The 72,089-nt window shown below is 43.3% G+C and overlaps 2 protein-coding genes across 2 annotated transcripts; one reads left to right on the top strand and one right to left on the bottom strand.

Annotated features, from left to right (window-relative positions):
- Positions 1-25,337: 25,337 nt before the first annotated feature.
- Positions 25,338-31,749, top strand: LOC124007527. The gene is made up of 2 exons (XM_046318170.1): positions 25,338-25,391; positions 29,296-31,749. Exon 2 carries the CDS (start codon positions 29,304-29,306, stop codon positions 31,077-31,079), a length of 1,776 nt encoding a protein of 591 aa, XP_046174126.1. The 5' UTR covers positions 25,338-25,391; positions 29,296-29,303; the 3' UTR covers positions 31,080-31,749.
- A 12,837-nt stretch (positions 31,750-44,586) lies between these two features.
- LOC124007215 (GDNF family receptor alpha-4-like) lies at positions 44,587-69,082 on the bottom strand. Its single transcript, XM_046317614.1, has 8 exons — positions 68,542-69,082; positions 59,049-59,312; positions 58,854-58,946; positions 58,279-58,630; positions 55,503-55,612; positions 55,062-55,196; positions 51,567-51,724; positions 44,587-46,804 (listed from the first exon to the last, which is right to left on the bottom strand). The coding sequence occupies exons 1-8, from the start codon at positions 68,591-68,593 to the stop codon at positions 46,607-46,609; spliced, it is 1,362 nt and encodes a 453-aa protein (XP_046173570.1). The 5' UTR covers positions 68,594-69,082; the 3' UTR covers positions 44,587-46,606.
- Positions 69,083-72,089: the final 3,007 nt, after the last annotated feature.

Raw genomic sequence — 72,089 nt, 5'->3', positions numbered from 1 at the left:
GCGTGAGAAAGCACAGTGATAGACATTTGGGTGAGAAAGCACAGTGATAGACATTTGGGTGAGAAAGCACAGTGATAGACATTTGGGTGAGAAAGCACAGTGATAGACATTTGGGTGAGAAAGCACAGTGATAGACATTTGGGTGAGAAAGCACAGTGATAGACATTTGCGTGAGAAAGCACAGTGATAGACATTTGGGTGAGAAAGCACAGTGATAGACATTTGGGTGAGAAAGCACAGTGATAGACATTTGGGTGAGAAAGCACAGTGATAGACATTTGCGTGAGAAAGCACAGTGATAGACATTTGCGTGAGAAAGCACAGTGATAGACATTTGCGTGAGAAAGCACAGTGATAGACATTTGGGTGAGAAAGCACAGTGATAGACATTTGGGTGAGAAAGCACAGTGATAGACATTTGCGTGAGAAAGCACAGTGATAGACATTTGCGTGAGAAAGCACAGTGATAGACATGTGGGAGAACTAAACCATTGGAAGTCAGTTGTGCTTTTAGATAGTTGAAAGCATGGTGATAACACATTGGACATTCAACTAACTTTTGGCTTTCTTTTTGAGTGTGTAAATGTACTGTAGGTTGTAATCTCATGGATCAATGTCTCAACCACATATTTATTACTCAACTATCCACGTTGAAATGATGAAAGGTGAAATGATGAACTACTTCTACTCTCGAGTACTGGAAGCTTGCCTCAACATTTCCTAAGCAGTTTCTTGTTTTTGTTACCACGGGAGTTATAACGTCCTGATTGGCACGATCACGTTTACCTTGTTATGAAATGGTCCCCTCGGATGACGTGGTGTGTGTGCCCAGTGGGTAGTGTTTACTTCAACAAACCCCTTTCATTTTCACTGAAGGGAGTGGCCAGCAGAGACACGACAGCCCTCTGTAGAGTACATAGAGAGACTCACTAGCTGGTCACCTCATTTGATATCTGGCTTCTGACTTAAACAAGGTAAGAGTTTCATGGTAACCTACCTACCAGTGGAGGCTAGTTGGATGAGCTATAAGAGGACGGGTTCATTGTTATGACTGGATGAAATACATTGAACGGAATCATTGATTCCATTCCAGCCATTACAATAAGCCCATCCTCCTATAGCTCTCCCTCACCAGCCTCCACTGCTACTTAACTACCTGTATTGTACATGTATTGTACATGTATTGTACATGTATTGTACATGTATTGAACCTGTTTTGTACATGTATTGAACCTGTATTGTACATGTATTGAAACTGTATTGTACATGTATTAAACCTGTATTGTACATGTATTGTACATGTATTGAACCTGTATTGTACATGTATTGTACATGTATTGAACCTGTATTGTACGTGTATTGCACCTGTATTGTACATGTATTGAACCTGTATTGTACATGTATTGTACATGTATTGAACCTGTATTGTACATGTATTGAACCTGTATTGTACATGTATTGAACCTGTATTGTACATGTATTGAACCTGTATTGTACATGTATTGAACCTGTATTGTACATGTATTGTACATGTATTGAACCTGTATTGTACATGTTTTGTACATGTATTGTACCTGTAATGTACATGTATTGTACTTGTATTGTATGTAGACGTATGCTGTAGTTGTTCATGCTCATAGATACATTGAGTTTACAAATCATTAGGAACACCTGCTCTTTCCATTACATTTTAAAAAAAATGTTAATAATAATTTAACCTTTTATTTAACTAGGAAAGTCAGTTAAGAACAAATTCTTATTTACAATGACGGCCTAGGAACAGTTCAGGGGCATAATGACAGATTTTTACCTTGTCAGCCTGGGGATTCAATCTAGCAACCTTTCGGTTACTGGCCCAACGCTCTAACCACTCGGCTACCTGTCGCCCCTGACCAGGTTAATTCTGTCATGTTTGTCATTTATTATCATGTCTTGTCCCTGTGCTCCCCATTCTATTCGTTTCCCTCTGCTGGTCTTATTTGGTTCTTTCCCTCTTTCTATCCCTCTCTCTCCCCCTCCCTCTCTCACTCTCTCGCTCTCTCTTCTCTCTATCGTTCCGTTCCTGCTCCCAGCTGTTCCTATTCCCCTAATCATCATTTAGTCTTCCCACACCTGTTCCCGATCCTTTCCCCTGATTAGAGTCCCTATTTATTCCTTTGTGTTCCGTTCCTGTCCCGTCGGTTCCTTGTTTAGTATTCACCATGCTGTGATTGCGTATCGCCCTGTCCTGTCGTGTTTTTGCTGTGATTGTGTATCGCCCTGTCCTGTCGTGTTTTTGCCTTCATCAGATGCTGCGTGTGAGCAGGTGTCTCTGTCAACTACGGCCTGCGCCTACCCGAAGCGACCTGCAGTCTGTGGCCGCTTCTCCTGTTATTCCCCTCTACAGACTAGAGGATTTCTGTTATTCCCTGTTTGGACTTGAATAAACTCTGTTTCTGTTAAGTCGCTTTTGGGTCCTCTTTCACCTGCATGACAGAAGGAACCGACCAAGGAATGGACCCAGCGACTTCAGACGCTCGTTACACTGCCGTCGAGATCCAAGGAGCCATGCTCGGCAGACACGAGCAGGAATAGTCTGCTGCTCGCCATGCCGTGGAGAACCTGGCCGCTCAGGTTTCCGACCTCTCTGGACAGTTCCAGAGTCTACGTCTCGTGCCACCTGTTACTTCCTGGCCTGCCGAGCCTCCAGAACCTAGGGTTAATAACCCACCTTGCTACTCCGGGCAGCCCACTGAGTGCCGCTCCTTTCTCACGCAGTGTGAGATTGTGTTCTCTCTCCAACCCAACACATACTCTAGAGAGAGCTCGGGTTGCTTACGTCATTTCACTCCTTACTGGCCGGGCTCGAGAATGGGGCACAGCTATCTGGGAGGCAAGGGCTGATTGCTCTAACAAGTTCCAGAACTTTAAAGAGGAGATGATTCGGGTTTTTGACCGTTCAGTTTTTGGTGGGGAGGCTTCTAGGGTCCTGGCTTCCTTATGCCAAGGTGAACGGTCCATAACGGATTATTCTATTGAGTTTCGCACTCTTGCTGCCTCTAGTGAGTGGAACGAGCCGGCGCTGCTCGCTCGTTTTCTGGAGGGACTCCACGCAGTGGTTAGGATGAGATTCTCTCCCGGGAGGTTCCTTCAGATGTGGACTCTTTGATTGCTCTCGCCATCCGCATAGAACGACGGGTAGATCTTCGTCACCGGGCTCGTGGAAGAGAGCTCGCATCAACGGTGTTTCCCTGCTCCGCATCGCAACCATCTCCCTCCTCTGGCTTTGAGACTGAGCCCATGCAGCTGGGAGGGATTCGCATCTCGACTAAGGAGAGGGAACGGAGGATCACCAACCGCCTGTGCCTCTATTGCGGAGTTGCTGGACATTTTGTTAATTCATGTCCAGTAAAAGCCAGAGCTCATCTGTAAGCGGAGGGCTACAGGTGAGCGCAACTACTCAAGTCTCTCCATCAAAATCCTGTACTACTTTGTCGGTCCATCTACGCTGGACCGGTTCGGTGCTACATGTAGTGCCTTGATAGACTCTGGGGCTGAGGGTTGTTTCATGGACGAAGCATGGGTTCGGGAAACATGACATTCCTTTCAGAGAGTTAGAGAAGCCTACGCCCATGTTCGCCTTAGATGGTAGTCATCTTCCCAGTATCAGATTTGAGACACTACCTTTAACCCTCACAGTATCTGGTAACCACAGTGAGACTATTTCTTTTTGATTTTCCGTTCACCGTTTACACCTATTGTTTTGGGTCATCCCTGGCTAGTATGTCATAATCCTTCTATTAATTGGTCTAGTAATTCTATCCTATCCTGGAACGTTTCTTGTCATGTGAAGTGTTTAATGTCTGCCATCCCTCCCGTTTCTTCTGTCCCTACTTCTCAGGAGGAACCTGGCGATTTGACAGGAGTGCCGGAGGAATATCATGATCTGCGCACGGTCTTCAGTCGGTCCCGAGCCAACTCCCTTCCTCCTCACCGGTCGTATGATTGTAGTATTGATCTCCTTCCGGGGACCACTCCTCCTCGAGGTAGACTATACTCTCTGTCGGCTCCCGAACGTAAGGCTCTCGAGGATTATTTGTCTGTGTCTCTTGACGCCGGTACCATAGTGCCTTCTTCTTCTCCGGCCGGGGCGGGGTTCTTTTTGTTAAGAAGAAGGACGGTACTCTGCGCCCCTGCGTGGATTATCGAGGGCTGAATGACATAACGGTTAAGAATCGTTATCCGCTTCCCCTTATGTCATCAGCCTTCGAGATTCTGCAGGGAGCCAGGTGCTTTACTAAGTTGGACCTTCGTAACGCTTACCATCTCGTGCGCATCAGAGAGGGGGACAGTGGAAAACGGCGTTTAACACTCCGTTAGGGCATTTTGAGTACCGGGTTCTGCCGTTCGGTCCGCCAATGCGCCAGCTGTTTTTCAGGCATTAGTTAATGATGTTCTGAGAGACATGCTGAACATTTTTGTTTTTGTCTATCTTGACGATATCCTGATTTTTTCTCCGTCACTCGAGATTCATGTTCAGCACGTTCGACGTGTTCTACAGCGCCTTTTAGAGAATTGTCTCTACGTAAAGGCTGAGAAGTGCTCTTTTCATGTCTCCTCCGTTACTTTTCTCGGTTCCGTTATTTCCGCTGAAGGCATTCAGATGGATTCCGCTAAGGTCCAAGCTGTCAGTGATTGGCCCGTTCCAAGGTCACGTGTCGAGTTGCAGCGCTTTTTAGGTTTCGCTAATTTCTATCGGCGTTTCATTCGTAATTTCGGTCAAGTTGCTGCCCCTCTCACAGCTCTTACTTCTGTCAAGACGTGTTTTAAGTGGTCCGGTTCCGCCCAGGGAGCTTTTGATCTTCTAAAAGAACGTTTTACGTCCGCTCCTATCCTCGTTACTCCTGACGTCACTAGACAATTCATTGTCGAGGTTGACGCTTCAGAGGTAGGCGTGGGAGCCATTCTATCCCAGCGCTTCCAGTCTGACGATAAGGTTCATCCTTGCGCTTATTTTTCTCATCGCCTGTCGCCATCTGAGCGCAACTATGATGTGGGTAACCGTGAACTGCTCGCCATCCGCTTAGCCCTAGGCGAATGGCGACAGTGGTTGGAGGGGCGACCGTTCCTTTTGTCGTTTGGACAGACCATAAGAACCTTGAGTACATCCGTTCTGCCAAACGACTTAATGCCCGTCAAGCTCGTTGGGCGTTGTTTTTCGCTCGTTTCGAGTTTGTGATTTCTTACCGTCCGGGTAGCAAGAACACCAAGCCTGATGCCTTATCCCGTCTGTTTAGTTCTTCTGTGGCTTCTACTGATCCCGAGGGGATTCTTCCTTATGGGCGTGTTGTCGGGTTAACAGTCTGGGGAATTGAAAGACAGGTTAAGCAAGCACTCACGCACACTGCGTCGCCGCGCTTGTCCTAGTAACCTCCTTTTCGTTCCTGTTTCCACTCGTCTGGCTGTTCTTCAGTGGGCTCACTCTGCCAAGTTAGCTGGTCATCCCGGTGTTCGAGGCACTCTTGCGTCTATTCGCCAGCGCTTTTGGTGGCCGACTCAGGAGCGTGACACGCGCCGTTTCGTGGCTGCTTGTTCGGACTGCGCGCAGACTAAGTCGGGTAACTCTCCTCCTGCCGGTCGTCTCAGACCGCTCCCCATTCCTTCTCGACCATGGTCTCACATTGCCTTAGACTTCATTACCGGTCTGCCTTTGTCTGCGGGGAAGACTGTGATTCTGACGGTTGTCGATAGGTTCTCTAAGGCGGCACATTTCATTCCCCTCGCTAAACTTCCTTCCGCTAAGGAGACGGCACAAATCATTATTGAGAATGTATTCAGAATTCATGGCCTCCCGTTAGACGCCGTTTCAGACAGAGGCCCGCAATTCACGTCACAGTTTTGGAGGGAGTTCTGTCGTTTGATTGGTGCGTCCGTCAGTCTCTCTTCCGGGTTTCATCCCCAGTCTAACGGTCAAGCAGAGAGGGCCAATCAGACGATTGGTCGCATACTACGCAGCCTTTCTTTCAGAAACCCTGCGTCTTGGGCAGAACAGCTCCCCTGGGCAGAATACGCTCTGGTCGCTTCCTTCGTCTGCTACCGGGTTATCTCCGTTTCAGAGTAGTCTGGGTTACCAGCCTCCTCTGTTCTCATCCCAGCTTGCCGAGTCCAGCGTTCCCTCCGCTCAAGCGTTTGTCCAACGTTGTGAGCGCACCTGGAGGAGGGTGAGGTCTGCACTTTGCCGTTACAGGGCACAGACGGTGAGAGCCGCCAATAAACGCAGGATTAAGAGTCCAAGGTATTGTTGCGGCCAGAGAGTGTGGCTTTCCACTCGCAACCTTCCTCTTACGACAGCTTCTCGTAAGTTGACTCCGCGGTTCATTGGTCCGTTCCGTGTCTCCCAGGTCGTCAATCCTGTCGCTGTGCGACTGCTTCTTCCGCGACATCTTCGTCGCGTCCATCCTGTCTTCCATGTCTCCTGTGTTAAGCCCTTTCTTCGCACCCCGTTCGTCTTCCCTCCCCCTCCCGTCCTTGTCGAGAGCGCACCTATTTACAAGGTACATAAGATCATGGACATGCGTTCTCGGGGACGGGGTCACCAATACTTAGTGGATTGGGAGGGTTACGGTCCTGAGGAGAGGAGTTGGGTTCCGTCTCGGGACGTGCTGGACCGTTCACTCATCGATGATTTCCTCCGTTGCCGCCAGGATTCCTCCTCGAGTGCGCCAGGAGGCGCTCGGTGAGTGGGGGGTACTGTCATGTTTGTCATTTATTATCATGTCTTGTCCCTGTGCTCCCCATTCTATTCGTTTCCCTCTGCTGGTCTTATTTGGTTCTTTCCCTCTTTCTATCCCTCTCTCTCCCCCTCCCTCTCTCACTCTCTCGCTCTCTCTTCTCTCTATCGTTCCGTTCCTGCTCCCAGCTGTTCCTATTCCCCTAATCATCATTTAGTCTTCCCACACCTGTTCCCGATCCTTTCCCCTGATTAGAGTCCCTATTTATTCCTTTGTGTTCCGTTCCTGTCCCGTCGGTTCCTTGTTTAGTATTCACCATGCTGTGATTGCGTATCGCCCTGTCCTGTCGTGTTTTTGCTGTGATTGTGTATCGCCCTGTCCTGTCGTGTTTTTTGCCTTCATCAGATGCTGCGTGTGAGCAGGTGTCTCTGTCAACTACGGCCTGCGCCTACCCGAAGCGACCTGCAGTCTGTGGCCGCTTCTCCTGTTATTCCCCTCTACAGACTAGAGGATTTCTGTTATTCCCTGTTTGGACTTGAATAAACTCTGTTTCTGTTAAGTCGCTTTTGGGTCCTCTTTCACCTGCATGACAAATTCAGGTGAAGGCTATGATCCCTTATTGATGTCACTTGTTAAATCCACTTCAATCCGCGCAGATGAAGGGGAGGACACAGGTTAAAGAAGGATTATTAACCCTTGACACAATTGAGAAATGGGTTGTGTTTGTGTGCCATTCTGTGGGAGAATGGGCAAGACAAAAAAGTGTATTTGAACGGGGTATGCTGGGTTTTTCACACTCAACAGCTTCCCGTGTGTATCAAGATTTGTCCCCCACCCAAAGGACATCCAGCCAACTTGACACAACTGTGGAATACTTTCGACACCTTGTAGAGTCCATGCCCCTGACAAAGGGAGGCTGTTATGGGGGGTTCTTAATGTTTGGTACACTCAGTGTATATTACATATAATGTAGACACATAGCTTTTAAATAAGTTAAAGGTCCAATGCAGCTATTTTTTTATCTCAATAAATGTTGGGGTAACAATTAAGTAACTTACTGTGATTGCTTTCATTTAAAATTGTCACAAATATAAACAAAATAGCTTCTTAGCAAAGAGTAATTTCTCAAGCAAGAATTTTGTTAAGTCTGGGAGTGGTCTGAGTGGGGAGGAGGAAACTGAAAACTAGCTCTTATTGGCAGAGAGGTTTGGAACTCTTTCTTATTGGTCTGCTGATGATGTCACCAGGCAGGCCAAAACTCCACCCCACAAAACAGGCTAAAGGTTTTAGGCTTTTCAAATAGCTCTTCCACTAAAACCATTTCAATTTGACAGTATTATTTCTACCTCATACTGATGAAATATTTAATAAAATCTCATTTTTGACAGCACTGTGCCTTGGACATTTATTTGATCTATCATCATGCCAATACTGGTCCTATTCATTAGGGCACACTGTAGCAAAACATTATACAACGGGAAACAAAAATGAACATTTCTTATTGGACATGTTCAGGTAGTCCCTCCCTGTTTCTGTCAGTTTCATTTTGTTTGGTGCCTGTTATTCGCTATTCACTGATGTCATCACCAGGCAGGCCAAAACTCCATCCCACCAAAACAGACAGAAATTGCAGGTGGTCTTTTCAAACAGCTCTTACATTAAAAGGACATTATCATAATTTTCACAATTTCACAGTATTATTTCAACCTGATACTGTGGAAATCTATAAAACACAGGGAAAATCATGTCAAGGCTTTTAAATATCAATTCAATTTTTTCATGCGTTAACATGGGGTAATAATGTGAATGAAAACAGTCATTTTCCTGGAGGTCCTAAGATTATTCCCAAAACCAAAATAATTTGCTTACAAAAATGTTGGGTCCTTACTGCTATTAGCCCATACAAACGCATTGAATAACAGATTCACTACATGGAACAACAGGTAGTCCTTACTGCTATTAGCCCAAATAAACACATTGAACAACAGGTAGTCCTTACTGCTATTAGCCCAAATAAACACATTGAATAACAGATAGTCCTTACTGCTATTAGCCCATACAAACACATTGAATAACAGATCGTCCTTACTGCTATTAGCCCATACAAACACATTGAATAACAGATTCACTACATGGAACAACAGGTAGTCCTTACTGCTATTAGCCCATACAAACGCATTGAATAACAGATTCACTACATGGAACAACAGGTAGTCCTTACTGCTATTAGCCCATACAAACGCATTGAATAACAGATTCACTACATGGAACAACAGGTAGTCCTTACTGCTATTACCCCAAATAAACACATTGAACAACAGGTAGTCCTTACTGCTATTAGCCCAAATAAACACATTGAATAACAGATAGTCCTTACTGCTATTAGCCCAAATAAACACATTGAATAACAGGTAGTCCTTACTGCTATTAGCCCAAATAAACACATTGAACAACAGGTAGTCCTTACTGCTATTAGCCCAAATAAACACATTGAACAACAGGTAGTCCTTACTGCTATTAGCCCAAATAAACACATTGAATAACAGGTCCTTAGCTATTAGCCCAAATAAACACATTGCTATTAGCCCAAATAAACACATTGAACAACAGGTAGTCCTTACTGCTATTAGCCCAAATAAACACATTGAATAACAGGTAGTCCTTACTGCTATTAGCCCATACAAACACATTGAATAACAGATAGTCATTACTGCTATTAGCCCATACAAACACATTGAATAACAGATTCACTACATGGAACAACAGGTAGTCCTTACTGCTATTAGCCCAAATAAACACATTGAACAACAGGTAGTCCTTACTGCTATTAGCCCAAATAAACACATTAAATAACAGATAGTCCTTACTGCTATTAGCCCATACAAACACATTGAATAACAGATAGTCATTACTGCTATTAGCCCATACAAACACATTGAATAACAGATTCACTACATGGAACAACAGGTAGTCCTTACTGCTATTAGCCCATACAAACACATTGAATAACAGATAGTCCTTACTGCTATTAGCCCAAACAAACACATTGAATAACAGATAGTCCTTACTGCTATTAGCCCATACAAACACATTGAATAACAGATTCACTACATGGAACAACAGGTAGTCCTTACTGCTATTAGCCCATACAAACACATTGAATAACAGATAGTCCTTACTGCTATTAGCCCATACAAACACATTGAATAACAGATAGTCCTTACTGCTATTAGCCCATACAAACACATTGAATAACAGATAGTCCTTACTGCTATTAGCCCAAACAAACACATTGAATAACAGATAGTCCTTACTGCTATTAGCCCAAACAAACACATTGAATAACAGATAGTCCTTACTGCTATTAGCCCATACAAACACATTGAATAACAGATAGTCCTTACTGCTATTAGCCCAAACAAACACATTGAATAACAGATAGTCCTTACTGCTATTAGCCCATACAAACACATTGAATAACAGATAGTCCTTACTGCTATTAGCCCATACAAACGCATTGAATAACAGATTCACTACATGGAATAACAGATAGTCCTTACTGCTATTAGCCCAAACAAACACATTGAATAACAGATAGTCCTTACTGCTATTAGCCCATACAAACACATTGAATAACAGATAGTCCTTACTGCTATTAGCCCAAACAAACACATTGAATAACAGATAGTCCTTACTGCTATTAGCCCATACAAACACATTGAATAACAGATAGTCCTTACTGCTATTAGCCCATACAAACACATTGAATAACAGATAGTCCTTACTGCTATTAGCCCATACAAACACATTGAATAACAGATAGTCCTTACTGCTATTAGCCCAAACAAACACATTGAATAACAGATAGTCCTTACTGCTATTAGCCCAAACAAACACATTGAATAACAGATAGTCCTTACTGCTATTAGCCCATACAAACACATTGAATAACAGATAGTCCTTACTGCTATTAGCCCAAACAAACACATTGAATAACAGATAGTCCTTACTGCTATTAGCCCATACAAACACATTGAATAACAGATAGTCCTTACTGCTATTAGCCCAAACAAACACATTGAATAACAGATAGTCCTTACTGCTATTAGCCCAAACAAACACATTGAATAACAGATAGTCCTTACTGCTATTAGCCCATACAAACACATTGAATAACAGATAGTCCTTACTGCTATTAGCCCATACAAACGCATTGAATAACAGATTCACTACATGGAATAACAGATAGTCCTTACTGCTATTAGCCCAAACAAACACATTGAATAACAGATAGTCCTTACTGCTATTAGCCCATACAAACACATTGAATAACAGATAGTCCTTACTGCTATTAGCCCAAACAACCACATTGAATAACAGATAGTCCTTACTGCTATTAGCCCATACAAACACATTGAATAACAGATAGTCCTTACTGCTATTAGCCCATACAAACACATTGAATAACAGATAGTCCTTACTGCTATTAGCCCATACAAACACATTGAATAACAGATAGTCCTTACTGCTCTTAGCCCAAACAAACACATTGAATAACAGATAGTCCTTACTGCTATTAGCCCATACAAACACATTGAATAACAGATAGTCCTTACTGCTATTAGCCCATACAAACGCATTGAATAACAGATTCACTACATGGAATAACAGATAGTCCTTACTGCTATTAGCCCAAACAAACACATTGAATAACAGATAGTCCTTACTGCTATTAGCCCATACAAACACATTGAATAACAGATAGTCCTTACTGCTATTAGCCCAAACAACCACATTGAATAACAGATAGTCCTTACTGCTATTAGCCCATACAAACACATTGAATAACAGATAGTCCTTACTGCTATTAGCCCATACAAACACATTGAATAACAGATAGTCCTTACTGCTATTAGCCCATACAAACACATTGAATAACAGATAGTCCTTACTGCTCTTAGCCCAAACAAACACATTGAATAACAGATAGTCCTTACTGCTATTAGCCCATACAAACACATTGAATAACAGATAGTCCTTACTGCTATTAGCCCATACAAACGCATTGAATAACAGATTCACTACATGGAATAACAGATAGTCCTTACTGCTATTAGCCCAAACAAACACATTGAATAACAGATAGTCCTTACTGCTATTAGCCCATACAAACACATTGAATAACAGATAGTCCTTACTGCTATTAGCCCAAACAAACACATTGAATAACAGATAGTCCTTACTGCTATTAGCCCAAACAAACACATTGAATAACAGATAGTCCTTACTGCTATTAGCCCAAACAAACACATTGAATAACAGATAGTCCTTACTGCTATTAGCCCATACAAACACATGGAATAACAGATAGTCCTTACTGCTATTAGCCCAAACAAACACATGGAATAACAGATAGTCCTTACTGCTATTAGCCCATACAAACACATTGAATAACAGATTCACTACATTGAATAACAATTAGTCATTACTGCTATTAGCCCATACAAACACATTGAATAACAGATAGTCCTTACTGCTATTAGCCCATACAAACGCATTGAACAACAGGTAGTCCTTACTGCTATTAGCCCATACAAACACATGGAATAACAGATAGTCCTTACTGCTATTAGCCCATACAAACACATGGAATAACAGATAGTCCTTACTGCTATTAGCCCAAACAAACACATTGAATAACAGATAGTCCTTACTGCTATTAGCCCATACAAACACATGGAATAACAGATAGTCCTTACTGCTATTAGCCCATACAAACACATGGAATAACAGATAGTCCTTACTGCTATTAGCCCATACAAACACATGGAATAACAGATAGTCCTTACTGCTATTAGCCCATACAAACACATTGAATAACAGATAGTCCTTACTGCTATTAGCCCATACAAACACATTGAACAACAGGTAGTCCTTACTGCTATTAGCCCATACAAACACATTGAATAACAGATAGTCCTTACTGCTATTAGCCCATACAAACACATTGAATAACAGATAGTCCTTACTGCTATTAGCCCATACAAACACATTGAATAACAGATAGTCCTTACTGCTATTAGCCCATACAAACACATTGAATAACAGATAGTCCTTACTGCTATTAGCCCATACAAACACATTGAATAACAGATTCACTACATTGAATAACAGATAGTCATTACTGCTATTAGCCCATACAAACACATTGAATAACAGGTAGTCCTTACTGCTATTAGCCCATACAAACGCATTGAACAACAGGTAGTCCTTACTGCTATTAGCCCATACAAACGCATTGAACAACAGATAGTCCCCCACAAAATCTAAAGTAAGTTTGTCTGAAGTGTCTGTCCTATTTTTACATGTATTTAACCCTTTATTTGTGTCACTAAGCAGTCTCCATATACAGTATACCTCCATTCATTTTTCAACTGGTACCGGGGGACATTCAGACGAGTCTTGCGAGGCCTGTGGGCATCCTAGCGCAAAACAACTGACATGTACGTGTTAGTGAGAGTCTCACCTTTCCACAAAGGGGTATTTGTTTGTAGCCAAAACTGTTCGGACGCTACAGATGATTTTGTGAGAAGACCAATTTTGGGATGTCTTATGGTCTAACAAACATCGCTCTAGCTCTGTCACCTTTCACCGCAGAGATGGAGGTGCATCCAATGCAAAAAATATAAGATATCTCTAGCTTTAACTGATTTTTAATTATTATGCTAATGACATTTCCGTGGGGGCGGGGACATTGAATCTAGGGGGTTCTAATAAATGTTTCTTTGTGCGTTAGACCATGAGTTCGTTCAACCAGTTATATAACAGTCACCATCTGGAAACCATGAATAATGGAAACAGCCCTAGAGGAAAAGCATAGTTAGGATTTCTAAGCAGATATTATTGTTGGAACAACATTTATAACCATCGTTGACTGACTCCAGAGGAGTCTGATAATTATAACCAGAAGAATAACTTTCAGTGTACTGTAATTCATTACTGCCATTTCCTGTTTTTCCCCCATATCAGTCTTGAATGGTATGATAATGTTTCCCAAGCAGAACAACCAAACAGGCCATGACAATATTCGAGCATAGAACAGCGCAACGACTTGCTAAATGAAGTGCATTGAAAACCAGATAAATTGGTTAGCTGCAGCATCCTCTTCACAATCGGAGGAAACATAAACATATGTGCTAAAGTCAACCGGCAAAAACTATTCTCCAGTTTGTGGACTTTGTCATGGCATTGTCATGACAGATGCACCATTGAGAGCATCTTGACTGGCTGCATCACTGCACGGTATGTCATCTGCAACGCCATCGATCGCGTTGGCAAGCAAGCGGTACCAGAGCAACCAGTCTGACACCAACAGGCTCCTGAACAGCTCTCAGGCTCCTGAACAGTCTCCAAGCCATAACAAGCCATTACTTTTTGCGCTGACTCTGTGCACACTAACAGGACTCTACACACTCACTCACACTGACACTCCAACACACACACACACACACACATTCATCCTGACTCTACACACACACACACACACACACTCACATGCAATTATCATATACGCTGATGCTACCCTGTTTATCATATATCCTGATGCCTAGTCACCTTACCCCTATACATATCGAACCCTACCACTCTAGTATCCCTGCACATTGTAAATATGGTATTAGCACTGACTCTGGTACTGACCCTGTATTTAGCTACTGACACTGGAAGTGACTCAGTATTTAGCAACTGACCCTGGAACTGACCCTGTATTTACAGTTTTTTACAATCACTTTGGCACTAATTTCAGAACCTTGATGTAATTTTTCAAAACTCTAACCACAAAACTCACAACCAATGATCAAAATGCACATTTTTCAAAATTCTAACAGTTTTTTCCAATTGCTTGGAAACCACACACATAAAGCTAAGATCATTTGTTCATTGAACTAAAATCATCTGTTCAAAATGACACAACTTAACATCAAAGTATTACCATTTCAAAATGCAATTCACACATTACATCTGAAATGACTGTCTACTCATTTCATTACAATGATCTAACTATCAATTGATACAACTGCTCAAAATGATAAGTAACTGTTGCATTACTCTTAATGCAGAGTTTTGTGGAAACTGAGGAGCAATATTCTATGTTTAGATCATGAAAGTTTCAGGATAACGAGATCCATTGACACCAATTAACGTGGAACATGAACCAATTGGCGTACATTATCTATGGATGTAATATTTCATTATCATTCTTCATCACTGTCTCTATGGTCCCATGTACTACTTTTCCAGACCATGTTTTCAGATTTGACATTTAGTAGGTACACCAATCTAGTACTGGGTAGGACCCCCTTTTGCCTCCACAACAGCCTGAATTATTCACGGTGTTGTACGTTAAGAGATGCCCTTCTGCACACCACTGTTTTAAACAGCTGTTATTTGAGCATTTGTGGTCTTTCTGTTAGCTTGAATGAGTCTGGACATTCACCTCTGACCTTTTTCATTAACAAGGTATTTTTGCCCACAGAACTGCCGCTCACTGAATGTGTTTTGTTTATCGTACCATTCTCTGTAAACTCTAGAGACTGTAGTGCATAAAAATCCCAGGAAGGCAGCTGTTTCTGAGATGCTGGAATCACCATGTGTGGCATCAACATTCAGACCACGGTCAAAGTTGCTTCGATAACGCATCTTGCCCATTCTAATGTTTGGTCAAACAACATCTAAAGCTCTCTACTCTATATAGTCTATATATTGAGTTGCAGGCAGCCACATGATTCGCTGTTCGTATGTAACCTTCCTTGATGAGCTAATTCAAGTCTGTAGAGCTGATGGCATGACCTATGTCATTGTGTGGGATAATGTCAGGTTCCACCATGCTCAAATGGTGCAAGCATGGTTTCAGGCCCATCCACAATTTTACCACCCTGTACTTACCCCCAAACTCTCCTTTCTCCACATGGAGGTGGAAGGTGTATGATAGGCGCCCTCACGAACAAGCCGCACTTCTCCAGGCAATGGATGACGCAAGCAATGACATCACGGCAGACCAGTGTCAGGTCTGGATTCGCCCGAAGATTCTTCCCAAGATGTTTGGCTAATGAAAACATCCAATGTGATGTGGATGAGAACCTGTGGCCAAATCCACAAGACAGGGTTGAGGGAAATATAGAAGTACAGTAATCAATATTTAGTTTTTCTTTTTACAGTAAGCCAGGTGAGGAACACTGCAGTGATGTTTTACAGTAAGCCAGGTGAGGAACACTGCAGTGATGTTTTACAGTAAGCCAGGTGAGGAACACTGCAGTGATGTTTTACAGTAACCCAGGTGAGGAACACTGCAGTGATGTTTTACAGTAGGCCAGGTGAGGAACACTGCAGTGATGTTTTACAGTAAGCCAGGTGAGGAACACTGCAGTGATGTTTTACAGTAAGCCAGGTGAGGAACACTGCAGTGATGTTTTACAGTAAGCCAGGTGAGGAACACTGCAGTGATGTTTTACAGTAAGCCGGGTGAGGAACACTGCAGTGATGTTTTACAGTAAGCCAGGTGAGAAACACTTCAGTGATGTTTTACAGTAAGCCGGGTGAGGAACACTGCAGTGATGTTTTACAGTAAGCCAGGTGAGGAACACTGCAGTGATGTTTTACAGTAAGCCGGGTGAGGAACACTGCAGTGATGTTTTACAGTAAGCCAGGTGAGAAACACTTCAGTGATGTTTTACAGTAAGCCGGGTGAGGAACACTGCAGTGATGTTTTACAGTAAGCCAGGTGAGGAACACTGCAGTTGACCTTTAACTGTTTTTTCTTTTTTTGTTGCTAATTATTTTTGCTTTGATTCAAAGAAACCTATGTTGTGATTTTATTGTATTTCATCAATACATGTCATATCTTGTTCAATGATTCCTCTGTGCCTATAGTATTATCTCTACTAGTTATTTTACAGTGATGTATTTACATGTAGTACCATAATGAAACATGTATCACATATGTTGTACTACAATATTTAATGATTGTACGAACAACGACACAGTGAAACTATCTTGTGTGTGGGTGATCTAAATGAATGTTCCTATGGTATTTCATGACAAATTAGTTATTTGAAACCAATGATTCTGCAAGTGCAAGGTTTCTTTAATTCTCACAGTATCAACTTTGCTGTGTGTTCGAGGTCTCTTTTTACAGTCTGTTGCTAGAGGAAACTGTGCAGACACGGTGAGCTGAGCTTTCTGATTGGCCAGCAGTAGGCCTATAGATGCACTTGATTTGCTCTGGGCCTGCCGGGTCAGCGGAGTTCTACCTTCAGGCACATGAAATGGTTCAAAAAGGGAATACTTTGCCTTCCTGGCGCTAAGGCTGATGAATTAAGTGCACCTATCGTCAAAAATAGGATCGAAAGGCTTTATCATTGTTTTTTTTACAGAAATGTTGGTGATCGACTAGGAATGCCTTGGAGGTCACCCATCGACTGGTTGGTGACCACTGCTCTAGGGCATTTCAGGCGGATGTCAGGAGACATTTTTACTGAACAATGTGTCTGTTTTTTATGATTGTGTTTAGCTTTTGATGTATTGTTGTGTATGATAATATGTATTTTAATGTGTATATGAATGTGTAGTTTAATGTGTAAATTGTATTTTGATATGTATTGTGGTGCTATAGAGGGTTAATCTGGAAAAGAGTAAATAAAGGTTCAAACATTTTTTTAAATCTAAAGTTACGGGAAAACATGCTTTTCCTGGGCTGGCCTAGACCATTGGCAGGGAGTTTACTCTCTGTATGAGTCAGTGTTTACTTCAGAAAACCACTTTTACTTTCACTCTCCAGTACTGGAAGCTTACCTAAACATTTCCAGCTGCCTCCTGTTTTCTTAGCACCGGATATTTGAGTTTGTCAAAAATGTGTTTCCCTTGCAAACAATAATTCTACAGGGTTACAGTTTGGGGTAACTTTTTCAGCCAACACCACAGGCTACAGACCATAGACAACAGAATATAAGCTGTATGTACCACTCTGGTCTCCTTGTGACCAGGCCAGATTCATACTGGGTGTCAGTGAGGGGCCATATCTCCTTGTGACCAGGCCAGATTCATACTGGGTGTCAGTGAGGGGCCATATCTCCTTGTGACCAGGCCAGATTCATACTGGGTGTGAGTGAGGGGCCATATCTCCTTGTGACCAGGCCAGATTCATACTGGGTGTCAGTGAGGGGCCATATTTCCTTGTGACCAGGCCAGATTCATACTGGGTGTCAGTGAGGGGCCATATCTCCTTGTGACCAGGCCAGATTCATACTGGGTGTCAGTGAGGGACCATATCTCCTGGTGACCAGGTCAGATTCATATTGGATGTCAATGAGGGACCATAACTCCTGGAGACCTGGCCAGGCCTCACGTCGCCAGCAGCATACCATCATGCATCCCAATGCTGGCATGCCTCTGAAGCCTGATGCTGCTGGAAATTAAAGTGATTTTGAAAAGCCAGTAGGTGGCACTGTTTTCTCTGGTCTAAGGAGAACCCATGGTTGTGATGGGGACATTGCCTTTCATAGGATGCTATCTTTCAGATGGAACATTAGTTCCCTCCTTACTATGTTAAGTGCTTTGGGCAACTAGGTTGAAAAGCACCACATTAATCCAATTAAATATTATCATTATGTAACGGACATCATGCTGCTTGCTTAGCCATACATCTTTCTCCCGTCCCAGCTCATACAGACTCAAACTAGGGACCTCTGCCTTGCAAACACATGTAACCGCCCTCCTGAAGTGTTCTAACCAGTCAAGCTACTGAAAAGGGTCCAATCCACAAATCCCCATCTGCTACTAATAATAATAATATATGCCATTTAGCAGACGCTTTTATCCAAAGCGACTTACAGTCATGTGTGCATACATTCTACGTATGGGTGGTCCCGGGGATCGAACCCACTACCCTGGCGTTACAAGCGCCATGCTCTACCAACTGAGCTACAGAAGGACCACACTTGCTATGAGGAAAATAAGCAACATATTTTCTATTTAATTTTAAAGGGTAACTCTAATTTGGGGGGTTGGGTAAATGTAGTTGTACCTAATCCCAACACTTTCTCTCTAAGCATACATACAAGAGTAAATACAGCTCAGGACAGTTCGCTCTCAGTGCTAAAGTGGAGAATTCCTGACATCAAATCAGATCAAATGTTATTAGTCAAATGAAAGTAGTTTGAAAGCATAGAAGCATAGATGAAAGCATAGAAGTAGTTTAGCTCGTCTGGTAGGCTCGTGTCACTGGGCAGCACTTGGCTGTGCTTCCCTTTGTAGTCTGTAATGGTTTGCAATCCCTGCCACATTCGACGATGTGAAGATCAGGCGCTCAATTCAATACAAGCCACATTCCAGTATTTACACGGTCATTTTTTTCCCAATGGTCTATTTAATTCAGAGATTGGTCTTGTACCAGGGCAACTCCTCACAGGTATGCTTTCACTTTTCAAAATTAGAGGTGTGTGGGAACGGGATATATATTGTAAATAAATAAAATGATATCTGTCTCACGTAGAATTAGAACTCACAACAATTGAACTATGTGACAACCATTTTAGCAGATTGCGCCACCAATCAGTCATAGAGTTTTGGAAAAACTACAACGAATTGACAAGAACGCTGTAATTTATTTATTTATTTTTACAATGGAAGTAGCTATGAACATGAACGTATAATCTTCATAGCCTACATGTGTCTTTTCTTTTTAGTGAAACTGGATGTATATGAAACAAAGCAAAAACATTGAATTTGGTGATATGTGGAAATGTGCCTACTGCTGTTTGAATTTTGTGTACTTTTAAATGTAACTAGGCACGTCAGTTAAGAACATTTGGTAAGGTTACTTTTAAATTTAAGGTACTTTTAAATTTAACTATGCAAGTCAGTTAAGAACATTTGGTAAGGTTACTTTTAAATTTAAGGTACTTTTAAATCTAACTATGCAAGTCAGTTACAAACATTTGGTAAGGTTACTTTTAAATTTAAGGTACTTTTAAATTTAACTAGGCAAGTCAGTTAAGAACATTTGTTACGGTTACTTTTAAATTTAAGGTACTTTTCAATTTTAAAAAGTACCTTAAATTTAAAAAGTACCTTTGGGCTATATGCCCAAAACAGAAACACTGCATATTGGCTATGCTTGAATTGCCATGACAATGTTGTTCTTCTCAAACCATTTTGAAATAATTCATATTTTATTAATTGGTTTATGATCGCACTGGTAATAGATCATTTGTTGTAATATTGTGAGGCCCAGCTGAGTGAGCATAATACATTTGTTTTTTGTTTTTTTACTGGACTGATGGTTTACATCTCATGGTCAGTTTGAGGGAGGGAGCAGTGGTGAGGCTGCCTCTCACCCAACCCACCCTCCCTCCCCTCTCCCTCCCTCTGCTGAGAAAAGGGGACAGTCTTCCAGCTGATGGCAAAACTCAAGTTGCACTGCATTATTTCTGCCTCATGCACCAAGTCATATTGTAACTCCTATGACCAGAGAAAGTGAAATATTCCTTGTTATTAAAAAAAGACACAAGCCGCTAATAATAACAACGCAAGCGTATCAGAACACTTTGCTATAGACATTCATTGCAGTTGCAGTGCTGTCAGTAGCATGAGTGGAGGTAGGGAGAATAATGTATTGTATTGCTTATAAAAGTGTTTAAAGTGCTGAATACCAACTTAAACATGAACTTAATCATAAAAACAACAGCTCTTTGCTGTATTTGTTGAGTCTCTCTAGTCATGGTTTTAAAAGTTTAGAATTCTCACAGTATCAACTTTGCTGTGCGTTCGAGGTCTCTTTTTACAGTCTGTTGCTAGAGGAAACTGTGCAGACACGGTGAGCTGAGCTTTCTGATTGGCCAGCAGTAGGCCTATAGATGCACTTGATTTGCTCTGGGCCTGCCGGGTCAGCGGAGTTCTACCTTCAGACACATGAAATGGTTCAAAAAGGGAATACTTTGCCTTCCTGGCGCTAAGGCTGATGAATTAAGTGCACCTATCGTCAAAAATAGGATCGAAAGGCTTTATCATTGTTTTTTTTACAGAAATGTTGGTGATCGACTAGGAATGCCTTGGAGGTCACCCATCGACTGGTTGGTGACCACTGCTCTAGGGCATTTCAGGCGGATGTCAGGAGACATTTTTACTGAACAATGTGTCTGTTTTTTATGATTGTGTTTAGCTTTTGATGTATTGTTGTGTATGATAATATGTATTTTAATGTGTATATGAATGTGTAGTTTAATGTGTAAATTGTATTTTGATATGTATTGTGGTGCTATAGAGGGTTAATCTGGAAAAGAGTAAATAAAGGTTCAAACATTTTTTTAAATCTAAAGTTACGGGAAAACATGCTTTTTCCTGGGCTGGCCTAGACCATTGGCAGGGAGTTTACTCTCTGTATGAGTCAGTGTTTACTTCAGAAAACCACTTTTACTTTCACTCTCCAGTACTGGAAGCTTACCTAAACATTTCCAGCTGCCTCCTGTTTTCTTAGCACCGGATATTTGAGTTTGTCAAAAATGTGTTTCCCTTGCAAACAATAATTCTACAGGGTTACAGTTTGGGGTAACTTTTTCAGCCAACACCACAGGCTACAGACCAAGACATTTACATTTAAGTCATTTAGCAGATGCTCTTATCCAGAGCGACAACAGAATATGAGCTGTATGTACCACTCTGGTCTCCTTGTGACCAGGCCAGATTCATACTGGGTGTCAGTGAGGGGCCATATCTCCTTGTGACCAGGCCAGATTCATACTGGGTGTCAGTGAGGGGCCATATCTCCTTGTGACCAGGCCAGATTCATACTGGGTGTCAGTGAGGGGCCATATCTCCTAACCTTAACCCCAAAACCCTAGCCTAGCTAACCTTAGCCAGCTAGCTATAATTCGTAACATATCATTTTGCAAATGTGTATGTTTGCAAATTTGTTACATATTATACACATTGGAATTCGTAACATATTTTATTTATTTTATTTTACCTTCATTTTACTTGGCAAGTCAGTTAAGAACAAATTCTTATTTTCAATGACGGCCTAGGAACAGTGGGTTAACTGCCTGTTCAGGGGCAGAACGACAGATTTTGTCAACTCAGGGATTTGAACTTGCAACCTTTCAGTTACTAGTCCAATGCTTTAACCACTAGGCTACCCTGCCGCCCCAAAATGAGTGATGGACATCCACATATTAATACATACCATAATAGATGTATCACACTAAATGGCATGTCTCAGATTTACATACAGAGTCATATGAAATGCTCTGAGACCAAGTTGAAATAAGGCGTGCTATCACCTGATTTTATAGTAAGCCTTGAGTTGGTACCACCCAGCACATCTAGAAGGGAGTGTACTGAAGCCCTCCCTTGAGATGATGTAGAGGCACCTTCAACATCACGATTTCAGTTTAACCGGGCTAAAAGAGATAGATTTACTACTTAACAAATTATATCACTTTCGCAAGGAACTGTCAAAATTAAGACCAGAATTGACGTTTCACTATAACTAAGCCTAAAACATCTGGTTTTCGATTTTTTTTTATGTTTATGAAAGTTACTATTTAATCATATAATTTTACTATTTCATTTAAATATAAATCTCTTGTATGTGTTGAAATATTAACTATATCATTAAAACTTTATTACAAAACATTTCCAGCAGTTTTTGTTTTTGCTACCAGAGGTTCTGAGTCAAATCAAATCAAATCAAATTGTATTTGTCACATACACATGGTTAGCAGATGTTAGTACGAGTGTAGCGAAATGCTTGTGCTTCTAGTTACGACAATGCAGTAATAACCAACAAGTAATCTAGCTAACAATTCCAAAACTACTACCTTATAGACACAAGTGTAAGGGGATAAAGAATATGTACATAAAGATACATGAATGAGTGATGGTACAGAGCGGCATAGGCAAGATACAGTAGATGGTATTGAGTGCAGTATATACATATAAGATGAGTATGTAAACAAAGTGGCATAGTTAAAGTGGCTAGTGATACATGTATTACATGTATTACATAAGGATGCAGTAGATGATATAGAGTACAGTATATACATATACATATGAGATGAATAATGTAGGGTATGTAAACATTATATTAGGTAGCATTGTTTAAAGTGGCTAGTGATATATTTGACATCATTTCCCATCAATTCCCATTATTAAAGTGGCTGGAGTTGAGTCAGTGTCAATGACAGTGTGTTGGCAGCAGCCACTCAATGTTAGTGGTGGCTGTTTAACAGTCTGATGGCCTTGAGATAGAAGCTGTTTTTCAGTCTCTCGGTCCCAGCTTTGATGCACCTGTACTGACCTCGCCTTCTGGATGATAGCGGGGTGAACAGGCAGTGGCTCGGGTGGTTGCTGTCCTTGATGATCTTTATGGCCTTCCTGTGACATCGGGTGGTGTAGGTGTCCTGGAGGGCAGGTGCCCCCAGTGATGCGTTGTGCCGACCTCACTACCCTCTGGAGAGCCTTACGGTTGTGGGCGGAGCAGTTGCCGTACCAGGCGGTGATACAGCCCGACAGGATGCTCTCGATTGTGCATCTGTAGAAGTTTGTGAGTGCTTTTGGTGACAAGCCAAATTTCTTCAGCCTCCTGAGGTTGAAGAGGCGCTGCTGCGCCTTCTTCACGATGCTGTCTGTGTAGGTGGACCAATTCAGTTTGTCTGTGATGTGTACGCTGAGGAACTTAACTTTATGAGACATTCCTATTGGCACAATCACATTTGCCTTGTTTTGATCCCCTCAGATGACCCAATGTTTACTTCAACAAACCCCTTTCACTTTCACTGGAGGGAGTGGCCAGCTGAGACAATACCACCCTCTGTAGAGTACAATATATATAGAGACTCACTAGCTGGTCACCTTATTTGATATCTGGCTTCTGACTTAAATAAGGTAAGAGTTTCATGGTAACCTACCTACCTGTATTGTACCTGTATTCTGCCTGTATTTTACCTGTGTTTTATGTAGATGTACTGTATATGTACTATATGCTGTAGGTCAGGGACTAAAACCCTGTTCCTGGAGAGCTACCCTCCTGTAGGATTTAACTCCAACCCTGTTCCTGGAGAGCTACCCTCCTGTAGGTTTTAACTCCAACCCTGTTCCTGGAGAGCTTATCACACAAAGATGTCTTTGTGTGATATTGTTTGGTGTTATGTGTTTATTGTGACGCACCAGGCTGGTTTATTGTTCCGTGTTATTTTGCACAAAGATTGTTTATTTGTAAACAATCTTTTGTGGCTATTTTCGCGCCTTACACTTTTGTTGGGTGGAGATTTAGACACAGCTGCGTCCTTCTGTTATTTCTCTCCTGCCTAAATAAAGTGCGTGCCAAAACCCTCTGCTCTCCTGCACCTGACTTCTCCACCAGCAGCGCACAACTGTAACACTTCCATTTCTAGAAAACAAAGGGCATATTGAACTTGATGTTACAATAAGAAATAGATTTCAAACAAAGTTATAAAAAATATGTATTAACAGGTGTAATGATGATGTTCCTTACAATTCCTACCTCATCCTGTATTAGAAGGAAACTCACAAAATAAATAAATGTCTGCAAGACAATAATATTAAATTGTCCTATTGGCATGGTAATCATTTACCAAGTCCTTTAAAAGGGACCAGTTCTTCCACACTGATATCAGTCCCACATAGATAACTGTTCTAAATGACGTTCTGACAGTCTGCCGGTAGTGAGGAATTATTCTTCCGTTCCACTGGTTGTTAAGGACTTCTCTAATGAACACTTCACTGATGATCTTGTATCATTTCATGTACAGTCCTTGGGTCAAGGAATATTGCTTCAGCTTCAGACTGTATATTCTTATAACCTGTAACGAAGGAAACAGAAAAGTGAAAGTAACATGTCCTGGTTTCAAGAGAAATGGATATTTCACATAGATTTCCCTAAGTAAGCATGCCCCGATTTTCAGGAAAACGTTAGACATTTCACCTAGATATGCCTAATATGATGACTGCGATGTACAACATCGAAGCTTATCAGGTTCTGATCATTACTATGCTTCTTCACCCAAGATTGGCCCCCAATCAAAATGGACAATGGACAAAATGGACAAATGGACAAAATGGACAATGGCTAATCAAATGGACAACCTTGCAATGAGTTACATGTATCCATTGTGATTTTCCCTAGACTTTTATTACTGACCTGATTATGAGCAAAACTTGATAAGGACCTTCCCATTTTGGCCCTAATGTGTCTGTCACATATTCCTTTACCATCACCCACTGTCCTGGTACTACGACATGTCCCCCTCTGGAGTTATTCCCCACGCCTCTTTTACTTGTCTGTCTGCTTGTATGCAAAGAAGGGGGTAGAGTGATAAATGGCAGATATGTGAGAGCAGAACTAATAAACGGGCTCTGCCCGATCACTAAAATGGCCACCCCTGTCAGAACTACAGATCACAAAATGGCCGACCGCCAAAACTACAAGTCCCAGAAGCAAGGGGAACCCTCAGAAGGTGGAGCCGACCCACAGATAAAGGGTCAAGAAAAACCAGGAAGATAGAGTGCTGGAAGGACCTACCGAGAACCCGATTCGTGTACCCAACCCTGCTATCCTTGACCTCGCCTACGGCCTGGGTGGACCAGGACGGAGAAACAAACACATAGGTACTGTCCTGTTCGAAAGAACTCTCATTCTTGGGTGATTTGGTTACAGTTTACCACTTAATTTGTGACAAACGCTCCTAACCTTGAAGAGGTTTGCCACACTTCCCTTCAGAAAGGTTCAGTGTATTCAAGTAGCATTATAACATCAAGGCCTAAAATAGTTTTATAACCCAGCCCTAGTCTGTGGTTGACCAATTAGATTTTTTTGCACTAAAACTGGGCCAATGGCCAAATAACAAGTATCCTATTTCAGACTCAAATTATAGATGGCCGCCTCGCCTCGCTTCGCGTTCCTAGGAAACTATGCAGTTTTTTGTTTTTTTACGTGTTATTTCTTACATTAGTACCCCAGGTCATCTTAGGTTTCATTACATACAGTCGAGAAGAACTACTGAATATAAGATCAGCGTCAACTCACCATCAGTACGACCAAGAATATGTTTTCCCGCGACGCGGATCCTGTGTTCTGCCTTACAAACAGGACAACGGAATGGATCGCATGCAGCGACCCAAGGAAACGACTCCAAAAAAGAGGGAAACGCGGCGGTGTTCTGGTCAGACTCCGAAAAAGGGCACATCGCGCACCACTTCCCAGTATTCTTCTTGCCAATGTCCAGTCTCTCGACAACAAGGTTGATGAAATCCGAGCAAGGGTGGCATTCCAGAGGGACATCAGAGACTGCAACGTTCTCTGCTTTACGGAGACATGGCTTACTGGGAAAACGCTATCCAGGGCGGTACAGCCAACGGGTTTCTCCACGCATCGCGCCGACAGAAACAAACATCTATCTGGTAAGAAGAGTGGAGGGGGCGTATGCCTCATGACTAACGGGACATGGTGTGATGAAGGAAACATACAGGAACTCAAATCCTTCTGTTCACCTGATTTAGAATTCCTCACAATCAAATGTAGACCGCATTATCTTCCAAGAGAATTCTCTTCGATTATAATCACAGCCGTATATATCCCCCCCCAAGCAGACACATCGATGGCTCTGAACGAACTTTATTTAACTCTTTGCAAACTGGCTGCATTCATTGTAGCTGGGGATTTTAACAAAGCCAATCTGAAAACAAGACTCCCTAAATTTTATCAGCATATCGATTGCGCAACCAGGGGTGGAAAAACCTTGGATCATTGTTACTCTAACTTCCGCGACGCATATAAGGCCCTGCCCCGCCCCCCTTTCGGAAAAGCTGACCACGACTCCATTTTGCTGATCCCTGCCTACAGACAGAAATTAAAACAAGAGGCTCCCACGCTGAGGTCTGTCCAACGCTGGTCAGACCAAGCTGATTCCACACTCCAAGACTGCTTCCATCACGTGGACTGGGACATGTTTCCAGGCCAGATGGGAATATTGACGAATACGCTGATTCGGTGTGCGAGTTCATTAGAACGTGCGTCGAAGATGTCGTTCCCATAGCAACGATAAAAACATTCCCTAACCAGAAACCGTGGATTGATGGCAGCATTCGCGTGAAACTGAAAGCGCGAACCACTGCTTTTAATCAGGGCAAGGTGTCTGGCAACATGACTGAATACAAACAGTGCAGCTATTCCCTCCGTAAGGCTATCAAACAAGCTAAGCGTCAGTACAGAGACAAAGTGGAATCTCAATTCAATGGCTCAGACACAAGAGGCATGTGGCAGGGTCTACAGTCAATCACGGACTACAAGATGAAATCCAGCCCAGTCACGGACCAGGATGTCTTGCTCCCAGGCAGACTAAATAACTTTTGCCCGCTTTGAGGACAATACAGTGCCACTGACACGGCCTGCAACGGAAACATGCAGTCTCTCCTTCACTGCAGCCGAGGTGAGTAAGACATTTAAACGTGTTAACCTCGCAAGGCTGCAGGCCCAGACGGCATCCCCAGCCGCGCCCTCCGAGCATGCGCAGACCAGCTGGCCGGTGTGTTTACGGACATATTCAATCAATCCCTATACCAGTCTGCTGTTCCCACATGCTTCAAGAGGGCCACCATTGTTCCTGTTCCCAAGAAAGCTAAGGTAACTGAGCTAAACGACTACCGCCCCGTAGCACTCACTTCCGTCATCATGAAGTGCTTTGAGAGACTAGTCAAGGACCATATCACCTCCACCCTACCTGACACCCTAGACCCACTCCAATTTGCTTACCGCCCAAATAGGTCCACAGACGATGCAATCTCAACCACACTGCACACTGCCCTAACCCACCTGGACAAGAGGAATACCTATGTGAGAATGCTGTTCATCGACTACAGCTCGGCATTCAACACCATAGTACCCTCCAAGCTCGTCATCAAGCTCGAGACCCTGGGTCTCGACCCCGCCCTGTGCAACTGGGTACTGGACTTCCTGACGGGCCGCCCCCAGGTGGTGAGGGTAGGCAACAACATCTCCTCCCCGCTGATCCTCAACACGGGGGCCCCACAAGGGTGCGTTCTGAGCCCTCTCCTGTACTCCCTGTTCACCCACGACTTGGCCACGCACGCCTCCAACTCAATCATCAAGTTTATGGACGACACAACAGTGGTAGGCTTGATTACCAACAACGACGAGACGGCCTACAGGGAGGAGGTGAGGGCCCTTGGAGTGTGGTGTCAGGAAAATAACCTCACACTCAACGTCAACAAAACTAAGGAGATGATTGTGGACTTCAGGAAACAGCAGAGGGAACACCCCTATCCACATCGATGGAACAGTAGTGGAGAGGGTAGCTAGTTTTAAGTTCCTCGGCATACACATCACAGACAAACTGAATTGGTCCACTCACACTGACAGCGTCGTGAAGAAGGCGCAGCAGCGCCTATTCAACCTCAGGAGGCTGAAGAAATTCGGCTTGTCACCAAAAGCACTCACAAACTTCTACAGATGCACAATCGAGAGCATCCTGGCGGGCTGTATCACCGCCTGGTACGGCAACTGCTCCGCCCTCAACCGTAAGGCTCTCCAGAGGGTAGTGAGGACTGCACAACGCATCACCGGGGGCAAACTACCTGCCCTCCAGGACACCTACACCACCCGTTGTTACAGGAAGGCCATAAAGATCATCAAGGACATCAACCACCCGAACCACTGCCTGTTCACCCCGCTATCATCCAGAAGGCGAGGTCAGTACAGGTGCATCAAAGCTGGGACCGAGAGACTGAAAAACAGCTTCTATCTCAAGGCCATCAGACTGTTAAATAGCCACCACTAACATTGAGTGGCTGCTGCCAACACACTGTCATTGACACTGACCCAACTCCAGCCATTTTAATAATGGGAATTGATGGGAAATGATGTAAATATATCACTAGCCACTTTAAACAATGCTACCTTATATAATGTTACTTACCCTACATTATTCATCTCATATGCATATGTATATACTGTACTCTACAACATCGACTGCATCCTTATGTAACACATGTATCACTAGCCACTTTAACTATGCCACTTTGTTTACTTTGTCTACACACTCATCTCATATGTATATACTGTACTCGATACCATCTACTGTATGCTGCTCTGTACCATCACTCATTCATATATCCTTATGTACATGTTCCTTATCCCCTTACACTGTGTATAAGACAGTAGTTTTGGAATTGTTAGTTAGATTACTTGTTGGTTATCACTGCATTGTCGGAACTAGAAGCACAAGCATTTCGCTACACTCGCATTAACATCTGCTAACCATGTGTATGTGACAAATAAAATTTGATTTGATTTGATCCCCCTATTACAGAAAAAAACACTATTTCCTCTCGTCCTCCACGTTGTGTATTTATCTCCAAAATATTCTTACAGCAGTGAGCCACTATCTTCAATGTAATTTCCAATGCAAAAAAAATCAAACTTCAACAGTTAACATTTTCAGCCACAGAGACACTTTTAACCCTTGACTTTACTTATTGTTGTTCTTTCCCGCAGGTGTCACCATGGAGAGAGGAATCCTCATCTGGTCTCTCTTGTTGTTCCTTGCCCTGAATATCGCCTATTCATACCCTAATACAACCCTCAACTCAATCCAAGACCTAAAGGATCGTGTCCATCCCCTCTCCACATCTCAGCTCAGTTTGCTCTACTGGCTAGCCAGCGAAATCAAAAACATAGACAACAACAACATCATGACATTCAATTTTGATCCAACCAGAGGAGACTATGGTTCTCATTATTATAAAAACATAGAAAGGGTGTTACCTCCACTTTTAAATAACATTGGAAACTACTACACCCTAGGAAATCTCAATTTGACAAATGCTCTGGAATTCCCAGAATATGTCACTAAAGAATTTCTCAAGTCAACAGATATTGCAGAGAAGTTAGTGAATAACAGACAGAGGCTCATCCTCCATGCCATATGGAATCATCATACGATGGTCATCACAATAGATCAGGTCTACCTCACTCAGCACTATCCACCCAACTGGGGGAGAGGTTCTGCATACGACCCAGTTAACACCTACCGCATCACCCCCAACCTCCTGAGAGAGATCCAGACGTTCCAGACCCTCTCAGCAACTGATATACAAAACCAATACGGCATACAAATAGGCCCAACAAATCAAATAGAAGATCCCTTGCAGAGATTAGCATTGTTTTTCAAAATTATTAATAATTTGAAAATATCTATTATCACAGTTTGCTATTCTAATACCAAGCAACGCCGTCGCCGTGCAGTGAGTAAGGAAGAGTGTGATGATTTGAAGATTAAGCTGGAGGTAAAGACCACATGTAAAGGGACAGCCAGGATCAGCTGGGATGACATCCCTAAGAGGCACTTGAACCAGGATGTGTTTGTGGTGCTTTATAAGAACAAGGACAGTGAGATCCAGCTAGCCAACACCAAGATAATCGAGGCCTCTGGAAATTTCACCACAACTGCAGCTCTGAATCCCGGCCTGCAGGTCAGGCTTCACAAGAGCAAAACCAAATGGCTGACACAGAAAATTCCCGGGGAGGAGATCTGGAGAGGTCTTGAGTTTCACGACACCAGGGAGATTCCTGTTGGCATAAGAGGTTATGACGCCAGTCTGCAGCTCTACGTTAAAGATGGCAAGGCCAGCGCTCGCCTGTACGTCAGGAACTCTTTCACTGACTGGATGGATGTGTTAAAGAGCTCCTGGGTTGGTTTCTACTCCAATGGAAACACAGGCACCTCTAAGTGTTATACGTGGCAGTGGGCTGTGTATTTCTCCAAGGAAACCCGCTCGGACATACCAGAGTATGATGTGTATGTGTATCAGTCTAGTATGGCCATGTCTCCTGGCGTCCATGCTAGATTCATACTCTGGAGAAAATCTGGAGAAAAAGCCCGTACCTCAGACTGGGAAATACAGAGACCTGCTATTATAAATGTTAATATAAACGGTTACGACGCCAGTCTGCAACTATTTGTTAGAGAAGGCTATGCCTGCGCTCGCCTGTACATCAAGAAGTCCTTCAGTGATTGGATGGATGTGTTTCAGAACTCCTGGGTTGGCTTCTACTCCAACGAAAATAAAGCCACCATGGAGTATGATGCAAATATGTGGCAATGGACCATTAAATTCTCCAAGGAAATTCAGTCTGACATACCAGACTATGATGCTTATGTATACCAGTCTTGTCGAGCCATGTCTCCTGGTGTCCAGGCTAGATTCATACTTGCTAAATGGCATATATTATATTATTATAACAATGAAAAGGCCCGTACTCTACCTTGGAAGAATTAGGGCTCGATTCAATCTGTATAGCTGAAGTTCAGTGCTAATGCGCAATATATATTCAAAGGTAATTTGCGATTGAGCCCACATATGCAGCATTTACCGTGAATGCCGTCTCCGCGAACAGAACGTTGCTTTAAAATGTTTTTTTTGCGCATTAGCGCTTACTTCAGTGATACATGATTGAATAGAATTTACAGTGCATCCAAAAAGTAGTCAGACCCCTTGACTTTTTCAACATTTTGTTAAGTTACATTCTTATTCTAAATTGGCTTCAATCGTTCCCCCCCCCATCAGTCTACACACAATACCCCATAACGACAAGGCAAAAACAGGTCTTTAGGCATTTTTGCAAATGTATTAAAAATAAAAAACTGAAATATAACATTTACATAAGTATTCAGACCTTTTACTCAAATCAAACTTGATTTGCCACATGCACCGAATACAACAAGTGTAGACTTTACCGTGAAATACTGACTTACAAGCCCTTAACCAACAGTGCAGTTCAAGAAGAACAAAATATTTACCATGTAGGCTAAAAGAAAAACGAATAATAAAAAGTAACACAATAAGAATAACAATAATGAGGCTATGCTCTGGATAAGAGCGTCTGCTAAATGACTTAAATGTAAATGTAATGTAAATGCTATATACAGGGGGCACCAGTACCGAGTCAGTGTGCAGGGGTACAGGCTAGTTGAGGTAATCTGTACATGTAGGTGGGGGCGAAGTGACTATGCATAGGTAACAAACAAACAGCGAGTAGCAGCAGTGTAAATTGTCTGGAGGTGATTTTTATGAATTGTTCAACAGACTAATGGCTTGGGGGTAGAAGCTATTGAGGAGCCTTTTGGTCCTAGACTTGGCACTCCAGGACCGCTTGCCGTGCGGTAGCAGAGAAAACAATCTATAACTTGGGTGACTGGAGTCTCTGACAATTTTCTGGGCTTTCTTCTAAGTACTTTGTTCTAGCACCTTTGGCAGCAATTACAGTCTTCTTGGGTATGACGCTATAAGTTTGGCACACGTGTATTTGGGGAGTTTCTCCCATTCTTCTTTGCAGATCCTCTCAAGCTCTGTCAGGTTGGATGAGGAGCATCGACTGCACAGCTATTTTCAGGTCTCTCCAGAGATGTTTGATCGGGTTCAAGTTTACTCCTGTGTTGTCTTGGCTATGTGCTTAGGGTCGTTGTCCTGTTGGAAGGTGAATCTTAGCCCCAGTCGGAGGTCCTGAGTGCTCTGGAGCAGGTTTTCATCAAGGATCTTTCTGTACTTTGCTCTGTTCATCTTTCCCTCAATGCTGATTAGTCTCCCAGTCCCTGTCACTGAAAAACATGCCCACAGCATGATGCTGCCATCACCATGCTTCACTGTAGGGATGGTATCAGGTTTCCTCCAGACGTGACACTCAGGCCAAAGAGTTCAATCTTGGTTTCATCAGATCAGAGAAGCTTGTTTCTCTTGGTCTGAGAGTCCTTTAGGTGCATGTTCCTTTTACTGATACATGGCTTCCAACTGGCCACTCTACCATAAAGGCCTGATTGGTGGAGTGCTGCTGCAATGGTTGTTCTTCTGGAAGGTTCTCCCATCTCCACAGAGGAATTCTGCAGCTCTGTCAGAGTGACTATCGGGTTCTTGGCCATATCCCTGACCAAGGCCCTTCTCCCCCGATTGCTCAGTTTGCCTGGGCGGCCAGCTCTAGGAAGAGTCTTGCTGGTACCTAACTTCTTCTATTTGAGAATGATAGAGGCCACTGTGTTCTTTGGTACCTTCAATGCTGCAGACATTTTTGGGTACCCTTCACCAGATCTGTGCCTCGACACAATCCTGTCTCGGAGCTCTGCGGACAATTCCTTCAACCTCATGACTTGGTTTTTGCTCTGACATGCAGTGTTTTTAAAAACATGTTTTCACTTTGTCATTATGGGGTATTGTGTATAGATTGAAGAGGGAAAAAAACATATTTAGTCCATTTTAGAATAAGGCTTGTAACGTAAAAAAAAATGTGGAAAAAATCAAGGGGTCTGAATACTTTCTGAATGCACTGTACATTGTGCATTAGCTTTTACTTCAGCGATACATGATTGAATAAAGCTCTTAGAGGAGTAGCTTAGTGAGAGAGTTGAGCTGTAGACAGAGAATCAACAGATCTCTAAACCAGTTCCCAACTCGCTCATTCAAACCCTCTCCTCTTTCCTGTAATGTTTTCATTTCTACCTTTTCAACAACAACAAACATTTAAGCATTAGAATGATTAGAACTTGGTCTTTTTTTAAATGAATTTATCTATTCAGAATGTGCAAGTGTGTGAGAAATGTATGCTCGCTACAAGGACAATAAGTCCTTTGCGGTAATCGCAGATTATCCTTGTATAACTTTTTTAAATCCTTTAATCGATTTATTTCATTTGTTATGTTTTTCAATCTCATGTGTTTTACTCTCATTATAATCATATTGCAATAACTGTTTATCTGATGTTAATTTGTATTTGGTGCATATTTGTATTAAATCTTAATATCACTTCAGTATCATTTGTGGTTGATGTGTTATTAATCTGTTCATTATTCAACAGATCAGTATAATTTATATTCATTTTTTTTATTTTTAAGTATCAAATGTTTAATGGATTTCATCCTTTGAAAAGTGAGGCGAGCGAGCGAATACAAAATTATAAGTAGACCCTCTTGTTAAAATAGTATAACAACCTTAGTTCAGCACCGAGACATTAATCAAGAGATTTTAGCCACCTGGGAAAGCTTAGTTCAGCAATAATCCAAGAGGTCATTTTTTTGCAATTATCATTACATTTTCATGTACAACTTTTCAGATCTTTTTTGTAAAGTGAAGCAATAACATTTATTGAGCATTTTATAATTGACAGTGATTGTAACGGTTCTCTTGGTGTGAAGGAGAGTCGGACCTTAATGCAGCGTGTAGATTGTGATCCATGTTTTAATAAACAAACGTAACATGAATCTAAATACAAACACTACAAAAAACAATAAACGTAACAAACCGAAACAGCCTATACTTGTGTACACTAACACATAGACAGGAACAAGGACACTAAGGACAATCACCCACCACAAACTCAAAGAATACGGCTGCCTAAATATGGTTCCCAATCAGAGACAACGATAAACACCTGCCTCTGATTGAGAACCACTCCAGACAGCCATAGACTTTGCTAGATCACCCCACTAGCTACAATTCCAATATATACACACCACATACAAAAACCCATGCCACACCCTGGCCTGACCCAATACATGAAGATAAACACAAAATACTTCGACCAGGGCGTGACAGAACCCCCCCCCCCCAAGGTGCGGACTTCCGAACGCACCTCAAAACAATAGGGAGGGTCCGGGTGGGCGTCTGTCCATGGTGGCGGCTCCGGCGGAACTTGTGAATTCAAATATACTTTATTGCAAACTAACAAGCCGAGCTGGTCCATGGATTAACTGACTTTCCAGCCTCGGCACACACTTTCTATACAGTTTTCATCCTTGCATCACACACAGTCACTCCACTTTATGTTGATGATTCATCCCCTTTACCATTATCTTTTTGCCTTGCACTTATTTCAGCTTAGCTTACATTTTCTTATTGGCACAGACCTTAGGGCATAGATTATATTGGTGGCATAACCATACCAATGATACAAACAGAAACAGACATGCAGGTGCATGTCTTATGTTGCTTTGAGTGATACAAACCTATGCTCCTATTGCACGTCTAATGAACCTCACAGGACTAGGTAATGGCTTCCCTTAGCCTAATAACCTATTGATTAATGGTTTCCCTTAGCCTAATGACCCAGACACATATGGCTTCCCTTAGCCTAATTACCTACTAATTAATGGCTTCAGAGTGTCTATTGGCCCAGACACATATGGCTTGTATTGATTCTGCTTACTACTCTTAAGATGTATAATGGCACACATGTACTGGACAATTCCCAATATATCCCTCCTATGGGACTTACTAAGTCCCAAACCTTAAAGGTTGTTCCAGTACAAGTGAGAAGGGAGGCACCTTCTATGTTGCTATGGAGACAATCTGACTCCCTTTCACCTTATCAACCTTTGCTTCACTTTCTCATTCAAACTGGGGAATCAGGACCAAATATCTATTTTCACATATAGCTAGAAAGAAGTAAAAGATCCATCCTCAAGTCAATTGTCCTTTAACATACAGCGTAAAAGCATGTGCATGCATTTCTTTGCCTTGCCCGATGTTATCTCAGTTATGTAGAATACAATAAAAATAATAAAATATTAAAGACAATAAACTAGAACCTTATAAATCCTTATAAGTCCCCCACCTGCTTCTCCTACTCCAGCTTCACAGAGGAGATGAAGAAAGTCTTCGACCCCGCGGTCTGCTGTAAGGATGCCGCTAAACGACTCCTGTCCCTCCGTAAAGGCACCCATAGTGTTGCTGAGATGGCAATTGAGTTTCACACCCTCGCCGATGAGAGTGGCTGGAATGAGGAGGCCCTCCATGGAGCATTCCAGAACGCGCTCACTGAAACCATCAATGAAGAGTTGGTGTCCAGGGATGAGCCTGATGAACTCATCGCTCTCGCCATCTGCTTTGACAACAGTCTTTGTGAGTGTCGGAGGGAGAGGGTAGGTGGGGTTGCATGCCCCATAACAACATCTGCTTCATTGCCTTGTCCTCCTTATCCGACTGCATCCCTTCCCAAGGCTCTTCCAGAACCTGAACCCATGCAGCTCGGCCGAGCCCATCTCTCTCCAGAGGAGAGGCAGCTGCGAATTAGCGTTAAGAGCTGCCTATACTGTGGCCAGGTTGGTCACTTTGTATCCACTTGTTCCCTGCGTCCAGCAAAAGAGGACGCTCAGCAGCAGTGGGGGATATACTGTTGAGCCAAATCGCCTGCCAATCTACCCCAGACCCCTGCTTGAAGGAAACCTTGTGTGGCAGAGCCAGGCTTTTCCTCTGTCTGCTCTCATCAATTCGGGCGCCGACGAGAGCTTCCTGGACCGCGATGTTGTTACCCAGTTGGGCCTGGACACCGTCCCAGTCAATTCACCCCCCGATGCCAATGCTCTCAACGGACAACTCCTTGCCTCTGTCTGTGAGAGAACCGTCCGCGTCATCCTGCTTCTCTCTGGAAACCACCAGGAAAAAATCAGTTTCCACATAATCGTCCTCACTCTACCCTGGTTCTTGGCCATCCATGGTTAAAAGTACAACCCACAGACTGATGGGACTGCCGGAAAGGTTCATTTTGTCACTCTAATTGTCTAAATTCTGCCTGGCCCCTGCCTTGTCTGTGTCCCAGTTCATTCCAGAACCTCCGGAGCTGTCATCAGTTCCTCCCGAGTATCACGATCGAGCTCCTGTGTTCAGCAAGCACGACGCCCTGTCACTGCCGCCTCGTCGGCTGTGCGTCTGCACCATTGACCTCCAGCCTGGAGCTCCTCTCCCCTGTAGCCGGTTATTTAACCTCTCTCACCCCGAGAAGGAAGAAGCTATGGAGAGGTATATCCACAATTCTCTGGCTACAGGACTTATCAAGCCTTATTCCTCCCCGGTGGGTGCTGGGTTTTTCTTTGTGAAGAAGGATGGGTCACTGAGGCCATGCATAGACTTCCATGGGCTGCATAATATCACAGTAAAGAACAAGTACCCCTTGCCACTCATCAGCTCTGCTTTTTCCCCCCTACATGGTGCCACGATGTTCACCAAACTCGACCTCCGGAATGCCTACCATATTGTCCGCATCAGAGAGGGTGACGAGTGGAAGACGGCGTTCAACACACCACTTGGTCACTTTGAGTATTTGGTCATGCCTTTTTGTCTTACTAACACCCCTGCTGTTTTCCAGAATCAGTCAATGATGTGCTGAAGGATGTGATTGGACGCTTCGTTTTTGTCTATTTAGATGACATCCTGATTGTTTTTCCAAAGACCCTGAGGCTCACCAGCAAAAATTTTGCCAAGTTCTTCAATGGCTGTTGGAGAATAAGCTTTTTGTTAAAGTTGCTGCCTCGGTGTCTTTCCTGGGTTATATTATTATACAGGGACAGTTACGTATGGACGACGCCAAGGTCATGGCAGTCACAGAGTGGCCTGCGCCCTCCAACCTGAAGCAGCTACACCGTTTCTTTGGGTTTGCACATTTTTACAGACGTTTCATTCGCAACTACAGCTGTCTGGCAGCACCTCTAACCACTCTCACCTCCACCTCCACTCCGTTCCACTGGACGCCTGAGGGAGAGGCAGCATTCCTGGATCTCAAGCGTCACTTCACTTCCACCCGGTCCTCACTCAGCCCGACCCAGAACTCCAGTTCATTGTGGAGGTGGAAGCCTCTGACACCGGGGTATGTGCTGTTCTGTCTCAACATTCCCTCTCTGATCAGAAGGTCCACCCATGTGGGTGGTCCACCCATGTGCATTCTTTTCCCGTAAGCGCTCACCTGCAGAAAGGAATTCTGACATTGGAAACCGGGAACTCCTGGCAGTTAAGCTGGCTCTTGAGGAATGGCATCACTGGCTGGATGGCTCTGTACCCCCCTTCATCGTGTGGACTGACATCCAGACTGTACATCCAGACTGAACTCCTGGCAAGCCAGGTGGGCCTTGTTCTTCGGAAGATTCAATTTCCCACTCACTTATTGCTCCGGTTCGAGGAATACCAAAACTGATGCCCTCTCCCGTCAGTTCACCACCGGCAACATGGGTACCGAGCCAGAAGCCATTGTGCCATCCACCTGCATCGCTTTCGCCTGAGAGTTCGTGTCCCGTATCGGCCAGGCTCAGCAGAACCAGCCTGACCCGGGTAACAGTCCTAGTAATGCTCTGTTTGTTCCAGATTGTGTTCGCTCTGATGTTCTTCACCTCACCTCACCTGTCACCCTGGTATGAACCGGATTCTCGCCTTCCTGCGTCAGCGCTTTTGGTGGCCCACAATGGTGAGATGTCCGGGAGTTTGTTTCAGCCTGCTCGGTATGTGCCCGGAACAAAACCTTCACTAAACCCCTTCCGTGCTGCTTCGCCCTCTTCCCATACCCAGTCGCCCCTGGTCACACATAGCTCTGGACTTTGTCACTGGCCTTCCCCATCTAACAGTAACTCTGTTCTCCTTACCATTATTGACAGATTTTCCAAAGCGGCTCACTCAATTCCCCTCTCCAAGCTCCCGTCCTCCAGGGAAACTGCGGACCTGCTAGTATCCCATGTGTTTCGTCTGCATGGCATTCCCACTGACATCGTTTCCGACAGGGGACCCCAGTTTACCTTCCAGGTATGGAGATCCTTCTGTTCAGCTCTTGGTATCAATGTCAGTCTTTCTTCTGGATATCACCCCCAGACCAACGGCCAGACCGAACGGGCCAACCAGGAGATGGAGACTGCCCTACCCTGAGTGAGTTCTGCTAACCCATCCTCCTGGAGTGCTCAGCTACCCTGGGTTAAACATGCCCACAACACCCTCACCAACGCCTCGTCAGGTATGCCACCTTTCGAATGTGCTCTGGGTTACCAACCCTCCTTGTTCCCCGCCGAAGAGGTCGAGGTTGCGGTCCCCTCTGTCCAGGACCATCTGTGCCATTGTCATCGTACCTGGAGGAAGGCCCGGGCTGCCCTTCTTCATGCCTCCGACAGGACCTAGTCCAAAACCAATTGTCACCGGGCCTCAGCTCCAGTCTACACCCCAGGTCAAAAGGTATGGCTCTCATCGAAGGGCCTTCCATTGAAGGTGGCAATGAAGAAACTTTCACTCCCGATTCATTGGTCCCTTTGAAATTGACCATGTTATTAACCTGCACCTGAAACTCCCAGCCTCTCTCAGGATCCACCCTACCTTCCATGTATCCCTGATGAAACCTGTCTGCTCCAGCCCCGTCTCCTCCTGCAGCAGCTCCGCCACCCTCCGGATCGTTGATGACCATCCTGCATACACCGCCCGGCAGCTTCTGGACGTGCGCCGTTAGGTTGTGGCTGGTAGTACCTGGTGGACTGGGAGGGATACAGGCCTGAGAGCGCTACTGCGTGCCCCGCTGTCACATTCTGGACCCCTCACTCTTACGTGATTTCCATACCCTACACCCAGATAAGCCCGGTCAGGCGCCAGGTGGCGTCCGTGGAGGTAGGGATACTGTTACATCTGCTCCTGCCACACACTCTACTTCTCATCCTGGACCTCCCTAAACTGCCACCACTCCCCCAGTGCTCTCATTTTCTCTCTCCTCCTCTCTCTCTGTGTGTAACGGCGTTCGTCTGTTGAAAGAAGAGAGTCGGACCGAAATGCAGCGTGTAGGTTACTCATGACTTTAATGAAAGAATCGCGGTACATGAAAATAACTGAAACTAAATACAAAACAACAGAACGGAACGTGAAACTAAATTACAGCCTATCTGGTGACTACAACACAGAGACAGGAACAAACACCCACGAAATACAAAGCGAACTCAGGCTGCCTAAATACGGTTCCCAATCAGAGACAACGATAAGCACCTGACTCTAATTGAGAATCGCCTCAGGCAGCCAAGCCTATACCACACCCCTAATCAGACACGATCCCAAATAATACAAAGCCCAATACGAAACACAACATATAAACACGTTACACCCTGGCCTACCCAAACATATAACAAAAACACAAAATACAATGACCATGGCGTGACACTGTGCACGTGATTGTGTGAGGAGTCTGCATTTCTAGCTGTTTGTTCCTGCATAGATTTTGTTATCCTGTTGTGCCCGTTTTCCATGGCCTCACGCTGCTTTTTCTCTCCGCTACAGTCCGTCTGTTCTGACTCTGGTCACTGTCTCCAGTCACTCGTCTCCTCAGTCCTGCTTCCCTGCCCTGGATCCCCGCTCTACTCCTTCATTGAATTCCGCTCCAGACCTGCTTACCTAATCTCCTTGCCCCCAGCCTCAGTCCGGATTCCCTACTACAAAAAGTTTCATGACATTCGGAAATTGTCAAACCAAGCCTTTGATACTGGAGAAATCTGTAAGGTAGGGAGGGATGTATTTTCTGTTTGTCATGAGCTCGTCTATGGTGGTCGGCAAACCCTCAACCTTCTGGGCCGTAGCCCTGCGTGGCATCGACTGTGCCACAAAAGCATGCTGAAGTGGCAAAGTAAATCTCAATGTTTTAGTTCATTCTATGAGGGGGAGGGTGTTCCATGTATTTTACAGTACAAGGGGAGGGTCATGTGAAAATATTTGTAACCTTGGGGAGGGGGCATCTCGAATGAGTGGGTAATTATTTAATGCATGAATCTAAGCTGATGTCCTCGAGATTTGTCCTTAAAGCTTTTCGAAATATGATATTTCTCAATTCATTGATTTTGGGGTTTGGCAAGGTCCGTCCCCTGCCTTTGTCCTGAATAGTGTACTTAATGCACCTGCAATACAACTGCATCACCCAGTCATCAAACCCATCAATTCTTCTAATATGTAATCTGCTCAGATAAAGCTGCAGATCAGTGTTGATCTATGTTCCAGAGAAATGGGTAGGAATTTTGGTAAAAACATGACCTTCAGATCCCCCAAAAAGGCTAGACATGCAAACGAATGCACATAGAAAACATTAATTCATGATTTTTTTATTATTGTGTGTAGTTGTTTTTTCACACAGCATTGTACATTTCTCACTCTTAATGAAGAACCACACAGAGATCACACCTGATTGTAAACCCATTTCACCAGCTAGGAATCAGGCCAGACTGAACTCATGGCCAAGGAGGTGGATGGATGGTGACACAGGTAGGGATGAGCAGTGCACTGTGTGGCTTAAAACAGCGCTGATGGCTGGGACATTTTGGCATTCCTGAACTCTCTGAAGTTCTAGAAAAACTCATTATTAAAACAAGGATTATTGTTTCTGCTAATCCAGTGGCTGTTTCATGTTCAACTCAGACCACCTAGAGTCCTTCGTTCCTCGCTCCAACTGAAGTATTCATAGGCACTTCAGTGCAATGCGCTTTACTATGTTACATTTATCATTTCTAAGTCTTTCACTGGCCTCAGCCATAAATAACGGGTCCATTTTCTAAATGTCAACCATTTTGATACTAATGGACAGAGCCCAAAACTGTTCTAGAAGGCTGGCAGAGAGGCAGGCAACTGCTCAAGTTGAATGTATTCACCAGCCTGCCAACTGAGGATCACGTTCAAGAAGTGGTCTTACACGGTTTCCACAGAGTGCAACAACTCTCAGGAGTGGTGAGATTCAGACCACTAATCCTATTTCACACGACTGAGATGGGCTTGGTGGCATTGGCTGAGTAAATGAGCAGTTTGATTCTAATGTGGAACATGATGATCATCATATACTCGACTTAAAATGACCATCAACATGGACATCAAGGTCAAGCTATAGAGGTGCTGTCGTTCCTGTTTTACACCTGTGCCAACGCCAGCAACACAAACAGAACACTGCAGAACAACAGGGTTACACTGTTACAGACACAGAGACTGACTGATGCTTCACCGTAATCAGTGCATATAAACAGTTACAAGAGGAATTACATAAGATCCAATATGGGATGTAACAGGGAAGACACAACCCTATATGACACAGTCCAATCTCAAGGATTATAACGACAACAAGAGAAGACAAAACCACACAAATGTATATACATTTTTGGTTTAAAGTATACATAGCAACAATAACCAAGGCAATCTTTGCACGTATTTGATGGTGCAGTGTTTGTTGTTTCCACATGAAAGGAAAAGATGGGCAGAAGTAGTAGTAGACGTGGCATGTTGTCTGTGAGGGGTAGCAGTTGATCATAACATGGACCTGAGGACAGACAGTGATGTGAATGTACAGTATGTATGGGAGAGTGGCGCTGTCTGTCTGTGAGGGGTAGCAGTTGATCATAACATGGACCTGAGGACAGACAGTGATGGGAATGTACAGTATGTATGGGAGAGTGGCGCTGTCTGTCTGTGAGGGGTAGCAGTTGATCGTAACATGGACCTGAGGACAGACAGTGATGGGAATGTACAGTATGTATGGGAGAGTGGCGCTGTCTGTCTGTGAGGGGTAGCAGTTGATCGTAACATGGACCTGAGGACAGACAGTGATGGGAATGTACAGTATGTATGGGAGAGTGGCGCTGTCTGTCTGTGAGGGGTAGCAGTTGATCGTAACATGGACCTGAGGACAGACAGTGATGGGAATGTACAGTATGTATGGGAGAGTGGCGCTGTCTGTCTGTGAGGGTAGCAGTTGATCGTAACATGGACCTGAGGACAGACAGTGATGGGAATGTACAGTATGTATGGGAGAGTGGCGCTGTCTGTCTGTGAGGGGTAGCAGTTGATCGTAACATGGACCTGAGGACAGACAGTGATGGGAATGTACAGTATGTATGGGAGAGTGGCGCTGTCTGTCTGTGAGGAGAAACTGAGGTGAAGGCACATTAAAGCACAGAGGTAGTGCAGTGGAACAGACATTCGCCTCGTAGCCACAGGCACCAAAATACATCTCCGAGGCTTGACGACAACACTAATGCTACTGAGAGCCTTAGAAGCCATTGCCGTCTTTCTCTCTCTCTCTAAGTCTCTCTGCATCTATGTCGGTCATTCTCCCAAATCCCCCACTCTCACTTTCTCGTTCCCTCCCTATCTCTCCCTTTATCCGTGGATTTATTTTAGTACGAAAAAACTATATCAACTCTGCATTGGGTTTGATAATAGAACGCAAAATCAGACATCTTTGGATATTATTAAAAGCATTTGGGCCGGGGAGGGAAATATGTGTACAGCTGTACAAACATTACAAATTCAGTGTTGGCACGCTCGATAACTCTTGCTGTTTGCTTGTATGGCTTATGCTCATATTTACTTAGGATGTTTCAGTGTGTAAATCAAGGCTTGCCGCTCTCATATCCTCTCTGGTGCTGTCACTCACTTTGACGATCACTAGCATAATGATCCATTGCCAAGCAGTGAGAAATGGCTGCCTATTAAAAAACAACAACAGTCATCATGAACGTCACTGTCCAGATTGGAGAGGGTGTTGAGCTCCACTTATGCCATCTTGCCTGCTTAATTAACACTCAGAATGAAGTCACAGCTACTCCCCTCACCCTGGTCCCATCCATCCTTAGACACTGATGGCAGATGATGCAATTATTTATTTATTGACCCTTATTTTACCAGGTAATGTGGCTCTCCGTAGCCGATGTGAGTAAGACCTTTAAACAGGTCAACATTCACAAGGGCGCAGGGCCAGATGGATTAACAGGACATGTACTCCCGAGCTTGCGCTGACCAACTGGCAAGTGTCTTCAATTACATTTTCCACCTGTCCCTGTCTGAGTCTGTAATACCAACATGTTTCAAGCAGACCACCTTGTGTCCTTGTGCCAAAGAACACGAAGGTAACCTGCCTAAATGACTACAGACCTGTAGCACCCACGTCTGTAGCCATGAAGTGCTTTGAAAGGGTGGTCATGGCTCACAAAAGCATTTTCCCAGTGACCCTAGACCCACTCCAATTTGCATACCGCCCCAAAAGATGATGCAATCTCTATTGCACTCCATACTGCCCTTTCCCACCTGGACAAAAGGAACACCTATGTGAGATTATTATTATTTATTATTTAGAATGCTATTCATTGACTACAGATCAGCGTTCAACACCATAGTGCCCTCAAAGCTCATCACTAATCTTAGGATCCTGGGAATAAACATCTCCCTCTGCAACTGGTTCCTGGACTTCCTGACGGCCCGCCCCCTGGTGGTAAGGGTAGGTAACAACACGTCCGCCACGCTGATCCTCAACACGGGGGCCCCTCAGGGGTGCGTGCTCAGTCGCCTCCTGTACTTCCTGTTCACTCATGACTGCACGGCCAGGCACAACTCCAACACCATCATTAAGTTTGCTAATGACACAACAGTGGTAGGCCTGATGACAGATAACGATGAGCCTATAGGGAGGAGGTCAGAGACCTGGCTGTGTGGTGCCAGGACAACAACCTCTCCCTCAACGTGATCAAGACAAAGGAGAGGATTGTGGACTACAGGAAAAGGAGGAACGAGCACACCCCCATTCTCATTGACGGGGCTGTAGTGAAGCAGGTTGAGAGCTTCAAGTTCCTTGGTGTCCACATCACTAACAAACTATGATGGTCCACGCACACCAAGACAGTCGTGAAGAGGGCACTACAAAACCTAATCCCCCTCAGGAGACTGAAAAGATTTGGCATGGGTCCTCAGATCCTCAAAAGGTTCTACAGCTGCACCATCGAGAGCATCCTGACTGGTTGCATCACTGCCTGGTATGGCAACTGCTTGGCCTCTGTCTGCAAGGCACCAAAGAGGGTAGGGCTTACGGCCCAGTACATCACTGTGGCCAAGCTTCCTGCCATCCAGGACCTCTACATGTATACCAGGCAGTGTCAGAGAAAGGCCCTAAAAATGGTCAAAAATTCCAGCCGCCCTAGTCATAGACGGTTCTCTCTGCTACCACACGGCAAGCAGTACCGGAGTGTCAAGTCTAGGTCCAAAAGGCTTCTCAACAGCTTCTACCCCCAATCCATAAGACTCCTGAACAGCTAATGAAATGGCTACCCAGACCCCTCTTTTACGCTGCTGCTACTCTCTGTTTATTATCTATACATAGTCACTTTAACACTTTAACTTATTTGTTACTTGTATTTCTTATTTTTTACTCATCTCATTTTTACTTAACACCTATTTTTATTAAAACTGCATTGCTGGTTATGGGCTTGTAAGTAAGCATTTCACTGTAAGGTTATATTCGGCACATGTGACAAATACAATTTGATTTGATGGCATGACATTGGGAATTTAGCCAGGAGACCAGGGTCACACCCCTCCTCTTACAATAAGTGCCATGGGATCTTTATTGACCACAGAGAGTCAGGACGTTTTAAAGTCCCATCCAAAAGACAGCACCATATGCAGGGCAGTGTCCCCTTCACAGCCATGGGGTCTCCTTAGAGGGAAGAGCACCCCCTACTGGTACTTCAACACCTCTTCCAGCAGTATCTTGTCTCCCATCCAGGACCAACCGTGCTTAGCTTCAGAGGCATGCCAGCAGTGGGATGCAGGGTGGTATGCTGCTGGCAGAGACATCTGTAGCACTGATATGCCCAGTAAATATTTATCTCTTTTAAGCATCATGTATTATCTCTGAGAACATGAGTCTTATCTAACATCTCCCTCAAGAAGGGAAAGATGTCGATAAATAAACGTCACGTTCACAATTCCACAGTAAAGTAGGTCCCCCTTTACCAACAGTATTTTACCTACTTCCACTCAGGTGGGAGCTAATTCTCCATGTTCACAAGAAAATTAGTGATGCAAGAAAAAAAATAATTGACATCAGCAAAAGATTTATCAGGCAGAGAGAGAGAGAGAGAGAGAAAGGCTCAATGTGATGCTCAATGGTCAGAGTTGCCAGAGGCTCTATAGTACCCCATCTCCCCACTTTCTCCCTGATCAAACACAGTCAGGAAAAGCATGGCTAAGTGTGATATTGTCTCTCCAAAACTATAACAACACCTAGGGACAGAAAGCATTTGTGAACCTCAGACAGCAGTAAATTGGTTCCTCTCTCCCCTGAGCCCAAACCCAGACGGCCTCAGCACCTGCCCGCTGAGGTATCTGATTTCATGTTTTATTGCTTATTCCGCTTTCCTCGACCATTGTCATTACTAGAATTTTGTCTCATTGTGCCTGTGGTGGAATTTTCAGACCTCAACTAAGCGGAGAATAAGTGGTGTATGAACTAGAGATGGGAAACTATGGACCAGTGGCATCTAGTCTGAAGTGATGAAGAAGGAAGCAAACAAAGGGAGCAACATAGAGAAAACAACATCATCCCTCAATCTATCTTTTCTTTAGTTATTGGCTTATGGCAAAGACGACATAGACAAAGTGGCTTACCCAACAACCCTGCTATCCAAGGGAACATAGCATGATGAAATAAGGGAAGATAACAAAGGAGAGAGAAGATATGAAGATATATCAACATATATCAAAAGGAATTAACTATCATGGTTCCACCAATCATTGGTCATGTTTTCTTTGAGATAGGTGTTGTTACTGGCCTTGGGCGATGTGGGTTCCTCATGAAGAGGGAGAGTGGAGCTGGATGCCCAATCTTGAGGCAGGCACTGGACAGACAGCCACATCGATTCCTCCAGACAGACCTTATTAATTCATCCATTTATTTATTTATCTGCACAGCTTGTTCAACTCCATGTGTACTGATGTGAGAGAGAAGAGCTAAGAGATGGGCAGCTAGGACTACTAAAGACCATGAGCAGTCGGAGCAGGAGAGATAGAGATTGCAGAAAAATAATGATGGAAAGTAACAAATGAAAACAGAAAGCATGAAATGCATGTAAGACAGAGTGCCATAATAGAAAGGTGTGAATGTCCATTTCCTCATTGTGGTTGTTCTTCCCTCAGCCTTAAGTCTCCTCATCAGTCTCAGTGCCATGGTGGAGGTGACCCAGTGAATGTGATACTGTAGCTGATCGTAAGAGGGGTAGTAGGGGGGCTGGTTATACCGGACACCACCAGCCCAGCATAGCAGCAGGCAGCAGCAGCAGGGGCAGCATGGGTGCTGTCTGGCTTGCCGCTCCTCTACGGCCTCCTCGGGTCCCGGAGCCCACACTAGACTTCTCCTTCTCAGAATACAGTGGGATAACATTGAATTCCTGGCTTTCCTCCTCTACCTCCTCTTCGTCGTGGTCCTCCACCTGAAAGACAGAGGGGATGTAATATAATAAATCATTTGTTATTAAAGTAACTGCCCAGTGAAAATCTCACTTTTAATAGTTCATATTCTGTTCATTTATATCCAAATGATGCTCATCCTGTACTCGTATTTGTGGCCAAAGCATAAATTGGAGAAAAACCACATAAAAAAAAACAACTCAAACATGCATCTCAAACTTACCATTTAAAAAATGTTTGCTATTTCCTCATAGAACATGTCATCTCCCTGAGGAGGATGAGTTGGCCAATCAGCGCTCTAGAGGATGAGCTGGCCAATCACTAGTCTACTCGCGTTAATATTTTTAACGACCGGTATACGTCCGCAACATTCCAACACAGAAAAGCTGCTTTTTAATTCACGGAAATCTGGAAACACTGGGCAGTTAGTTTAAAATAAAGGTTGCAGCATAGGTCATAGTAATAAATCAGCTGTAAAAAAACAAACAATTTTATATGGGCTGTGATACGAGCTATGATGGGACCAGATTACTTTTCTAATCAGGTTATATGGTTTTTAATAAACTCCTGGAAAAACCCCTCGTCCAAGGGAGGACGAAAACATTAAAACCCTTTATACAGACAAAAAGACAACAATTGCGATCGGACAAAAACAAACAAAAAATGAACAGGGCTGAGCTGGCTGTATGCAGGGTTGCATCGTTAAGTCTTTGATGGGTAATTAAAAAGACACTCATACAGTATGTCATCACTATTGTGTTGATTGAATTAATCAATCTAATAATTATGACATACCCCTCATTGGTTGCACAAGCACTCATGACATCACCCTGAAGAAGGCACAGTGATGCCGAAACGTTGATGATTTACCCAATAAATTACTGGGAGTTTATATATATATGGAGTGTGCGACTCTCTTTGTTTTTTATAGCTTACGATTGATTCATTCCAGTCAATAACTTTGGATTAAAAAGGCCTGGGTCGCCTAGCCCCCCAAAGTGTGAATATAAACCACATTTGATCAAATTCACATTTTCTCAGAATACAAATAACTGGGCCTATTTTAGGCTATAAATACATACAGTTGAAGTCAGAAGTTTACATACACTTAGGTTGGAGTCATTAAAACTTGTTTTTCAACCACTCCACAAATTTCTTGTTAACAAACTATAGTTTTGGCAAGTCGGTTAGGACATCTACTTTGTGCATGACACAAGTCATTTTTCCAACAATTGTTTTACAAGTTTACATACACTAAGTTGACTGTGCCTTTAAACAGCTTGGATAATTCCAGAAATTCCATTTGTGTCAATTGGAGGTCTCCTAGAGATGAACGTACTTTAGTGTGAAAAGTGCAAATCAATCTCAGAACAACAGCAAAGGACCTTGTGAAGATGCTGGAGGAATCAGGTACAAAAGTAACTATACCCACAGTAAAACGAGTTCTATATCGACATAACCTGACCATAATGACCATTGTTATGTTTGGAGGAAAAAGGGGGAGGCTTGCAAGTCGAAGAACACCATCCCAACCGTGAAGCACGGGGGTGGCAGCATCATGTTGTGGGGGAGCTTTGTTGCAGAAGGGACTGCTGCACTTCACAAAATAGATGGCATCATGAGGGGAAAATTACGTGGATATATTGAAGCAACATCTCAAGACATCAGTCAGGAAGTTAAAGCTTTGTCGCAAATGGGTCTTCCAAATGGACAAAGACCCCAAGCATACTTCCAAAGTTGTGGCAAAATGGCTCAACTTCACTAGGGTAGGGGGTAGCATTTGAAATTTTGGATGAAAAGCATGCCCAAATTAAACTGCCTGCTACTCAGGCCCAGACGATAGGATATGCATATAAGTAGATTAGTAGATTTATTAGTAGAGTTGGATAGAAAACACTCTACAGTTTCCAAAACTGTTAAAATAATGTCTGTGAGTATAACAGAACTGATATGGCAGGCGAAAACCAGAGGACAATCCAACTAGGATGTAACAATCATCGTATAAAGGAGTGGACCAAAACGCAGCGTGGTAAGTGTTCATCATCAATGTAATACTCAAAACACTCAAACAAAATAACAAAGAAGGAAAACCGAAACAGTCCTGTCAGGTGCAGACACTAAACCCAAATGAAACAGGACAACTTATATATGATCCCCAATTAGAGACAACAATAGACAGCTGCCTCTGATTGGGAACCACACCAACATAGAAATAAAGAACCTAGAATGCCCAACCTAGTCATACCCTGGCCTAACCAAAATAGAGAATAAAAACCTCTCTATGGCCAGGGCGTGGCACCGAAAGTACTATTATTTTGAAAGGCTGTTTTTCCATTTTCCAATTTCCAGACATCAGCCATGCGCCTGATCGGGAATGTGCCTTTGTTGTTTATCTTTTTCTATTGACAAAGCTTTTGTCTAGTTGAAATATTATTTATTATTTATGACAAAAACAACCGGAGGATTGATTTGAAACATCGCTTGGCATGTTTCTACTAACTTTTATTGTACTTTTTAAAAACTTTTCGTCTGAGCATTCAGATTACTGGACAAAACGCACAAACAAAAAGGAGGTTTTTGGTCATAAAGAGGGACATTATCGAACATTTATTGTCGAACATGGAGACCAGGGAGTGCTACCAGATGAAGATCATCAAAGGTAAGTGATTAATTTTAATGCTATTTCTGACTTTTGTGAGCCCTCTCCTTGGCTGGAAAACGGCTGTATGGTTTTCTGTGACTAGGTGCTGACCTAACATAATCGCATGGTGTGCTTTCGCAGTAGAGCGTTTTTGATATCGGACACTGTGAGGTTAAGGACAACAAATTAAAGGTATTGGAGTGCCAATTACAAAGGCCTGACCTCAATCCTATAGAAGATTTGTGGGCAGAACCTAAAAAGCGTGTGCGAGCAAGGAGGCCTACCAACCTGACTCAGTTATTCCTCTGTCGGGAGGAATGGGCCAAAATTCACCCAACATATTGTGGGAAGCTTGTGGAAGGCTACCCGAAACGTTTGACCCAAGTTAAACAATTTAAAGACAATGCTAACAAATACTAATTGAGTGTATGCAAACTTCTGACCCACTGGGAAAGTCATGAAAGAAATAAAAGCTGAAATAAAACACTTTACTATTATTCTGACATTTCACATTCTTAAAATAAAGTGGTGATCCTAACTGACCTAAGACATGGATTTTTTACAAGGATTAAATGTCAGGAATTGTGAAAAACTGAGTTTGAACACCTTGAGGCTAAGGTGTGTGTAAACTTCGGACTTCAACTGTAGCTTAGGCTATAAAAACATCACATTGAGTTTCCCCTGGCCAGGCCCAGACAGGATCAGAGTGCCTTGGCTTCTCTCAGCTGCCTGCAGCTGTAGTTGTTATCAGTAGGCTACAGTTGATCAGACTGAATCACAGACTAATTGTGCAAGTTGGCAAATCATGAGGTATTTTATTTAATTTATATTTTTGGTGGCGGGTATGGGCTTCCATATAAAAGAGCTTGTCGTGGTGAATTCACGTATACCCATGTTTTCAGTCAGTTAAGAACAAATTATTTTTTACAATGACGGCCTACCCCGGCCAAACCGTAACCCGGATGTCGCTGGGCCAATTGTGCGCCGCCCTATGGGACTCCCAATCACGGCCGGTTGTGATACTGCCTGGAATCAAACCAGGGTCTGTAGTGACACCTTTAGCAATGAGATGCAGTGCCTTAGACCACTGCACCACTCGAGAGCCCCATATTAATCTAAATGAAGCCTGGTTTGTTGTAAGGTAGGCCTACTGTACTTTTCTATTTATGTGATCAATCATAATCAATCAATCATTCATTTTTGATAGGCTAACCGTACTTGATGAAGGCTGTCATAGTAACTCTGTGCTTTTGTCTTGAAGTTAAAATGTAAAGAGCGTAGCCTACAGACAACAAAAATAAACCCTTTAATTGTCTGCACATACATGCTTTGAATTGGTGCATTATTGAAGAGTAATATGGTTTGGTTGCAATTATTCAAGAGTGTAATATGTTTTACAAGATAAGTTTCTGTCATTAATGAATAGTTTGTGCTTACTGGCTAGTGGCTACTGTGATATTTACAGTCAATTTGAGCTGCATACCAAGAATGTTGTGTAAGGTAAGGCAAGGATGTAATGTGAATTGAAAAGTAGAATTCTCTTTTGCCATCCCGCTCCTCAGATGCTCCTTCATATCCTGTTGTGGGAATAGAGACTTAGAGGTTAGCAGTTGAGAAGAGAGGGAGGGATTGGAACTGTGTAAAGGAGAGGAGAAAGGGAGTGAGGAGGATTAGGATGGCAAGAGAAAGGAAGATAGGAGACAGATGGGTGTGAATAAATGAATATCAACAACTCAAGAGGATTGATGCTCCCTCCTGCAAACACCTCTGCCTAATCCTCACACTGTGAGAGAGGGAGTGAGAGGAAGCTAGGGACAGAGAGATAGTGAGAAAAAAGGTAAGGAGGAAATCCTGGGTCTCTGTTCAATGCGTCAGTAATGTGTTGACTGTGAACCTTGTGTTGAGACAGATGTGTTGGGAGTGTATCTCAGGTCAGGTCTGTAAGTGAGCTTTGACACTCAAGCAGCTCCGTTTGGCGCTCATGTCACACCATGGGTCATCATGTAGTTCACAGAGCATCCCTGACCCAGTGAGAAGAAACTTTAGAAAAACCCACGGAACAAGCTTTTTGTCCACCATTGTTTTTAAGTTAGTGTACAGCCTTTATGCAGACTGGGTTTGGTAAGGCAATGAAGAGTACTTACACTGTTGCGTTCTGATAAAATGTTGACGTTGACATTGGTCTTGTCCTTGTCCTGAAAGATGTGTGGAGAGGGAGTGGCTGATGCGTGGTGACGAGGGGGCAGGGTGGTGCTCTCCACAGGGCGAGGGGAAGCGCCACCTAAATAACTGATAGCATTACCTGAGAATACAACAGACATCATCATTATCATCATCCATCACCATATCACCATCACCATATCATAATCATCATCACCATATCACCATCATCATCACAATCACCATATCACCATCATCATCACCATATCATCATCACCATCACCATATCACCATCATCATATCACCATCACCATATCATCACCATCACCATATCATCACCATCATCTCCATATCATCATCATCATCACCATATCATCATCACCATCATCATCACCATCACCATATCATCATCATCATCATATCATCATCATCATCATCATATCATCATCACCATATCATCATCACCATCACCATATCATCATCATATCATCATCACCATATCATCATCACCATATCACCATCACCATATCATCATCACCATATCATCATCACCATCACCATCACCATATCATCATCACCATATCATCATCACCACCAGGCCACCCTGGGGCAGCAGGGTAGCCTAGTGGTTAGAGCTTTGTACTAGTAAATGGAAGGTTCAAGTTCAAATCCCCGAGCTGACAAGATACAAATTGTTCTGCCCCATGAACAGGCAGTTAACCTACTGTTCCTAGGCCGTCATTGAAAATAAGAATTTGTTTTTAACTGACTTGCCTAGTTAAATAAAGGTTAAAAAAAGAAAGAAAAATTGTCATCATCCATCATCATCACAATCCATTAGCAGCATCATCACCTCTATTTTACCCACTGCTGATGATGTAAATGTCCTCAGGATTATTCATAGTAGTCATGAATTCATTAATCAACTGGGCATTGAACCCTTAAAGGTGGGGGGGGGGTTAATGGGTGTGTTCACTCGTGGGTGTGGCAAGCATTTGTACATTCACTCTGCCTAAACAGCACACAGTTAGTCATTCACCCTTCTAGATAACTTGAAACAGTCTAAACAGGTATTGCGTCTTGAAGTCGCCTAGGATAGCTAGTGATAGCCAACTTCCTTCGCCAATTAGCTTCAGCTGGCTGGTGTGTGATCGTGGCAAAGTTGGTTTAACATTGGATAGTCTATCTCTGGGGCTAGTCAGACACCGTCAATGTAAATGAGACAATGTTTTCATATTGCACATCTTTTGGCTGTCTCATTAAATCCTTTAAATATTTGTATATGAATTTCTAGAATATACAGTTGGTTTGAGGTTTTCATAGACATTTGGAGCTATTGACATTTGAAAGTATTGTCCCATGTACATTGTGTAATTTAGTTATGGTCCCTAACGAGCCCCATAAGGATATCTTATGTCAAACCAAATTGACCATGGGCATTATGATCCAGTCGTGTACAGCTGTACTCTGAATTGATTATTATTTGGATGCTGCCATCTGTGGGCAGGTTTGAAATAAACCCAACCAAAGGAAAACTGTCACGGTACGCTTCAATCTGTTACGGTACCCTTCATTCTGTTACGGTACCCATCATTCTGTTACAGTACCCTTCATTCTGTTACGGTACCCATCATTCTGTTACGGTACCCATCATTCTGTTACGGTACCCATCATTCTGTTACGGTACCCTTCATTCTGTTACGGTACCCTTCATTCTGTTACGGTACCCTTCATTCTGTTACGGTACCCTTCATTCTGTTACGGTGGTACCCTTCATTCTGTTACGGTGGTACCCTTCATTCTGTTACGGTACCCTTCATTCTGTTACGGTACCCTTCATTCTGTTACGGTGGTACCCTTCATTCTGTTACGGTGGTACCCTTCATTCTGTTACGGTACACTTCATTCTGTTACGGTACCCTTCATTCTGTTACGGTACCTTTCATTCTGTTACGGTACCCTTCATTCTGTTACGGTACCCTTCATTCTGTTACGGTACCCTTCATTCTGTTACGGTACCCTTCATTCTGTTACGGTACCCTTCATTCTGTTACGGTACCCTTCATTCTGTTACGGTACCCTTCATTCTGTTACGGTACCCTTCATTCTGTTACGGTGGTACCCTTCATTCTGTTACGGTGGTACCCTTCATTCTGTTACGGTACACTTCATTCTGTTACGGTACCCTTCATTCTGTTACGGTACCCTTCATTCTGTTACGGTGGTACCCTTCATTCTGTTACGGTGGTACCCTTCATTCTGTTACGGTGGTACCCTTCATTCTGTTACGGTGGTACCCTTCATTCTGTTACGGTGGTACCCTTCATTCTGTTACGGTACCCTTCATTCTGTTACGGTACCTTTCATTCTGTTACGGTACCCTTCATTCTGTTACGGTACCGTTCATTCTGTTACAGTACCCTTCATTCTGTTACGGTACCCTTCATTCTGTTACGGTACCCTTCATTCTGTTACGGTACCCTTCATTCTGTTACGGTACCCTTCATTCTGTTACGGTACCCTTCATTCTGTTACGGTACCCTTCATTCTGTTACGGTGGTACCCTTCATTCTGTTACGGTGGTACCCTTCATTCTGTTACGGTACACTTCATTCTGTTACGGTACCCTTCATTCTGTTACGGTACCTTTCATTCTGTTACGGTACCCTTCATTCTGTTACAGTACCCTTCATTCTGTTACAGTACCCTTCATTCTGTTACGGTACCCTTCATTCTGTTACGGTACCCTTCATTCAGCTACGGTACCCTTCATTCTGCTACGGTACCCTTCATTCTGTTACGGTACCCTTCATTCTGTTACGGTACCCTTCATTCTGTTACAGTACCCTTCATTCAGCTACGGTACCCTTCATTCTGTTACGGTACCCTTCATTCAGCTACGGTACCCTTCATTCTGTTACGGTACCCTTCATTCTGCTACGGTACCCTTCATTCTGCTACGGTACCCTTCATTCTGAGGACGTACCATTCCTTTCTATCATCTTATACATCTCAGTTTTGGACGAGACTGACTTTATGACCAAATTGAACCCAATTACTACTTGTAGTACATTTTGACACTAGAAAAAATACTTCTGGCTCATATCGATGCCACAGGCCGTTTTTCAATACGAGAACTTGTTTTTTAGGGGCAGTCGCTCTTTAATAAAGCTTGGAAATAATTACGTTATTTCGTTATTTACCTCAGTTGCATGCTCAATGTGTAAAATCATATGTGAATAAAACGTTTTCATTTAACAACGGTGTTCATCAACATTTGTAATTAAGCGCTGTGCTACAGTATACCATACAGAAAAAGTAAGCAGCTCTCTAGGGCTACTGGGCTACAGACCACCTGCTAATGTATTTGTGTAATCTGCTGATTTCAAGTAGGCTCACAGGACCAGTGCTCTTGCTGCAGCAGCAGCAGCCTGTAGGGGGTGTCATTGTGGGTGGGTGAGGAAGGGAGTATGACTCACGCAGACAGACGTTTCTGTGGAACATGTTCATGATGCGCAGACAGTCCTGCCATTGGTTCCCACTTCCCTCACAGGTGCACCACTGGGACACGTCCATACTGAGATTGTTGGCATAGTTGGGGGTCATGATGGTGCCTGGTTGACAAAGACACACACAGGAGCAGGTTGGGTTCACAGAGATGTGTCAGCAGACCTGACTTCCATACAAACTTGGAGCGTACGATGAAAAGCCAAACAAGCCAATTGGCAATGAAATGAGTGCCTACCTACACCTTAAGGTTAGCGAAAGCTAACAACAATGACCTGATTAAAAGGCCCTTGAAGCCAACTCAGCACTTCTTCTCTAACATTGTTCCTTCCTTGTGTTGTTAATCCCTCTTACATCCTCTCCCTCCATCTCCTTTCTGCCTCCCTCTCAATCCCTTTCTCTCTCCAGCTCACCTATGAGCCCGGCGTAGGCCTTAAGGCAGACGGCTCCACTTTCTCTCATGCAGCCAGAGGGAGAATGTGACGAGGGCTGGCAGTTGTGCTGGAAATCAGCCAGACGAGATCTGATAGACACACACACACCAACACACACATTCACACAAACACACACCCATACACAAACACACAAAAAGAGAAAAACATATGTACACAGGTGCCAATACTGGGTTGGCAACTTGGCAGTAATTTTCTGAGGGCGTCTTTACAATTATGTTTTTTGGATGCAGTACCTAGCGAAAGGCAGAATCTGAAGCACAGGAAAACATAGAGGAGGAGAACGTTCAAGCTTGGAATCATGTGAGCACCCGCAATGTTTCTTAATACACATTTTTCAAAACATTGACCTGAAACATGAGACTCGAGGTGCTGCAATATTATTCTGAATAATTGATTTTTCATGTATGTATGTATGTATGTATGTATATATATATTCAGTGGGGAGAACAAGTATTTGATACATTGCCGATTTTGTAGGTTTTCCGACTTACAAAGCATGTAGAGGTCTGTAATTTTTATCATAGGTACACTTCAACTGTGAGAGACAGAATCTAAAACAAAAATCCAGAAAATCACATTGTATGATTTTTAAGTCATTAAGTTGCATTTTATTGCATGACGTAAGTATTTGATCACCTACCAACCAGTAAGAATTCCGGCTCTCACAGACCTGTTAGTTTTTCTTTAAGAAGCCCTCCTGTTCTCCACTCATTACCTGTATTAACTGTACCTGTTTGAAATCGTTACCTGTATAAAATACACCTGTCCACACACTCAATCAAACAGACTCCAACCTCTCCACAATGGCCAAGACTAGAGAGCTGTGTAAGGTCATCAGGGATAAAATTGTAGACCTGCACAAGGCTGGGATGGGCTACAGGACAATAGGCAAGCAGCTTGGTGAGAAGGCAACAACTGTTGGCGCAATTATTCGAAAATGGAAGAAGTTCAAGATGACGGTCAATCACCCTCGGTCTGGGGCTCCATGCAAGATCTCACCTCGTGGGGCATCAATGATCATGAGGAAGGTGAGAGATCAGCCCAGAACTACACGGCAGGACCTGGTCAATGACCTGAAGAGAGCTGGGACCACAGTCTCAAAAAAAAACATTACTATCACACTACGCCGTCATGGATTAAAATCCTGCAGCGCACGCAATGTCCCCCTGCTCAAGCCAGCGCATGTCCAGGCCCATCTGAAGTTTTCCAATGACCATCTGGATGATCCAGAGGGGGAATGGGAGAAGGTCATGTGGTCTGATGAGACAAAAAGAGCTTTTTGGTCTAAACTCCACTCGCCGTTTTTGGACAAGAAGAAGAAGGACGAGTACAACCCCAAGGACACCATCCCAACCGTGAAGCATGGAGGTGGAAACATCATTCTTTGGGGATGCTTTTCTGCAAAGGGGACAGGACGACTGCACCGTATTGAGAGGAGGATGGATGGGGCCATGTATCGCAAGATCTTGGCCAACAACCTCCTTCCCTCAGTAAGAGCATTGAAGATGGGTCGTGGCTGGGTCTTCCAGCATGACAACGACCTGAAACACACAGCCAGGGCAACTAAGGAGTGGCTCCGTAAGAAGCATCTCAAGGTCCTGGAGTGGCCTAGCTAATCTCCAGACCTGAACCCAATAGAAAATCTTTGAAGGGAGCTGAAAATCCGTATTGCCCAGTGACAGCCCCGAAACCTGAAGGATCTGGAGAAGGTCTATATGGAGGAGTGGGCCAAAATCCCTGCTGCAGTGTGTGCAAACCTGGTCAAGAACTACAGGAAACGTATGATCTCTGTAATTGCAAACAAAGGTTTCTGTACCAAATATTAAGTTCTGCTTTTCTGATGTATCAAATACTTGTGTCATGCAATAAAATGCAAATTAATTACTTAAAAATCATACAATGTGATTTTCTGGATTTTTGTTTTAGATTCCGTCTCTCACAGTTGAAATGTACCTATGATACAAATTGCAGACGTGCTTTGTAAGTAGGAAAACCTGCAAAATCAGCAGTGTTTCAAATACTTGTTCTCCCCACTGTACTATATATGTATCATATTTTCTGAATATAGACTTGCTTTTAATTATTTGTTACTTTTATTTCTTATTTTGTAGGTATTTTTCTTAACTTAATTGTTGGTTAAGGGCTTGTAAGTAAGCATTTGACTGTAAGGGCTACACCTGTTGTATTCGGAGCATGAGACAAATTTAATTTGATTTGACTTGATAAGCACACTTGGACTTAAGAGTCTGCTAGTCAAACCCAGTTGTGTATTCATAATTCCCATCAAGGTCACATTAACACCTCTCACCTGCTCCACAGGCATACTCAACCATACAAAACACCACTGAGTAGCCAGTGGAATAAAAACACTGCAGCCTGAGTCATCGCAGAGCCTTATCGACGTATCATTGGTGATTATTATTCTGGATGTTATCAATGATGAAGATTAGTGAACAACCTCTTCCCTGTAGGGAACTCAAACCTTGGAACTGTTTGTACTGTAACTATTTGTCTGAACCTCTTGCGCTGAGAGGACTGCAAACATTCAAATGGTTGATGAAATAGATACATCCAGTCCTCTCCGCCTCTGTCTAACCTCACACTCTATAACCTATTCGCATTGTGATTATAACTGTTAATGTGCCTCGATTAAGGACTTAATGTGGAGTGGAAAAGTTTAGCCTGATGTCACACACCTCCCAGAAACCATGTTTCCCCAACCAGCTCAGCTCACCTACACAGCTCATCCCTGGCACAGTAGCCCTGCAGGCTGAGGCAGTTGGGTTTGCTGTCTCTCTCCTCATAGGAACACGACGGTACGATGGTCTTCCGCCGGCGCTCCCCACAGAGGGCATCAGAGCAGGGACAGAATAGCAGGGCGAAGCTGTACTCCTCTGGTACCCGCTCCAGGAAGCGCCGCAGTGCCCGGTGGCACTTCTGTCTGTTACAGCTGCCGTCGGAGCCCGGAGCCCGCTTGGTGCAGGCTACAACATACTCCGACCTCAGAGAACCACACTTCTCATACAGACCACAGTCCTGGGCTGCTTTCAGACACTGGTTCTGCCCATCCAGAGGAAAAGAGGAGGCTGGGTGGAGGGAGGAGTGGTAGGGTGAGGAGAGGAAGAAAACAGAGAGGAGAATGGAGGAAGGTGGGGGTTTGGAAAAAGGGGGCAATGAATAAGAGAGAAAGGAAGACAAAATCATGAAATGCATGATTCTGGACATCCCAGACTGTCCTAGTCATTCTTCAGAGAGGAGGCAGATGTTCCAATAAGAGCGAGCTGTGTCGTGACGGGTGTGAAGCAGTACCTGCCATGATGGAGGCCATGCGTGACATCTCTATGTGCCTCACAAACTCCACCTCCAGATCTTCATACGGAGACACCTCGTACTCATTATACACTGCAGCAACAACACAAAGACATTCAAGAGAAAAACATCTCACATACACAGAGATACAATGAAACACATAAAAATACAAAAAACACACACAGTGAAACTCACCAGCGAATCTGACGGTCCAGTAGACCCTGAGGCACAGCTCCTCCCGGCGGGAGCCACGCTGGCACTTGCAGGCCTGGAGGGGGCGGTACTGCTGCAGGGCGCTCTGGGCCTCCAGACACTCACCCCGGGCGTCTGGGCCCAGGGGCGACACGGCCTCCTCAGCAGCACAGTACTCCAGCACCCTGTACACTGCCGTACAGTCCTGATCCTGTACACAGCCTCGCTCAGCCTCCTGACAGTCTATGGAGCCTGACAGCACGCTGCCTGGAAGAGGTGGAGGATGGGGAACATGATTATAGTTGGTCACCGGTGGTCCTGACCAGTTATAGATGGAGTCGAGTGACAGTGTACAAAACACTTTAGAGTATTGATTATGTTCTGTGAAGAACTGACAGCCCCATCAGTTGTCAGGATAAAGGTCAGGCAGAGTCACAGACTGAAGAGGTTAAGTAAAAGAGTGGATAGCAACGTTGTTTAATTCACAACTGTTCAGTTAAGGGGAACTTCAATTCAGCTCATTCATGGTAGTATTGAAAAATGTTACTTACTTACTTGGCAAATACAGCTTTTTCCCAGATTGTTTTAAAGGTCCGACTAGAAATGGGATCCGGATTTGCAGCTATATCCTCATTCAACATGTTATTCAGACTCTTTCTCTCTCTTGCTCACACCCACACATACCTGCAAACAAACGAACCATGTATATAGCTATGGGCCCACACACACACGCTCCTACACACACACACCCACACACACACACACTAAGGGGCATTCTGATTAAATGGTCACACGCTTCAATTAAGCCCATGCTGGCTGGGAGTGCACAGTACAGCTGAAATCAGATTCCAGTGGCGTGTGGTTACAATCACAGACGCCCCATGAGGTCCACATCTCAATCGGGCAGGAGACACATCAAAACCAGAGGGATACGGTCCGTCATTGCAGGCAGGGGACCCTTGCAGACGAGACTGGCAAGGCAAGCGCTTAAACTCTGGATCTCCCACCAAGATACAGGACCACGAGCCATGTAACATTATATGGTAATGAGATCCAGAATGTAAGTGTAACGGATCATATTAAGGACACCAAGCACTTAAATACATTAATATTAAACTAACTGCAAAATGTGCATTTTTCTGAACATCTAAAATGCCATATACATCCTAATGAAGCACACTCAATGGAATACATCACATGCATTCTGAGCTCAGTTGATAGGTTGGGGAATATGGAGTCCTGTGGGGCAGCCAGCATGTTCATACAGATGAGAGCGCTGCCCTTTTCAAAGTCTTCTGGTTACAGAGAGAAGTTATTGAATAAATTGAAACGTGAAGGACATTAATTCCCATAGAGTTTAACTCGTCAATTTGGAGAAGACATTGTTATTGTTGCCTTTTAGCTACTGCCATGTTCATGTCCCCGTGAAAAATGTGGTGGATGAGGAGTATTAGGAGATGTGGCACACACACACACACACACACACACACACACACACACACACACACACACACACACACACACACACACACACACACACACACACACACACACACACACACACACACACACACACACACACACCTCATAATAAAGTAGAATCACAGAAAAGCAGGCATGGCCCCCGGCTTAGGTTGTGCAATTAAACAGCCTGCCAGTAATCTCCATTATGGACAGTGGTTTGTTCATTACTCTCCACTCCAGCATGTACGCTCCCTAAGGCTGACCAGGCCCAAGATAGGCACCTCTGATGGTGCCTATCTTAATACACAAACACATCATTACAACCCATATCAGGTACAGACCAGCTCGGGTAAATCTTGTCAGCCAGAGAAGTGATAATTATGATAATGACTTGAGCGTTCTTTATTGACACAATGATGAACAGTCGCCACGCTACATTGGGCAGTTTCACTGACGACAAAATGGGTGGAGGGAGGGAGGGGTGTGATGGGGGAAAGGTAAGGCGTAAGAGGAAAGGACTGAACATCTTAAGAGTGAGGAGGAGAGATGAATACCTGTGATATGTAAGGCTTAATGCGCTCTATTGATTTCTCAGTGGGGCGAGTTACAGAATTTGTGAGGCAAAGCTGATGGCTTTCTAGCTCAGTGACCCGCTTGAGGTTAATGTCATAAGAGCAGCCACAAACCACATATCAACACATACACTGTTCCACATCATTTGAAGTTCACACACATTTATTTATTCATCCATTCTTACCCATACACAGTAAGTTAAACACAAAAAAAACTACACTGACTAGTCACAGAGGGATCCTACTCCTCCTCTGTTCCTCTGGTGATGTAGAGGTTAATCCAGGTCCTGCAGTGTCTACCTCCACTCCCATCCCCCAGGTTCTCTCATTTGTTGACTTCTGCAACCGTAAAAGCCTTGGTTTCATGCATATTAACATTAGAAGCCTCCTCCCTAAGTTTGTTCTATTCACTGCCCTAGCACACTCCACCAATCCGGATGTCCTAGCAGTGTCTGAATCCTGGCTTAGGAAGACCACCAAAAACCTTGACATTTCCATTCCTAACTATAACATTTTCCGACTAGATAGAACTGCCAAAGGGGGCGGTGTTGCAATTTACTGCAAAGATAACCTGCAGAGTTCTGTCTTACTTTCCAGGTCTGTACCCAAACAATTTGAGCTTCTACTTCTAAAAATTAACCTTTCCAGAACAAGTCTCTCACCGTTGCCGCTTGCTATAGACCACCCTCTGCTCCCAGCTGTGCCCTCGACACCATACGTGATTTGATTGCCCCCCATCTATCTTCTGAGCTTGTGCTGCTAGGTGACCTAAACTGGGACATGCTTAACACCCCAGCCATCCTGCAATCTAAGCTTGATGCCCTCAATCTCACACAATTTATCAATGAACCTACCAGATATTACCACAAATCCGTAAACACTGGCACCCTCATAGATATCATCCTAACTAACTCACCCTCCAAATACACCTCTCAGCGATCACTGCCTCATTGCCTGCATCCGTAATGGGTCTGCGAGCAAACGACCACCCCTCATCAATGTCAAACGCTCCCTAAAAAACTTCTGCGAGCAGGCCTTTCTAAGCGACCTGGCCGGGGTATTCTGGAATGACATTGACCTCATCCCGACAGTAGAGGATGCCTGGTTATTCTTTAAAAGTGCCTTCCTCACCATCTTAAATAGGCATGCTTTACTCCCTTATTTGACCTAATTTGCACTCCCTGTATATATACTTTGTTTTTCTTTTTTTCTACTGTATTATTGACTGTATGTTTTGTTCATTCCCATGTGTAACTCTGTGTTGTTGTATGTGTCGAACTGCTATGCTTTATCTTGGCCAGGTCGCAGTTGCAAATGAGAACTTGTTCTCAACTAGCCTACCTGGTTAAATAAAGGTGAAATAAATTAAATAACAATTGAAAAGGGGAGTAGTTCTGCAACCCGTGGATTCCACCATCTAGCTTCTCTTGTCTACAACAATTCCTTAGGAGGCATTTTGGTAACCATTTTGGAAACATGGAGACACTGGAGGAGTTTCAGGATCTAATATGCTCAGTGCACATCAGCCTTGTTAATAATAATAACTGCTACAAACATACGGTGAAAGAGAAACAAAATGAAAGAAATTCGCCCAACTTTAGTGAACTCTGTAAAGTGGTGATGATGACAAACATGTTGGGAGGGTCCACTTCAGAGGTTCCCACTCCCGGGGTTGACATATCACAGGGCTACAAGGTCGGCCCAGTATGAGGTTTCAATAACAACTCTTTGTCGTGGGGAAAGACATAGATATACAATAATGAGCAGAACAAGCAGTCCTTCCTCCTATAGCAAGCCTTCAAATACCTAGGGTGAGTTGAGTTATTTTCTTTCAAAAATAAAAGCAAAGTAAAGTCATTAAACCTGTAGACATATACTCAAAGGTAGACCATTTGTTTTGTCATTTTGACCTGAACCATAAGGACGTTGAAAAATGATTGAATGAAAAAGAAAACTGCATCCTGAAATCACCGATCATTCATTTTATTTTACAGGCAAAGCCAAGATGGCCTATTTGCTTATTCATACCGACAAAGAAAGACGGGAAGGATGAAGATAAGAGGGACAGAGATAAGAGGAAGGGTAAAAAGATAATTACTCCTTTACTTTGTGTTCCTACCGGTCTTTAAAAAAGGGGGAGGAAATATGCATTGATTAGTCAGATGAAAAGAAACATGAAAATACATCTACTGGGATTTGTGGAAGTTGGTTTTGTGCTCTTGTAAGTGTTATACATACAAGACTTGTTGTTTTAATAAGACTGGCCAAGACATTACAGCAGCCCTTGATAGGGCAGGGAATGTAGGGTGCATCTTGTGGGGGGGGGGGGGTCATACATAGCCAAATACTGGCACACACTCACAAGAGCGCACAAATACTCACCTAGGCCTAATCTGTGAGAAGTGTGTGATGTGCACAAATACATACACGCAAAGATGGCAAAACATCTCTCAGAAAACACCTGACGCACAAACACATACAAATGCAAGACACACACACAAGGTACACACACACACACAGCCACTCTGGGCTACCCTCCCAACCATGGATAGAGCTCTGTGCCATCTGCTCCTGGAGTTCTAAATCAAGGTTATCAACAAAATACACACGCAAACGTTCCCTCTATCGACTGAATGCCTGACTGACTGTATGTCTTTTTCTCTCTACTGGTTAACTCATTTTCAAACATCTGAGTTTATTGGTTTACACATCATGTCAACATACTGCCAGCTGCCACCCAGTTTGTGACTCAGTGGTGTCCAAGAAGTCTTTGATGGCACTCTTTAAAGGTGACATCATTCTGTGTATCAATCTCCAGAGATTAGTGCATATTGTACATGGCTCCTGGTAGCGTGCAGTGAAGTAATCGTATCACAGTGTGTGTGTGTGTGTGTACGCGCCCCACCAAACCAAGATGTCCTGTCTGCGATAGACAAAGGGGTTTACGGATGGGATTTTGTGTCACTACGGCTGCGTTTAGACCGGCAGCCCAATTCAGATGTTTTTTTAAACAAATTGGTCTTTTGATCCATCAGATCAGCTCAGGAAAATATCTAATCTTTAAAGATCTGATGTGATTGGTCAAAAGACCAATTAGTGGAAAAAAACGATCAGAATTGGCCTGCCTGTATGAATGCAGTCAGATTACTGTTAAACAACGACAAATAGATACAAAGGAAGTCCTCATCGGATACGATGGACACACACTGCTGCTGCTTATGTTAGTCTACTTTTCTGTAACAGGTTTGACTTTAAGAGATAGACAAGACACACTTACAGTATGTTGTTGTGGTGTTATTCTGTGTACTGAGGTGGTAGTGTTGCTATGATGGTGTACTGAGGTCGTAGTGTTGTTGTGGTGTTATTCTGACGGTGTACTGAGGTGGTAGTGTTGCTGTGGTGTTATTCTGTGTACTGAGGTGGTAGTGTTGCTGTGGTGTTATTCTGACGGTGTACTGAGGTGGTAGTGTTGCTGTGGTGTTATTCTGACTGTGTACTGAGGTGGTAGTGTTGCTGTCGTATTATTCTGTGTACTGAGGTGGTAGTGTTGTTGTGGTGTTATTCTGACTGTGTACTGAGGTGGTAGTGTTGTTGTGGTGTTATTCTGACGGTGTACTGAGGTAGTAGTGTTGTTGTGGTGTTATTCTGACGATGTACTGAGGTGGTAGTGTTGTTGGGGTGTTATTCTGACAGTGTACTGAGGTGGTAGTGTTGTTGTGGTGTTATTCTGACTGTACTGAGGTGGTAGTGTTGCTGTGGTGTTATTCTGACTGTGTACTGAGGTGGTAGTGTTGCTGTGGTGTTATTCTGACTGTACTGAGGTGGTAGTGTTGCTGTAGTGTTATTCTGACTGTGTACTGAGGTGGTAGTGTTGTTGTGGTGTTATACTGACTGTGTACTGAGGTGGTATTGTTGTTGTGGTGTTATACTGACTGTACTGAGGTGGTAGTGTTGTTGTGGTGTTATTCTGACGGTGTACTGAGGTGGTAGTGTTGTTGTGGTGTTATTCTGACGGTGTACTGAGGTGGTAGTGTTGCTGTGGTGTTATTCTGACTGTACTGAGGTGGTAGTGTTGTTGTGGTGTTATACTGACTGTACTGAGGTGGTAGTGTTGTTGTGGTGTTATTCTGACGGTGTACTGAGGTAGTAGTGTTGCTGTGGTGTTATTCTGACTGTGTACTGAGGTGGTAGTGTTGTTGTGGTGTTATACTGACTGTGTACTGAGGTGGTAGTGTTGTTGTGGTGTTATACTGACTGTACTGAGGTGGTAGTGTTGTTGTGGTGTTATTCTGACGGTGTACTGAGGTAGTAGTGTTGTTGTGGTGTTATTCTGACAGTGTACTGAGGTGGTAGTGTTGTTGTGGTGTTATTCTGACTGTACTGAGGTGGTAATGTTGTTGTGGTGTTATTCTGACTGTACTGACTGTACTTTTATTTAACCTTTCATTTTGACAGGGAGTTGATGCTGAGACCAAGGTCTCTTTTCCAGATAAGCCATATACAGCACCACAATGCACATCAAAATACAATATACTCATTAAAACTACACATTCATATACACAATAAAATCAACATTATTATACACAACACAAGAAAAGCAAACATGATCATAAAAAACTGACACATATTTCAGTAAAAATATCCCCTAAGTGTATTGTCGATCATTCCAAACATAAGGTGCAAGGAAGATTCCTTTGGTGTCTGGAGAGGAAGGTGTGTCCAAAGTTAACCAACCCTGTGAACGCGTTTGGTAACTTGTCATTTCAAATCTTAACAGTGATGTTAGGGAAGTCGGAAGTTTGTGGAGCAGGACTTTGTAAACAAAGGTGGTAGTGTTGTGAGGTTATTCTTTATTTTAATTATTGTTCTTTTTACCCTTTTTCATGGTATCCAATTGGTAGTTACAATCTTGTCTCATCACAGCAACTCCCGTACGGACTCAGGAGAGGCGAAGGTTGAGAGCCGTGCGTCATCCGAAACACAACCCAACCAAGCCGCACTGCTTCTTGACACAATGCCCACTTAACTCGGAAGCCAGCCGCACCAATGTGTCAGAGGAAACACCGTGCACCTGGCGACCATGTCAGCGTGCACTGCACCCGGCCCGCCACAGGAGTTGCTAGTGCGCGATGGGACAAGGACATCCCTGCCGGCCAAAACCTCCCCTAACCCGGACGATGCTGGTCCAATTGTGCGCCGCCCCATGGACTCAAACCAGGATCTCTCGTGGCACAGCTTCACTGTGATGCAGAGCCTTAGACCACTGCTCCACTCCAGAGGCCCCACATTACAACTCGGTTAACCGTATTGGTGCGAACTTGCGTATGGTGTTTGCATTTTACACCAGTGACCCGGGTTTGCACCCCACTCCCGCTGTTTTCTATATTGGCGTCAGAAGTGGGATGGTGGCCATGGCCAATGGGAATGCACAGCCTGGGATGTATGTGGGGGCTGAGTTTAGTCGAATCACGGTGACGTGCCTTCCCGTTTGGAGGGATTCTAAGTTTGATTCAAGCATACTTCTAACTTTATTATATTGATCTCAGAGTAGGGTAGTGACTGATTTCCAGATCAAAGAATAATGACAATGACAACATGGTTTATTGTTCAAGACTAATTGTAATCATTCCAAGAGAAACATCCTGAACAAACACAGCAATTTGAATACTCTGAAATATGTGAATGTTGTAGGGATGTGATTTATGATGATTTATTGGGTCATTATAATGCATTCTTCACCGGGCTGTATTTATAGCCACAATCTAAACGATCAGTCTGGCAAGCGCCTGATAGCAGTGCTACCAAGTAAGTTTGTTTTGGGGTGGCAGGTAGTAGTGGTTAAGCGCATTGGGCCAGTAACCAAAAGGTTGCTGGTTCAAATCCACAAGGTGGAAGGCAAGGCAGTTAACCCCAACAACTGCACCCCTGCTCCCCCTCTCTGATTCAGAGGGGTTGAGTTAAATGCGGAAGACACATTTCGGTTGAATGCATTAGGTTGTGCAACTGACTAGGTATCCCCTTTCTCTTTAAGTCACAATACAATAAGAGCAGGCCTCATGGCAGAATGCAGTTAAATTGTTTTATAAACTGGGTGGTTCGAGCCCTGAATGCTGATTGGCTGAAAGTCGTGGTATATCAGACCATATACCATGGGTATGACAAAACATGTTGGTAACAAGGTTATAATATAGCAATAAGGCACCTCTGGGTTTGTGATATATGGCCAATATACCACGGCTAAGGGCAGTGTCCTAGCACTCCGCGTTGCTTCATACATAACATATTTGCCATATACCACATCCCCTCGGGCCTTATTGCTTAATTATATCAGCCTTCTGGCTCACACCTTTGTGAGAATTTGTCTTGGAAGAGCAAGCCAGTGGTTTTTCCAATAAATCACAATTAACTAAGGTAGGTGTATAATGTTGATATCTATCTGGTATCTATCTAGATCAGTAAAACAACGCCATGAAAACAAGACAGAAAAGCAGGGTAAAACAGTTCAAGGATGAGGCAGAACACTTGTTCCTGTGTGGTTGTTTAAGGATAAGGGCAGGATAAACCTTCAAAATGATGTCATCGAGCTATGGTCATAACTATATCTATAACCATAGATCAGCCATCTCGCTCTCTCGCATGCCTTGATTTAAGTGCTTCCGTTTCAGGTACAGTCTTGGTATGAAAGATGACGTTTTATAGGACCAGCAATTAAATACATAGCTCATGTCACCAATAGAAAGAGGGGACACATACATGAGTTTTCTAGACATGGAATATGCTAAATTAAAATGAGCACAATAGTGAATGCAATTTTGTATAGGCATCATGAACGTGAAACTAAGGACAACCCTTTATGCAATTCTTAAGTGACTTACAATTACCTTTAAAAAAACAAACATGTAACACTTATCCATATTGCTCCTAAAAAGAGTACAAATGATAAAGCTTATTGAGATATATATATATATATATATATATATATATGGGCTTAAATTAAATTGATATTGGTTTAGCTAAGACTACTGTAAATGATTCATATCGTCTTACTATAAAGGATGGTCAATACTCTAGCCAGGCCTGCATTGTTAAAAAGTCAAGTAAAACCATTGTAGCCTATTTAACTTTTGGTCTCATCCAATGAGTGCTTTCTGAACCATTGACCTGCTATATTTGGAAATAGAAGCACCGCAATTATGATCTCTGGAGATCCCTTAGAAAAAATAAGTGCCCTGACCGACTGTCCGTCGGTAGAACCCCTATATTCGAAAGTCACAGACAACCAGAAATTGTGTTAATTAATGACTTTTACAGCGTAACAGTTTAGGAGAGACTGGATTTTCTCAACGAGGTGCGCATTGAAGTGCAAAATGCGCTGGGTAATTTTTTATCAATTCAGAATACACAAGTACAAGATGGAGAAAAAAAACTATTTGTGGCTGAGTGTGTCGAATTTCGCTTACCATGACTGAGGACATTCAAAAGTATTCCAAGGACAATCATCATGCACGGCATCAGGTAAGATAGGTCGGGAGTTGGGGAATTCGTAGAGGTACTTGGTCCTCGCGCTCACTGACCCACCGCCTGCAACATCCAGCCACACCGCGTTTGTCCCAGGATCGACTGAAACAAGGTAGCCGATACTTGCAAATGTGTGACAATTCCTAAACCTGGACTCGCAGGAATGCAGTGATTGCAGTTGTCACGTGTTTTTTTAAGAGAGGGTGGCAGTACAATAAATTACATGTATATTTTGATTAGCCTGCAGTGGTCAAGAATACTCAAAAACCCGTTCAAGCGTTCCGTGGTCTTGTGTTAGAAAAATGTCCCTCCAAAGTTTCTAGAAGCTGTCAAGCGACACAGAGGCCAGTCCACTTGAATTCGTTTTGAATAATTATCAATTGCACTTGTGTCGCCTTGCGTCGTCGGTCCGTAGTTGCGGTTGCAAGAGTTGAAAATAGATTAGTCAGACTGCATGGCGCATCTCAAACATCAAGCAGTGTTGTGATTGGCCCCCAAGTATATGTAATACACAGACAGAAAAAGTGTGAATAGCCATACCCCGATGTGCAGCCTGGTCTCATAGACTAGACGTAATATAGTAAATGTAAATCCGGGACACTCAAATGTGTATGATATGTTACGTTTGGTATGGTTGCATGAGACAGATTGTCACTTAAGGCAAAAACTAAAGTAGGGTGGTTGGTCAAGGTGGGCGTATAACAGGAACATCTAGCAACCCAAAGGTTGGGAGTTTGAATCTCACCAGACAACTTTAGCATTTTATCAACTACTTTCTACATTGCAACTACTTAGCATGTTAGCTAACCCTTCCCCTAACCCCAACTATTTTGCCCAATGGTGAAAAGTACTTAAGTAAAAAAATACTTTAATAAAGTACTACTTCAGTCATTTTTTGGGGATATCTGTACTTTATTATTTATATTTTTTACAACTTTTACTTTACTACATTCCTAAAGAAAATAATGTACCGTTTACTCCTTACATTTTCCTTGACACCCAAAAGTACTAGTAACATTTTGAATGCTTAGCAGGATAGGAAAATTGTCTAATTCATGCACTTATCAAGAGAACATCCCTGGTCATCCCTATTGCCTCTGATCTGGCAGATTCACTAAACACAAATGCTTTGTTTGTAAATGAGTTCTGAAGTGTGCCCCTGGCTATTCATTAAAAAAAAAAAAAAAAAAAATCAAGAAAATCATGCCGTCTGGTTTGCTTAATAAGGAATTTGAAATTATTTATACTTTTACTTTTGATACTTAAGTATATTTTAGCGATTACATTTAATTTTGTTCTGAAGTACATTTAAAACCAAATACTTTTACTCAAGTAGTATTTTACTGGGTGACTTTCACTTTTACTTGAGTCATTATCTTAAAGATACACTTCTTGTTAATCCAGCTGCTGTCAGATTTCAAAAAGGCTTTACGGCAAAAGCAAACCATGCTCTTATCTGAGGATAGCACCCCATAAAACAAAGACAATCATAATTCAACCCACCAGGCACGACACGAAACCCAGAAATTAAGATAATTCATGCCTTACCTTTGACGAGCTTCTTGTTGGCACTCCAATATGTCCTATAAACATCACAAATGGTCCTTTTGTTCGATTAATTCCGTCGTTATATATACCCAAAATGTCAATTTATTTGGCGCGTTTGATCCAGAAAAACACTGGTTCCAACTCGCGCCACATGAATTCAAAATATCTCATAAGTTACCTGTAATCATTGTCCATTGCTGCGGCTCAGAGTATTGAATCCAATAGCTTCAATGACTGGGGACGGGGGGACGACACATCACCAAATTCACCAAGAATGCATTACATAGTATGAAGAAACAACACTTAGAGCCACAGCTCTATACTACTTGCCAAACAGAGAACCGAGACGTTTTATTCATTTTTGAGGTGTGATTGACATGGGGTATGGGAGTTTCCATAGGTGGTTTTTGACTATTTCTTTGGATTCTTCTGGAATGTCTAGCTCATTGTTAGAAAAAAAGTGTGGTCCAAATCAGATGTTAGGTACTATAATAATTGAATATTATATGAATCCTATAAATTAAAAATGGCCGATCTGGGCACAAGGAATTATCTTAATTTCACAGAGAAAGTTATATTTCAACAAAAAAATGTTGCAGGAATGATAATCTTACTGGTTTCTAACGGAAACAATTTCAGAACAATCTGAGATGAAGGGTGTGTAAATACTTTTTCTTGTGCTTTTAGAGGTGGAACTACCACACAGGATTATCACACCACTGCCACCAATCAACTAGTGATTGAGGTGTAACAGCAAGAGCAGAAAGTTATATTTCAACAAAAAAATGTTGCAGGAATGATAATCTTACTGGTTTCTAACGGAAACAATTTCAGAACAATCTGAGATGAAGGGTGTGTAAATACTTTTTCTTGTGCTTTTAGAGGTGGAACTACCACACAGGATTATCACACCACTGCCACCAATCAACTAGTGATTGAGGTGTAACAGCAAGAGCAGGGTTTGAACCTCTTGGCAGAGGCCATAGTAAAATCTTACATACAGGATGTCTACAATTATTACAAACATGATGGCCTTCTCTATTGAAATGTAATTAGACCCTGCAGAAAAAAAGAAAAAACTAGCAAAATGTAGTCAGCTATTAGGTTGGATTTCCTCTCACTGTTAGCAGGTGGGCTTTTCAACTGGGCTTCCTGCATATTGTGCTGATGGACAACTAATCTCTCCATCACCGCCACAGTAATAATGCCACTTTAATAAAATGGAATGGATCATTTCCCTTTCCCTACTGCTCCATTCTGGACTGCAGGGCATGTGGACCAGGGATTAAGCAACTCTCAAAATCCATTGGCTCAGTGGAACTCAGCTTGTATATTCCATACATTACACTATGCCAAAAAGCACTATTAGACAGACAGTCATGGTAGCCTTCAGGATGATTTTGTTGAGCAGGTGGCTTTTGAAAGCTGCATCTTGAGACCCCCAATTGGACATAAAGGTTGATAACATGCGATTTCATAATTGACAATCCTTTCCACCAATATCCTCATCTCCCCACTCAACAAGGCCGTCCTCTGACTGCCTAGCCTGGGACTCGGAGTTGTTGCTGCCAGTGACTTTTGGCAGCAATCAGGGATCGGAGTATGTAGGCAGCCCCATAGGTGGTATTAAAAACCCACAAAAAGTTCTGACTGCCAAAAGGCCCACCACTCCAACAGCCAACACCACTTCATTCCTCCTGGGACAGGACTGAAGTCTGAATCATGGCCATTCCCACCCTATCCGCTTTCAGCATAGCCAGATCCCACTTTCTGGGGCCTGTGAAATCCCACAGTTCCGCATTACAGCTGCTGTGCAAAGAAGAGGGGGAGGAGCTTTTAACAGAGAGGGGCATAGAGTTAACCCAGCTGTGTTGGGGGAGGAATCACAGCTGCAAACTAGACACACCTGCAGCACTGGCAGGGAGGGAACAGGACTAAGCAT

The sequence above is a fragment of the Oncorhynchus gorbuscha genome, linkage group LG20 (genome assembly GCF_021184085.1).
Source record: "Oncorhynchus gorbuscha isolate QuinsamMale2020 ecotype Even-year linkage group LG20, OgorEven_v1.0, whole genome shotgun sequence".
NCBI classification, from domain to species: domain Eukaryota; kingdom Metazoa; phylum Chordata; class Actinopteri; order Salmoniformes; family Salmonidae; genus Oncorhynchus; species Oncorhynchus gorbuscha.
Note: the sequence above shows the minus strand (reverse complement) of the source record. Positions and strands in the feature narration are given on the sequence as shown.

Coding starts and splice junctions, on each gene's coding strand:
- LOC124007215 (XM_046317614.1), bottom strand. CDS start 68,593: ATGCCGTGCATGATGATTGTCCTTGGAATACTTTTGAATGTCCTCAGT. Junction 58,631..58,853: donor CATGGCCTCCATCATGGCAG/GTACTGCTTCAC, acceptor CCCTCCACCCAG/CCTCCTCTTTTCCTCTGGAT. Junction 55,613..58,278: donor GCCAGGGATGAGCTGTGTAG/GTGAGCTGAGCT, acceptor TGTGTCTATCAG/ATCTCGTCTGGCTGATTTCC.
- LOC124007527 (XM_046318170.1), top strand. CDS start 29,304: ATGGAGAGAGGAATCCTCATCTGGTCTCTCTTGTTGTTCCTTGCCCTG.